The sequence below is a fragment of the Castanea sativa genome, chromosome 2 (assembly GCF_040712315.1).
Source record: "Castanea sativa cultivar Marrone di Chiusa Pesio chromosome 2, ASM4071231v1".
Classification (NCBI taxonomy): Eukaryota; Viridiplantae; Streptophyta; class Magnoliopsida; order Fagales; family Fagaceae; genus Castanea; species Castanea sativa.
The window spans coordinates 16,285,814-16,357,902 of NC_134014.1; the positions used below are offsets into that span (position 1 = coordinate 16,285,814).

The 72,089-nt window shown below is 38.6% G+C and overlaps 1 pseudogene; it reads left to right on the forward strand.

The window, feature by feature from the left end:
* The first annotated feature begins 9,860 nt into the window (after positions 1-9,860).
* Positions 9,861-39,965, forward strand: LOC142623296 (protein SIEVE ELEMENT OCCLUSION B-like; annotated as a pseudogene).
* The last annotated feature ends 32,124 nt before the right edge of the window (positions 39,966-72,089 follow it).

Genomic DNA, 72,089 nt, shown 5'->3' on the forward strand with positions numbered 1-72,089 from the left:
CTGTTTTCTGCATAAACTATTTCTAGCATTCTGCATAAAATTATTTTCTATTAAGCATTATTTAAAAAATTGTTCACTCTCTTTTCTATGTAAATTATTCTCTGTTCACTATGTAAAAAATTGTTCACTGTTTTCTCATAAAACACCTAGTGAAATCGTGTTTTCTAAATTTCAACGCCAAATCTGAATGCTTTTTCATGTTTGAATTTCACAATAATCGAATCTATTTTTCTGCATTGATAAAATCTATTTCTACATTAATAAAATTTGCTCTCTGCACATCATTTGTACTATATATTCGAATCTGCTTACTACATTCATAAAATTTGTTTTCTGCATTAATTAAAACTGTTCATTATTTTCTTATAAAAATTGTTCATTGTTTTGTGCATAAACTATTTCTATGATTTTGCATAAAATTTATGTTCAGCATTATTTAAAAATCGTTCACTCTCTTTTCTGTATAAATTATTCTCTATTTACTGCATAAATTGTTCACTGTCACATAGATAGAATCATGGTAGAATTTGTAAAGTTTTTGAATTCCAGTCACCCTGATCATCATGGCTACTCTTATACCACTACTTAGCAAGAGCACAAAGGTGTATAGAATAAAGTTTGTTTTATTATATATGCTTTAAATTTTAAAGATGATTTTCTTATAAAACATTTTAAAAGGACTTTACAAAAGGATATTGACAGAAAGGCTTTGGAATTACATCTTGTTAACACTAGTGCATTTTTTAAAGCATCTGGTTGTCAACTCCCTGGTAAGGAGGTTGGAGATTCAAGCTCCACAAAGATAGAATCATAGTCTCCTAAAAGATATCTTATGGGAACAAGCTTTTCAAAGCTCCACCCTAAGATTCATCAAAAAACAAGACTTGCCATTAGAACCTTACCCCTTGAAATCCCACAGAATATACTAACCCATAAAGCCATAACAAGTTCTTATGATAGATGGATGTACCTTTTCAAAGTATTAGTCTCTACAACAGTTATTAGAATAGAAGACATGACAGACGACATATGGCTATCTCATAAAGTTATATGATATAAAAGTTTTGGAGAAGCAGACAGAGTTTATGAAGGAACAAGAGAGATACAATCCCTATCTAGGATTACTTATCAATACGGAGACAGAAGATCCAATAATTCATGATACTTTATGGTTATCTGAAATGCTAGAAGCAGGGTTTATCAGCAAATTAATCATAACTTCTGGAATTCAGATTAGTTTATTTACCAAAGTCATCCAAGAAGTAGCCGCACAGATTGGAGGACTTAATTATATGAATATCACTATCTGGAGTACTCTTCCAGCTTGGGACAGTAGTTATTATATGGAAGCTCGGCCAGCACACATTTTGGTTCTTATTCATGATTGGGGTTGTATCCTTGAATACAACTAGTATACAGAAGATACTTATTTACCACTTAATGATCCGGATGCTTGGGCTCAAGAATGGTCTAATTTCATGAGTAATAAGATTTATGAGATACAGAAAGAATTAGACAGAGGCTTCTACTTATATAGTTACACAAACAGGATAGCCGTATATGGTCCAATACCTTCAGCAAGGAGGCTATTTGGGAAAAGAAAGGCTGTTAAGGATCCTAGAATGATACAGATTGAAAGACAGACATATAGATCACTATTCACTAGCGACAAATCACTATTCATTAGCGACAGATCACTATTCACTAGCACGCGTGAATAGCTTCCAGAAAAATCAAGACAGTCCAGACAGATACAGACAAATGTTCAAAAGTTACTACTATTTACTAGCATGCGTAAAAAGAGATCTGATAGATTCTTGAGATTTGAAAGATTCCTAGACAGACGCAGACAGACTATTAATCATTAGTACTAATTTCCATACCACCGACAGATTAACTTGAGTTAACTTTACCTACTCAGTTACTTTACCATGGTTCATTTCACCTATAAAAGAGACAACTATGAAGACAGAAGACAAGTTTTTAAGTTTCTAAGATTCTAAGCTTTTAAGTTCCAAGTTTTAGAAAGTCTTTCGTAATAGCCTTCCCTCTCCCTCAGACAGACTTTTGTACTCTCTCCTCCTCTTGTAATCTTGTAACCTTTCTCTTCAGACAGTTTATTTTCAAGCTTGTATCAAAGACAACAGTTTGTTTTCAAGTTTATCAAAGACTGAAGTTTTTATTCAAGTAAGATTTTTCTAGTTTCTGTTTTCATATTCCATACTCCATTTGAACCTTATTTTGAATATATCTATTTTTCTATTTACTCTCTTTATTATCTATTTTATCATTATTTATGCTTCCATATTACTGCTGTGCTCTCTCCTGGGTAGTCATTGGTATTAGAGCATCCAGATCATAAAACACCTAATGAACAGTGAATAACTTATGCAGAAAAAACAGTGAAAATTTTTCAAATAATGCTGAACAAAAATAATTTTATGCAGAATGCTAAAAATAGTTTATGCAGAAAATAGTGAATAATTTTTATGAGAAAACAATGAACAGTTTTAATTAATGCAAAAAATAGATTTTATGAATGCAATAAGCAGATTTGAATATACAGTAAACATGATGTAGCACCAACTATGGCATGAGTAGTTTTTTGAAGACACGTCACCAGCCCACTGCTGTAGCACCAACTGTAGTCATATGAACCACATGCGCCATCAAGTCTATTAATGAAGTTACTGTGTTGGATGATGAAAGAGATGTTTCAGACTTCTCAGATTCAAGTAATGATGATTTTCAAAAATTTCTACCTACAAACATTAGACGTTGTTGTTAATGTCCACCATTGCTACACTGATGTTCACAGTGCCGCATATGCTGCTCAACGATTTGGTACGTTCTTTGATTTTCCATTGAGTTTACACGATTTTATTCATTCAATGATTTCGAATTTTTCAACAAATTCAAATGATCAACACATTAGTACATAATTTTCCATTTAATTTTCACGATTTTGTACATTTAACGAATCCAAACTTTTCAACAAATTCAGACTATCTGTACATCTAATTTACACAATTTTATTTTGTACTTTCAAGATTTTATACATTCAACGAATAAATTTTGTTTTTTACAAATTCGAACGATCTGTACATCTAATGTACACAATTTTCTCTTGAATTTTCACGATTTTGTACTTTCAACGAAATTTGATAGGCCAAAAATGTATTGAACCCTAGTCATTAATTAATTGATTAATTAGCCAAGTTTATCAATTAATCAAATTAACATGCAAAGCACGTGGTAGCACAAACAAAGCACCAATTAAACTAAGTGCAGCGGAAATTAAATTGACACGATGATTTGTTTTCGAATGGGAAAAACTAACACGGCAAAAACCCCACCGGGTGATTTTAAGGTCATCACTCCCGAGAAAATAGTGAACAATTTTTATGAAAAAACAATGAATATACAATTTTTATGAGAAAATAGATTTTATGAATGCAGTAAGCGGATTCGAATATACAGTCAGGGCCGGCCCTAGACAATTTGGGGCCTAAGGCGAGAACTAAAAATGGGGCATTTTTTATACTTATATTTTAATTAAAGTAATGTTTATTTAGTATTTTTATATTATAATATATTTCATTTAAAATCTATTTTTCATGCCTTTTGAAATGCAAATTGACTAATTAAATTTTTGTATTCAAGTTCTTCTAACGTCTCATTTTCAATCGATAATATAGCTAATCCACTTAATCTTTCTTGGGACATTGTTGATCTTAGATATGATTTTATTAATTTTAATTTTGAAAAACTTCTTTCTGCCGAACAATAAAACAATATATTTATAAAGACTAAAATAAAAAATAACTTTTAAGTGTAGAGCAAATGATAAATAGAACCTGATTTATATAAAAAGTATTGTTGTAGTTCCACTGAACAATAACAAGTTTTTAGCAATCTCAATTTACATAAATGAAGACTTATTCAATATATTACCACTAACTAATATATATATATATATATATATATATATAAACACAAGATTAAAATTTTAAAAAAAAATTAAGCACATAACAAATCCTATCTATAACCAAAAAAAAAAAAAAAAAAACCATAACACAAGGCTTGACCCACCCAAAAAAACACAAAACAAATCCTATCTATAACCCAAAAAAAGAAAAAAGGCAGGGTTTATTAAAAAAAAAACTTGAAGGCCCAAAACTAAAAAACAAAACTAGGGCCCAATCACCTTTTCTTAACAAGAACCAATGAAGAGATTCACCAAGTCATTTTCACGGATTCACCCAAAAAGAAGAAGGCCAAGTCAAAGTCTCAAAGACTTTATACCTGAAGTTCTGAACAGCTGAAGAGCAGAGAGCAGTCCAATGGGAAGCGGTCCAGGCGAAGGAAGCTTGTTGCGGTCTGCCTTGCTTGAGATGTTGAGCAGTGCTGCAGATGAGAAGTGACTCAGTCACTCAAGTGAGAACAGTGGAGAAAAATGAATCAGAGAGAATGAGAGACAGAGAGAGGCGGAGAGCAGAGAGAGGTAAAATTTTTAGGGTTTTGAGTTGTTTTATTTGTTTTGATTTGTAATTGTTTGGTGGTTAATCTCTTAGACTAGATTTGTAATTTATCTGGTTGATTTTTGGTTTGTTTAGAGGATAATAATGTTATTTTTGGGCAATAATTTTGTTTAGAACCAATGTTTAACTGGATTTATCAAAATTTTTTTTTTTTGGTTAAAAGAATGTGCCAAACTTTTGTAATTCTGAAACTTTTTTTTTTGCTCTACTACCCGTTTTTTTCTAAAATTTTGGGGCCCCCTTCCACTTGGGGGCCTTAGGCAATTGCCTAACTCGCCTAAGGGAAGGGCCGGCCCTGTATACAGTAAACATGAGTGCAGAGAGCAAATTTTATTAATGTAGAAATAGATTTTATCAATGCAAAAAAACAAATTCGATTATTGTAAAATTTAAGCATGAAAAAACATTTAGATCTGGCATTTAAATTTAGAAAACACGATTTCAGTAGGTGTTTTATGAGAAAACAGTGAACAATTTATTAAATAGTGAACAGAAAATAATTTACGCAGAAAAGAGAGTGAACAATTTTTTAAGTAATGCTGAACAGAAAATAATTTTATGCAAAATCATAGAAATAGTTTTTGTAGAAAACAGTGAACAATTTTTATGAGAAAACAATGAACAGTTTTAATTAATGCAGAAAACAGATTTTATGAATACAGTAAGCAGATTTGAATATACAGTAAACATAAGTGTAGAGAGAAAATTTTATTAATGTAGAAATAGATTTTATCAATGCAGAAAAATAAATTCGATTATTGTGAAATTCAAGCATAAAAAAGCATTCAGATTTGGCGTTTAAATTTAGAAAGCACGATTTCAGTAGGTGTTTTATGAGAAAACAGTGAACAATTTTTTAAATAGTGGAAAGAAAATAATTTACACCGAAAAGAGAGTGGACAATTTTTTAGATAATACTGAACAGAAAATAATTGTAAGGACACAATTCAAATTCCCAAACCACGACTAGGAGGAAAATGGGCTTGAAAGGCCTTTCTTCACAATAAATTTGTAGAGGATGGGTTTCTAATTTAGATTTTAAGGATGGCTTTAGACAATCACAAAAAGAACGGGCTTTGGGCCCAATGGAACAAAACAAAGAATCGTTTGCAAAGAGTAATATTGAGAATTCCTCCTCGGACTGTTTCCGAGGACAGTTTCTAATAGTATTTCTCAAGTGTGGATACAAATAATGTTTATCATACACTTTTTCTTTCTCAAAAGGCCTCTCTTTCTTCGTATGCCTTCCCTCCTATTTATACTCCTCCTCTTCTCTTCATCATCTTCCACTTTCTGGCCGCGACCCTTATTTTTTGGATACTTGTCCCATCCATTCTTCCCTAAAGCCCGCTGGGACTTGGGACCAAGTTCCAAGCTCTATGCTCAGGTCCCATCCTTCCATCTCTATTGTCAGCGTATCAATTACAGGGTCTTTAATATATGGGCGGTGGTAGCAGCTTTACTTTAGACATTCCACCGCTCTTTCTGATGTCCTCCACGTATACTGTGTATCCTCGGCTTAACATTCCGAGGACAAATCTACTCCTCGGACGGTATGGGACACTTAAACACTCCACGATCATTTTGATGTTTTCGGATTTGGGTTTTTAGCCCAAAAGACCTTGTTGGGCCGTCCATTATAAATTACTGGGCCCAATACCCCTACAATAATTTTATGCAAAATCATAGAAATAGTTTTTGCAGAAAATAGTGAACAATTTTTATGAGAAAACAATGAACAATTTTAATTAATACAGAAAATAGATTTTATGAATGCAGCAAGCAGATTTGAATATACAGTAAACATGAGTGCAGAGAGCAAATTTTATTAATGTAGAAATAGATTTTATCAATGTAGAAAAACAAATTCAATTATTGTGAAATTTAAGCATGAAAAAGCATTCAGATTTGGTGTTTAAATTTATAAAACATGATTTCAGTAGGTGTTTTATGAGAAAATAGTGAACAGAAAATAATTTATGCGGAAAAGAGAGTGAACCAATTTTTAAATAATGCTGAACAGAAAATAATTTTATGCAAAATCGTAGAAATAGTTTATGCAGAAAACAGTGAACAATTTTTATGAGAAAACAATGAACAATTTTAATTAATGTAGAAAACAGATTTTATGAATGTAGTAAGTAGATTCGAATATACAGTAAACATGATGTGCAGAGAGCAAATTTTATTAATGTAGAAATAGATTTTTATCAATGCAGAAAAATAGATTTGATTATTGTGATATTCAAACATGAAAAAGCATTCAGATTTGGCGTTTAAATTTAGGAAACACGATTTCGCTAGGTGTTTTATGAGAAAACAATGAACAATTTTTTAAATAGTGAACAGAGAATAATTTACGCTAAAAAGAGAGTGAACAATTTTTTAAATAATCCTAAACATAAAATAATTTTATGCACAATGCTAGAAATAGTTTATGCAAAAAATAGTTTATGCAAAAAATAGTGAACAATTTTTATGAGAAAACAATGAACAATTTTAATTAATGTAGAAAATAATTCATATTTTGAAATTAAAATCTCTATATTTTACAATGCTTCTATTTAAATAAATAAAAACATAAAAAAGCTACTTATTGTTATGTTTATGTTTATGTTTATGTTTATTTGTTGATTATACAAAAAAAAAAGTTATAAGGAACTCGAGTTTACTAAACTCGAGTTTCTTACAAGGTACTCGACCTTGGCGAGCTCAAGTACTATAGAAATAAACATAAACATAATTATTTTTTATAATAGGTACTCGAGCCTGGTATATTAGAGTACTGTGTTGCATGGAACTCGAGTTTACCAAGCTCGAGTACCATATTATTTTTTTCAATTGCACAAATTCCAACTCAGCAGTGCCACGGTGGCGGAACTGATGAGGAACTCGAGTTTCATAAACTCGAGTACCATTTGGAACTCGAGTTTCTTAAACTTGAGTTCTAAAAAAGTGGTATTTCCCTATTTAGTTCCGAAACAGTGTTTTTTTGCTACAAATTTCTAAAAATGGTGGCATTTGGCCATTTTGGCCGCTAAAGACCAGTACACAGATTTTTACGTTCTTTTCATTCTGCTTTTGCTTTCACTACGTGAGAAAGAGTTTGACATGAGATACAGAGGGTAGGGTGCCACGTATTATGTCATTGACAGTATTTAAAGCGTGGAAAACGTGAGCTCAAAAATGTCCAAACCCCAACATATGAATCAAATGTTGTCATTGAAACTTCAAAGTTCAGATTTCAGAGTTCACAAATTGCGAATGGGAGAAAATTTGTATCGTTGCTTTCACTTTATTTACATCCTTTCACCTTCCCAGTTCCCACACTCATTATCCTTTATCCGAATCTTTGCCTTCATAGAGCTTGAACATATATGGCAATTAAATTGGGTACGTCTGTCTACATAGTACACACTACATTGTCGCCCAGCCCATATATGCACTACCCCTTTTGGGTTTCTCACATTATTATTATTATGCTCCAAGGTCTGTCCAGTAGGGCATGCTCGATCCAATCAAACTTCTTTAACTTTTATTGTTTCGTTAGCACAAATGCAATAGGTTTCACATGCCTTTGCAATTGCTGTGCCATGCATGCATGTGGGAAAATCAAGCACAGTATGATTGGACCTCTTCTCTCTTTTCAAAAAGCTTTAATTTTTTCACATGGCAACCAACTATTGGGTTTCAGATTTGGGAATAGGATATGGAATTAAGACTTTTTGTTCTTGTTCTTGTTTCGTGTTTTTTTTAGAGAGTTTCAACCTCTAAAGTCCACTTTTAATAATAACTCTTTGTTATCAGGCCAAGATACCAATCAGTTTTTGGTGTAGACGGGAATTGAATCCCAGATCTCTTGTACAATCATCAGAGACTTTACCAGCTGAGTTAACTGGAACCTACTTTTTTTTTTTTTGGTTTGGTTACCTGAAACATGTGGTTTGTGTTGAAGAAAATCTGGGTTCTTATCCCATGTGTTTGTGGTCGCCTAATAATAACTCTTTATTATCAGGCTAAGATACCAATCAGTTTTTGGTGTAGACGGGAATTGAACCTCAGATCTCTTATACAACCATCAGAGACTTTACTGGTTAAGTTGACTGGAACCCACTTTTTTTTTTTTTTTTTTGGTTAGCTAAAACATGTGGTTTGTATTGAAGAAAATCTGGGTTCTTATCCCATGTGTTTGTGGTGGTACTGGAGTTTGTATAGTAATACTTTTTGTCTTGTCGAATGAAAGAAATGGGGTTCAAATTCAACCTACATCAAAATCAATTGATATCTTAGCTTAACGATAAAGAGCAATCTTCATGAAGCGAATGTCAGGTGTTGAAATTCAATTGTATCTTAAAAAAAGAAGAAGAAGAATAGAGAACACCAAAGTAGATAAAAGCCCTTAAGATTTACTAAAAAGAAAAATATAGGGAAAATTTTTTTAAAAAAATTTAAATTAATTCATTGGACCAAAATTTAATATTACAAATTCACAAAATCAATGATATGAATAATAAAATAATTGAACAAAAAACGCTTAATTTGGATGGAATACTAATAGTTTTATTTTAGTCCATAATTTAAAGTACAAACATAACAATATTTTAACACTATTTGTAACTCTAAAAATCAAATTAAAAATATATATTAGAATAATGATGTGAAAAAATATAGAACTTCAAAACTTATGTGATAACATTAGAAAAATTCATGAGTTATAGTTAACTAATAAAGTTTTTTGACATCATCAAATAAAAGATTTTGGGGTTCTTCATGTATTCAAGATAAAATAGAGTACACACTACATTCTCAAAAAAGAAAAAAGAAAAAAGAGTACACTAACGTAGATAAAATAGTTGCATTATAGCTTATAATTATTTAGTTTGATCTTGAAGCATATCTTGATATCTTTTGTCCACAATTCACACCCAGAAATTTATGAAGTGAAACGTGTAGTGAACAAATGCCTTCATTTATAACGCTTTTGTTTTTGTGTGGAGAATTCATTTATGACGCTTGACTTTAGATTTTTGTTTTTCTTTTTTTGATTTGTACCAATTATTGAATAATATTTTTTTTTTTTTTTTGCATAGATTTAATTCCTGTCGTATGTTTTTTTTTGTTTTTGTTTGAGAATCTATTGTTGAGTTATGTATATTTAGCGCGTATGTTTGAAAATCATATGAAAAATCTAACCTAATTTATTGAGATATATACGTTAAAATGTGTTACTGCACAACACCACAAGCCCACTTCTCTCTTCTTCTGCCCTAAACCTTGAAGTTTCTGAGTTTTCTCGCTTTGTTTATACACAACACATCAATGGCCAGCGCCAATATTGTGCTAGCTTCTGCACAGCAACCCATTAAGGCCGAGTAAGATTGTTAACCATGTCCGACTAGCAGATCACAAATCACATTTATGCAACCCATGTTCATGCTGACGACGACAACTTTGATGAGGATTCTCTTTTCACTATCGTGGAAAACATTCTCAAGCGTGCCACAGTTGTTGCTGACAATGTTATTCTGGTATATATATGTTACCACTACACATACTCTCTTACGAGATGTTTGAATTCACATGTGAAAGGAAGTATTAGAATTATTGTTAAATAATTAAGCATAATTTTCTAATAATTAAAAATTTTCAAGCATTAATAACTTATCACAATATCTGTGTAGACGCTCATTTTTGCGAGCCCAGCAGGAAGAAATGCCCAAAGTCATGGGCAAAAGAAAGTAGTATGGAAATGCCATTAAGCTAAGTGGCAGGAATGACGGATAGTGGGTCTATAAAGCAAATAAATGGACACTGAGGAAGTAAGTGGGCCTAAAAAGGCCTTGAAGAAAGTAATAACAAACCCATGGGCTGTATGGATGTGGAAAGTGAGAATGGGCTATGAGTGTCACAGCGGGCCCAAGGCAATGTAAGTAAAGAAAGTAAGGGGTAATGGAGAACCCATGAGCCCCAAGGGAAAGGTGAGAAGTACTTGGGCCAAGGACGCCTAAGAAGTTAGTAAAAACCCATGGGAAACATAGAATTGAACAAGGAATCCCCAAGAAAGTAAGTGGGCCAAGGATGCCCAAATGAAAGTAGGTGGGACAAGGGAGCCTGCGAGTGGCAAAGGGCCCAATGAGATTATTGGGCCTTCGAAGAAAGAGTGAACGGAAAAGTCTAAAGATGCCCAGCAGGCTTGGGTCAAGCAGATCCCATGGCAGGCACAACAGAATGGTGTGGCACGAAGTAAGTAACAGGGGCTGGGAATAAAGGCATTGGACGGCCCACAATCGGGCAAGGCCCAGCCCATAGAAGGTGCAAACCATAAATGAGGAGTTAGACGAAACAGCCCACGCCAAAAGAAGCTAAAAAACGAGCAGCAGACTAGGCAATTTGACTTTCAGACTGCGGCAGACAGATAAGTAGCAGACAGAATTTGAACAAGCATGGAGGCAAGGCACGCACAAGGCCCAGGCACCACCAGCCTGTAGCCAGCCAATACAGGAAATGGTGAGGTCATGGGTCAGAGGTAAGGGGGTATGGTATGGCGGTGGGGAAGGGGAAAAACTCATTTTCGTGTTTCTTGCTCAAACTCTTTTGGAGGCAATGTCTTGCTGGGATGATATACTACCCAAAAGAGGCAAAGTTGAGTTGGAACCACTAGGTGCATGCCGTGAGAGATAGAGAGAAGGAGAGTATTTACACCGTGGCAGGTACGAGTGCCACAGTGAGCAAGCAAAACGAAAAAGCCTTCTCTATCTGGTGAGACGGAGTGGCGCTAGCTGGGTGACTGACCAGTCAGTGATGGTCGGCAAAGAAACCCACGCTAGACAAAAAACGGTTAAGGGCTAAAATGGTAAAAGTCAAGCACGGCTGGCCCTATATAAGGAGCCCTACTGTGCTCGGCCAAGGGGATGAAAACCTCTCTAAGATAGTTGCTAGAATCACAAAAACAGGGGAGCGAGAGAAACAAGAAGAAAAAGAGAGAAAGAATAAAAAGAGAGTAAAGACAAAAAGAAAAACGAAAGAAACGAAAGGATTAAAGAAACAGAGAAAAAGAAGTAAGAGAGAAGCAGAGAGAATAGAGTGATTGGCATGCACCGAATGGGTTAATCTCCTTCTCTCCCTCTAATCCATGCTCTCTAGTAACAAAAAAAGGGACTTCACTCAACTCAAGTCACTTAGGCCCGTTCCTTCAAAGCAGCTAATTTCCTTCTCAGCAGCTAATTTCCTTCTCAGAGAGATTAGTAGCGTTGAAGGAGTGGTTCCCCTTCTTGACGTCGATTCCGCTGAATGGTTTAACATGGTAGGCTAACATTTATTTCTTTAAATACGCTTGTTGTTCTCCATTCAATACTTATTCTTCTGTTACCATTGTGTAAAGCGGGCACTCTTCATACGAGCCCACTGTCTATTCTATCTAAATTCCTATTTTGTCTTTATTATATCTGCCTGCTGTAGTTAACATAACAGTTCTGCCTACCGAAAGCGTATGATTAGGACCTGATCAACAGAGGCATTGTTTACGCACAAACCGGACCAGGAAGGTTAGCTCCCAGACCGATCCCAACTCCTCGATCCAGAAATCTTTGGGCCTAGTGTAGCGGCAGGCGGCCCAGCCCAACACTTGCAAAAAAGGCCCACACATTTAAATTGGCGACTCCGCTGGGGAGTTGGGAAATAGACGGATATAGAGATCCTCGCAAACAAATGCTGCCAAGATCCAGAACAACACGTAATATGAGCGTTATCCCCTCGCAGGCTAAGTCAAGGCCAGCAACGTCTCATCAGCCCAATCAGGCAGAAAACAACAATGAACCGGGGGCTGAGCCCCAACAACAGGCAAGGAATCCCACCGACGGGATCAATGCTTTTGTTGAGGTGCTACAAGCACTACAACACTAATAGCAGCAGTTGAAGGAGGAAATACGCCAGTTAAAGATAGAAAAGACTAAGAAAAAGGGAAGCCAGCATGACCCTGAGCATGCGGCTAACAAAGAAGAAACTCCAGTCGGAGGCGTCCTGCAGGTTGAAGGACAACACTACATCACCATGGGCAAGGTGGCAGCTCTCTTGGAGCAGGAGAGGGCCAGAGTGCCTAAAGAAAGGTTCTACGCACGCAGACCCCCCTATTCGTTAAGGGTGCTTAGCAAGCCATATCCAGAAAGATACGAACCACGCGCCTTTCTGCAATACGATGGCAGGAAGGGTAGTGATGTCAAGCACGTGAGCAAATTTATCGATACTCTTGGTCCGTATGCGGCAGACGAGGACTTGCGCCAGCGGGAGTTTTCAAAATCACTATGCGACCGTGCCTACACCTGGTACATAAGTCTGAAACCAGGATCCATCCCAACCTAGGATGATATGGTGGATGTGTTTTGTACTAAGTACTTCCACGGAGAGGAAACGGTAACGCTTGCCACTTTGCAAGCTACTAAGCAGAGAAACGGAGAAGACTTAATGGAGTACATCAAAAGATTCAGGGACATAGCGCTAGATTGCTATGACCATTGTGAGGAGAAGACATTAGTGGAGATGTGTATGTTGAACATGATTAGGGAATACAGAGCTGTTCTAGAAAATCTTGAGATTTCTCAATTCGCATAGCTACTACAGAATGCTAGGAAGACTGCCCAATCAGTGAAGCCAAGTTCCGACAAAAGGAACGCCCTGCAGGTTATGGCAGCATCCACCAATGAAAGGAAGAGGAAGACAGACGGGAGGGAGTACAATACCCCTCTGCCAATACCATGCACTCCTATGTTCTTTTAGACAGGTGGATAGCAGATGGAGTTTTCAAACCCAATCAAGTTGCCAGGGAGCCCACAGAGGAAGAACGGAGGGACCCACGCTTTTGCTGCTTGCACAATTATGTGCAACATCCTACGGCAGAATGTCGGGCGCTCCGCAGGCTGGTGCATCGCAGGATTAAAGAAAGGACCCTGGAGCTGAAGCAGCAGGAAGTTCAGAGGAACCCACTCCCGAACCATAAAGGGAAAGGCGTGGCAGCGGTGGTAATTTGTGCGGACCTAGGGGAAGATGAGGAGGAGAACTCAACCCTGCGTGCCACAGCTATCACCACTTTGCAGAGAAGCTCTAAGTTCAAAAATCTGTTTGACTAACTAGGTCTCACAGCGAAGGAGCAAAAGACGGCCACAGATGTTCTGGTAAGCATTGCTTCCGGGGCAGGAATAGAATGCTTGTCAGTAGAAGTTGTAGAGGATAGGGCTCTCCTATAGGGGTCAATTGAAATCACCTTCAGTGATGGAGATATGGAAGTGGGCTATCTTGACCAAAGAAGACCCCTTTACTTGGCCGCATCTATAAATCAGATCCCCATCAAGAGAGCCTTGGTGGATATTGGTGTCTCGGTGAACCTGGTACCATTAAGCACCCTGCAGGCGGTAGGAATTTTAGAAAGAAAAATCCAAGGGTCCCCAATGGAAGTAACATGGTTCGGTAGGAGTGGAGAATACACTGCCAGCCATATCCAACTGTGGCTAAAAGTAGGTCCCATAGCCTCTTTAGCCTGGTTCCATGTGGTGAAGACGGAGGTTTCATACCACATGCTCTTAGGGAGGCCATGGCTGCACAAGCACCGGCTGGTACCACCTACTTACCACCAGTGTGTAAAAAGGAGGTTGAATGGCCGCATGATACGTATAACGGCAAACCCATCACCATTATAATGTTTTACGACCAATGGGCACTGTCTAGGGAAAGCTCAGTATCAAAACCGAGGGGTACTTTTGTCCCCAGATGGGAGGATGTTCAAGATGACCCGGAACCTGATCTAAGGGAGTTACTCTCTCAGAAGAAGAAGAGAAAGGAAGCGCCTGCCGTAGAACTAGGCAATACACCACAGTGTGTTAGGGTCTAAGGACCCGACGATAGGATCGTATATAAATTATGAAGGTGCGTGGGGCCCACGAACGAAACACAAGCGGGCCCTAGACGTGAAGGGCAACACAAAAGCCTGATGTGTTGCATAGCCCAAGAAAGCTCAAAAAGAGGAAATTGTGAAGAAAGAGATGAGGAAATTATGGCAGATAAGGATGTGCAGGTTACAGCAGAAGAACAGATGGAGGAAGTCAACTTGGGACTTGCCTCGCACGAGCCAAGGCCCATCTTAATCAGTTCAAAGTTGTCGGAAAAAAGAGAAATCAGAATTCATACTATTGTCAAAAGAATACAAAGATGTTTTTGCGTGGAATTACAGTGAGATGCCAGGATTGGATCCTGGGTTAGTAGTGCACACGTTAAATGTGGACCTAGAGGCCAGGCCAGTTGCCCAGCCTGCTAGGGTTTTCCACACTGACATAGAGGGGCAAATAGTCAAGGAAGTACAGAAGCTGTTGACCGCAAGATTCATCAAACCCATTCAGTATCCACGATGGTTATCCAAAATTGTGCCAATAAAGAAGAAGAATGGGCAGATAAGGTGCTGTGTAGATTTCAGAAATCTTAACAAGGCCTGCCCAAAAGATGAGTTCCCGCTACCAAACATGGACTTGCTAATAGATTCTGCGGCAAGAAATGCCATGTTTTCCTTTATGGACGGGTTCAGTGGATACAACAAGATTAGAATGGCGCCACGGGATGCGGAGAAGACTACTTTCAGAATACCTATAGGCAACTTTTACTATACAGTAATGCCATTTGGGTTAAAGAATGCAGGTGCAACTTATCAAAGGTCAATGACGGCTATATTCCATGACATGATGCACAGAGAATTAGAAGAGTATGTAGATGACATAGTGGTGAAGTCAAAAAAGTGGGAGGAACGCATCCAAGTGTTGAGAAGGGTATTTGAAAGATGTAGAACTTTCAAGCTTAGAATGAATCCCCTCAAGTGCGCATTCAGAGTGTCTTCGGGGAAATTCTTGGGCTTTCTAGTCCATAGCAGAGGAGTAGACATGGACCCAGCCAAGGCTACAGCCATAGCCACTATGAAGCCTCCATCCACAGTGAAGGAGTTGAAAAGTTTCTTGGGGAAGGTCTCATACATTAGAAGATTCATCCCTGGACTAGCACCCATCACCTCTGCCTTCAGGAAATTACTGAAAAAGGGGCAAAACTTTGAATGGGAGAGGTACAGCAAGCAGCCTTTAAAAGGTTGTAGCAAATTATGATGAACCTCCCTACCATGCAAGCTCCAGTCAGCAGGAAGCCATTATTATTATACTTAGCCACCAACCAATACACCGTAGGCGCACTGATTGCTCAGGAAGATGAAGATAGGGTAGAATAGCCAGTTTATTACATCAGTCGAGCCCTGAAAGACGTAGAAACTCGCTACCCGAGAGCAGAAAGGGCATGCTTAGCTATTGTGTATGCCTCACAGAGGTTACGACACTATTTCCTAGCCTATGAGGTATGGATGATGACTAAGTCTCACACCATCAAAGCATTATTGCGACAACCAATTCTCTCCGGTAAGATATCCCAGTGGTTGTTGCAATTATCACAATACGACCTAAAGGCAGGAATGCCCAAAGCCGTAAAGAGCCAGGCTATAGCAGATCTGTTAGCACAGTTCCCAAGAGAAGAAGAATTCCCGCTAGATGATGAAGTCCTAGGGGAAGTAGCTGCGGCAGAGGAAGTTGGAGAACGGTGGTTAATGAAGTTTACCAGGTCTTCTTCTACCCAATCAGGGGGAGTGGGAGTGGTTCTGTATCATGAAGAAAATGAGGTTGTAGCGCTATCATTCAAACTGGAATTCCCCTATTCAAATAACACGGCAGAATATGAAGCCTACCTAATTGGGTTAGCCATGACCCTTGAGATGGGGGTCAAACACTTGAAAGTGATAGGAGACTCGAACCTAGTGGTCTACCTGACCAAAGGAAGCTTCTCCTTGAAGGAACCTAGCCTAGCTCCTTACCGGGCGATGGCCCAAAAGATGGAGGAAAGGTTTTCAACCTTTGAAATAGAACACATGCCGAGAGGCGAGAATCGGTTCGCGGATGCGCTGGCCGCGTTAGGTTCGCAAATAGTATTTGAAAAGGAATAGTGCCAAGATAAAAGTCAGTAAGAGGAGAGAATCGATCATAGAAATTTTGAAGGAAAAGTTCCAAGAGGAACATTGCGAAGAGGATTGGCGAAATCCCATAAGGGAGGTCTTGATGAAAGAAAGTCAGCCTGCGGAGTTGAAAGCATTAAAAGACTATACTCTGGTAGGAGGAGAACTGTATCGCAAGATGCCAGGAGGGATCCTGTCAAGGTGTGTGGGGCAAAAGGAGGCCCAGAGAAAGTTGAAGGAGATGCACGACAAGACCTACGGATCCTGCGGAGAGATCAGCCTTTACCACAGACTCCAAAGGGCAGGCTTTTACTGGCCGAATATGGGAAAAGATGCGGACCAAGTCCAAGTGCAATGTGGGACCTGCCAACTTACGGCTGACAGGGAGGAAAGCTACGCTGTGTTCGTCAGCAAGGATTGGAGAGAGTCATTCACTCAGTACCTCCCAGAAGGTGTCCTGCCGCAGAAACACAGTGAGCGGTACAAGCTTAAAAGGCTAGTAACACGCTACTTTTTGCACAGTGGGGTCCTCTTCAAAAAGGGATATGATGGGGACCTATTGCGCTGCCTGGGCCCCGAGGAAGCAAAGCGTATGATGAAGGAGGTACACGCAGGAGAGTGTGGAGAGCACCAAGGAAAGAAGAAGTTATATAGATGCCTGCTGCAGATGGGCTACTACTGGCCTGCCATGAAAAAAGACATAATAGAATTTGTAAAAAGATGCCTCGGCTGCCAAGTACAGGCCAACTTGATTCACACCCACCCGCAGCAATTGCACAGTATGGTCATCCCATGGCCATTCCACACTTGGGGGCTTGATTTGGTGGGGCCAGTTAACCTACCATCGCGTGGATACATATGGATCTTGGCTGGTACGGAATACTTCACCAAGTGGGCAGAGGCGGTGCCACTTCGCAATGCCACGAGAGGAGCGGTGGCTAACTTTATCAAGGAAAATATAATAGTGAGGTTTGGGGTGCCTCATAGAATTATCAGCGACAATGGCACACCGTTCGTCAATAGTGATGTAAGAAAGATGCTGAAATTCTACCAAGTTAAACATCATCGATCATCACCCTATTATCCACAGGGGAATGGGCAAGCAGAGGCGACGAACAAAGTTATCATAAAGATCATCAGTATAATGAGTCAAGAGTATATAGGAGGATGGGCAACGCATCTACCAGACGCCCTCTGGGCTTACAGGAATTCGCCAAAGTCAGCCACATGATTTTCACCCTTTTCCTTGGTCTACGAAATGGAAGTGGTGAGCCCAGTAGAAATAATGATTCCTTCCCTACAGGTTATGCAAATGAAAGAAAAGGAAGGGGAGGAAGAGGCTTTTGTAGCAGAAAGATGCGAGGACTTAGAAGGGCTGGACCAGAAGAGAGAAAAAGCTTAGGAACGCAGCCGCAGATATAGGTGGAGGATGACAAAAGCTTATGGCAGGATGACCAAAGAAAGGATATTTACAGAAGGGCAACTTGTGTTGAAAGTGGCAGACTATGTCAGGAGGGGCATGGCAGGACCATCTAAGTTTGCACCTAAATGGGAAGGACCCTTTGTGATAAGGGAGGCTCACCCCGCTGGGTATTACCGCCTAACTCAGACAGATGGCAAGGACTTGATGGACCCAATCAATGGGAAATGGCTGAAGTGTTATTATGCGTAGAAGGAAGGAGAGTGAAAGGTCACGAAACCACCCTTTTTGTCTCTTTTTGGAGAATATCATTTTTCCCTTTTATTTTTGATGGTATTGACGAATATGGAGCTGACGAAGATAAGTATAGACGAAGCTGCCTTCACGGACGAACATGACCAGTATCCACGTCATCAAAAAGAGTTAAGGCCATTGAATGCTGCCAATAAAGCCTCAACCGTTACAAAACCAGCTGGACGAACCAACGGGAAGGCATTAACGCCCATTACTCCCCTGAAGACGTTATCAGAAGAAGCATTAATGCCCCAACGGATACAATCCCCAAGGGTATATAAAACCCTCTCAACACCAAAACAAGATATATACAGAAACAACATCACAACCTGAATCATTTTTATTGGTATTTCGATTATTATCTTCTTCGATACTGACTTTATCATCGGAGGTGTTATGGCAGGCACCACACCGATGACCACTTGAGTGAATTCTTGCTCCCGCAGGGTCGTCAGAGTACTTCCAGGAGCCATTTGGACGAATCCCAGCAAATCAACGAGATACTGCTTCATTAGTTTGGCGCCGTCTGTGGGGACGACTTTCTCATACAACCATAACGTGGTTCCTACCAGCTCCAGATGGAATCTAACTAGGACTCAGCGGCCTTGGCGCAGCAAGTGCGAAACCTCGCAGCCACCGTCGAAGAACTCACCAGGCAGAATCAAGAGATGAGACAGAGGTTACAGCAAGAGGAGAACCGGTCAAGAGCTGTCCAAGAAGACGAGGGGGATAGCAACGGAAGGAGTGACCGACGGAGAACGGTAACCCCAGAGGAGCAGCATTCTGACATCCTCCAAGAGATGAGGAAGGAGATGGATGAATTAAGAAACGCTATCAAAGAAAAGACCGATCGAAGCCTGGATAGAATGGTCAGAGCGACGGACTCCCCCTTTACCATGGCAGTCCTAGAACGACCGGTACCAGCGAAATTTCGACTGCCTTAGCTTGAGCCTTTTGACGGGCTCAAAGATCCCCAAGATCACCTTAATACCTTCAAGACGACCTTAGGCCTTCAACAGCCCCCTGACGAGATCATGTGTCGTTCATTCCCCACTACGCTGAAGGGAGCTGGACGAGAATGGTTCACGAGATTGCCCACTTCGTCCATCGACAACTTTGAGCAATTAAGTAGTGCTTTCCTACGCCATTTCGTCGGGGGGCAACACCCCAAGAGACCAGCGGATCACCTACTCACTATTAAGCAAGGAGAGAGGGAGACCTTGCGATCGTATGTAAAACGCTTCACTTGGGAGACTCTAGAAGTGGACGATGCAGACGATAAGGTCCAGCTGACGACATTTAAGGCAGGGCTTAAGTCCAGAGAATTCGTCGTCTCGTTAGCAAAGAATCCGCCCCGGACGATGGCAGAGATGTTATTGAAAGCTCAAAAGTACATGAATGCTGAGGACGCACTGGCAGCCATCGTAGACGAGGGGAAGCTAAAGACGGAAGGAAGGAAGGAAGACGAACGCAGGGGACAAAAGAGGGAGCGTCCGAGCCGTCGGGGAGGTGACACCGACAGACGAAAAGACGAGAAAGCTCCGCGACCGGTAAAATTCACGCCCCTAATTATGCCTGTTGACAAAATTTTGACACAGATCCAGGATCAACACCACCTAAAGTGGCCGAGGCCCTTGCACTCGTCACCAAGTGTGCGGGACAAGAGCAAATACTGCCGATTCCACAAGGACCACGGCCATTACACAGAAGATTGCCGAGATCTGAAGGGACAGATAGAAGAACTGATACAGAAAGGAAAACTTCAGAAGTATGTAAAGAAGGGGGACTCCAACAGGTTCAGAGAGGGCGACACGAGCCAACGAGAGCCCTCGTCCAAAAACGAGAATCGCCGATCTCAACCACAAGAAGTGATCGGGGAGATATGCACGATAGCAGGAGGACCTTTCATGGGGGGATCGTACAAGTCCCTCAAGAAAGCCTACCAGAGACAAGTAAACAGTGTCCATATGGAATCCCCATTGAAACAAAGACGGACGAACCAAGATATATTCTTCAGCGAAGAGGACGCAAGGGGAGTCAGACAGCCCCATAACGACCCTCTGGTGATAGCACTCACAATTGAAGGGTTCAATACTAAAAGGATCCTCGTCGACAACGGTAGCTCTGCAGACATTATGTACCTATCAGCCTTCTAACAATTGAAACTAGGTCCTGGTAGATTGCGTCCGTTTGAGTCCCGCCTCGTCAGCTTTAGCGGCGACCGGGTATACCCCAAGGGCATTGTGACATTAAAAGTCACGATAGGCGCCTACCCGAAGCAGCAGACCCGTCATCTGGACTTCCTGGTTGTAGACTGCCCCTCTTCGTACAATGTGATCATTGGGAGGCCCACGCTCAACCAATGGAAGGCAGCAACATCCACCTACTGCCTAAAGATAAAATTCCCAACTGAAGACGGAGTCGGTGAGGTAAAAGGAGACCAAGTCTTGGCCAGAGAATGCTACCAGGCCGTGTTGGCTGCAGGAGAAAACCACACATGGACGATTGAAAGAGAAAAAGAAGACAACATGGAAGCCCTAGAAACGGTGGAACTCGTTGAGGGGGAAAGCTCGAAGGTGACGAGGATAGGTACAACCATAAACCCCGAGATGAGGAATGAACTCGTCCGTTTCCTTAAAGGAAATTTGGACATATTTGCATGGAGTCAAGAAGATATGTCGGGCATACCATGCCAGGTAATCCAGCACGAGTTGAAGACAGATCCTGAGAAGAAACCCGTCCAGCAGAAACGACGGGTCTTTGCCCCCGAACGAAACCAAGCAATCATGGAAGAAGTTAGCAGATTGTTGCAGGCAGACTTCATCCGAGAAGTTTATTATCCCGAATGGCTGGCCAACGTCGTGTTAGTGAAGAAAGCAAATGGAAAATGGAGAATGTGTGTAGACTTCACGGACCTAAACAAGGCCTGCCCGAAAGATAGTTTTCCCCTGCCGAGGATAGATCAGTTGGTAGACTCTACGGCTGGACATAAATTACTAACATTCATGGATGCATTTTCAGGTTACAACCAGATAAAGATGGCTGAGGAAGATCAGGAAAAAACCGCTTTCATCACAAGCCAAGGACTCTACTGCTATAAGGTAATGCCCTTCGGACTGAAGAACGCAGGAGCAACGTACCAAAGATTGGTGAACAAGATGTTCAGCAAGCAAATTGGAAGAAATATGGAAGTGTATGTGGACGATATGCTCGTCAAGAGCAAAGAAGAGTTGACTCACCTGGACGACCTGGAAGAGACATTTAATACCCTCCGGAAATACCAGATGAAGCTCAACCCTAGTAAGTGTGTGTTTGGGGTAGCTTCGGGAAAATTCTTAGGGTTCATGGTATCCCAAAGGGGAATAGAAGCAAATCCGGAGAAGGTGCAAGCGATACTCGACATGGCATCACCCAAAACCGTCAAAGAAGTCCAAAAGCTCACGGGAAGGATAGCTGCACTGAATAGGTTCGTCTCTAAAGCGACGGACAAGTGTCTCCCATTTTTCAAAACATTGAAGCAAGCGTTCGCCTGGACTGACGAGTGTGAGGCAGCTTTTCAAGAACTCAAGCGCTACCTAGGCAGCCCACCCATCTTGAGTCCCTCAAAAGCAGGGGAAAGCCTTTATTTATACCTGGCAGCCTCATCCACAGCCGTCAGTGCGGCCTTAATCCGAGAAGAAGACAAGAAGCAGCTCCCAGTTTATTATGTCAGTCAAGCCTTCCAAGGAGCAGAGGCCAAATACCCCAGGATTGAGAAGATTGTTTTCGCCCTAATAGTGGCTTCACGAAAGCTACGACCATACTTCGAAGCACACCCTATCCTTGTAATGACGGATCAACCAATCAGGAAATCCATGAGCAAGCTTGAAGCAGCTGGGAGAATGGTCCAATGGGCAATCGAACTCAGCCAGTTCGACATCGAATACCATCCCAGAACAGCCATCAAGGCGCAAGCTCTAGCGGACTTCATAGCAGAATTCACCCTCCCAGACGATGGTGACGGCATGGACGAGGCGGAACAGTGGACGATTCAGACTGACGGATCGTCAGCCCAAAAGAGGGGAGGAGTAGGGATCATTTTAAACACCCCCAATGGAGAAAAACTCCAATATGGAGTCCAATTAAAATTCCCGGCAACCAACAACGAGGCTGAATACGAAGGCATACTGACGGGACTAAGACTTGGCAATGCTCTCAGGATTAAGAACTTGCTCATTCAGAGTGACTCGAAACTGGCGATAGGGCAGATCAGGGAAGAGTATGAGGCGAAGGAAGAAAGGATGCAGAAGTACCTCAAGTTGGTCAGACGTCTAGCTCAGGGGTTCGACAAGTTGAATTTCATCAGGATCCTGAGAAACCAGAATGCAGAGGCAGACGAGGTCGCCAAGATGGCCTCGTCCATAGAAGAACCAACGAACAAGGAGATTCTCATGGAGATCCAGAAATACCCTAGCATTGAGGAGGTCCCAGTATTCCCCATCCAGAACATAGGTGGTTGGATGGCACCAATCGTTTCATACCTTCAAGACGGGCATCTCCCTCATGACTCAATGGAGGCCAGGAAGATTAAAGCAAGGGCGGCCAGGTTTACAATTTTGAATGATACCTTATACAAAAGAGGATTCTCATTGCCTTATTTGAAGTGTATCGACGAGGAAGAAGCTAAGTACGTCCTCCACGAAATCCACGAGGGGATTTGCGGAGATCACGCCGGGCCCAGGTCCTTGGTAAGCAAAGTTATTAGAACAGGATATTTTTGGCCAACTATGCAGGCAGACGCTACGGAGCTCGTCAAGAGGTGCGATAAGTGCCAGAGGTTCGGGAACGTCCAGAGGCTGCCAGCAGAAAAGATGACAACGATTACCTCCCCCTGGCCATTCGCACAATGGGGGATCGATATCGTCGGCCCATTACCCCAGGGAAAAGGACAGGTACGATTCTTACTCGTCGCTATTGACTACTTCACTAAATGGGTTAAAGCAGAAGCGATAGCAACGATCACAGAGGCGAGAACCCGTAGCTTCGTGTGGAGAAATATAATTTGTAGGTTCGGGATTCTGCAAACGATCATTTCAGATAATGGCCGACAGTTCGACAACCAGGGATTCAGAAACTTTTGCTCGGGGCTAGGTATCAAGAATAAGTTCTCGTCACCCGGGCACCCACAGTCTAACGGATAGATGGAAGTAACTAATCGAACGCTGCTCAGGATCATCAAAGCATGACTAGACGAAGCTAAGGGCGCGTGGCCAGAAGAATTGCCCAACGTCTTGTGGGCCTACAGGACAACAGCAAGAACCCCCACGGGAGAGACGCCTTTCAGGCTCACTTATGGCACTGAAGCAGTAATCCCCGTCGAGGTGGGTATGGCTAGCACCAGGCGAGAAGTATTCCGCGAGGAGAACAACGACGACCAGCTTCGAATCAACCTGGACTGCTTAGACGAGGTAAGGGAAAAAGCCTCGAACATGACGACGAAGTATCAGCAGAAGATGACTGAATACTACAACAAAAGGGTCAGGCTTAGAAGACTAGAAATTGGCGACCTCGTCTTACGTAAGGTGACGACTGCAACTGGAAACTCCGCCCACGGGAAACTCGGTCCCACTTGGGAAGGACCATACAAAGTCGTGCACTACTCCCGACAAGGTAGTTATCACTTGGAGACCCTAGACGGATAGAAACTCCCACGACCTTGGAACATAGAACACTTGAAGAAATACCACCCACAGATGTAAATCGAGAATGTACCAATTCCTCAAAATTAATGAAATAATGGTTCAAATAAAGTGTTCGTGCAGGTGCCAAGTCTCGGAGACCCAAAAAAAAAAAAAAAGCCTAAGTAATAAGATTTCGCCTCGACGGATGTACATTACTGACGAAGGCAAAATCAAAAAAAAAAAAGCCTAAGTAATAAGATTCCGCCTCGACGGATGTACATTACTGACGAAGGCAAAATAAAAAAAAATGCCCAAGTAATAAGATTCCGCCTCGACGGATGTACATTACTGACGAAGGAAAAATCAAAAAAAAAAAAAAGCCTAAGTAATAAGATTCCGCCTCGACGGATGTACATTACTGACGAAGGCAAAATCAAAAAAAAAATGCCTAAGTAATAAGATTCCGCCTCGACGGATGTACATTACTAACGAAGGCAAAATCAAAAAAAAAATGCCTAAGTAATAAGATTCCGCCTCGACGGATATACATTACTGACGAAGGCAAAAAAAAAAAAAAAGCCCAAGTAATAAGATTCCGCCTCGACGGATGTACATTACTGACGAAGGAAAAATCAAAAAAAAAAGCCTAAGTAATAAGATTCCGCCTCGACGGATGTACATTACTGACGAAGGCAAAATAAAAAAAAAATGCCTAAGTAATAAGATTCCGCCTCGACGGATGTACATTACTGACGAAGGCAAAATCAAAAAAAAAATGCCTAAGTAATAAGATTCCGCCTCGACGGATGTACATTACTGACGAAGGCAAAATAAAAAAAAATGCCCAAGTAATAAGATTCCGCCTCGACGGATGTACATTACTGACGAAGGAAAAATCAAAAAAAAAAAAAGCCTAAGTAATAAGATTCCGCCTCGACGGATGTACATTACTGACGAAGGCAAAATCAAAAAAAAAAAATGCCTAAGTAATAAGATTCCGCCTCGACGGATGTACATTACTGACGAAGGCAAAATCAAAAAAAAAAAAGAAGCCTAAGTAATAAGATTCCGCCTCGACGGATGTACATTACTGACGAAGGCAAAATAAAAAAAAATGCCCAAGTAATAAGATTCCGCCTCGACGGATGTAAATTACTGACGAAGGCAAAAAAAAAAAAAAAACCTAAGTAATAAGATTCCGCCTCGACGGATGTACATTGCTGACGAAGGCAAAATCAAAAAATGCCTAAGTAATAAGATTCCGCCTCGACGGATGTACATTACTGACGAAGGAAAAAAAAATATATATATACGCCTAAGTATAGAGGAAAGCTTAAGAAATGACGAGCATACATTGATGGTGAACGTAAAATTGACACACAGGTGAACATGTCCAAGTAGATACAATATCATAAAAGCCTAAAACCAAAGGCCATTGTTCAAAAAAAAAAAAAAAAAAAACCCATAAACACTGGGCTAAAAATACACATAAAAATTTCTAGTTGTCCAGGAAATTAAGCCTGAAAAACATGTCAGACACCAACAAAAAAAAAAAAAAAGAAACAAATTTCTTAATAACAGGTTCAAACGCCCGGATTGGCATCGTCTTCAGCTGGGGCATCGAGGGCAGGGGCATCGAATACGCTAGCATCAGGAACGTCCCCAGGAGCTTCGGCGGCGGCGGCTAGGGCGGCCTCGTCAGCAGAGATCTCCTTGTCGACCTCCTCCATATCCAGCGCCTCCAAATCTACCCCGGAAGGATGCTTGATGCAATACCTCCTCAAGAGCTCGAACCCCTTAAAGTACCAGCTGAAGAGCACGGAGTTGTACTCTTCGGTCTGCTGGAAGCCCTCGATGGCCCTAGTGGCGACGACCTTAATTTTTTCCTTCGCTGCTGCGAGCTGCTCGTCCTTTTCCAGAACCAGCTGCTGCTCAACCTTTAGATTGTCGCCCAGCTTTTTGACCTCGTCCTTGTATTGGTGAACGTCCTCCATCGCGGTTGTTAGATCCCTCTTCAGCCTCGAGTTCTCCATCTCCAGGACTTTGATCCGAGAAAGCGAAGACTCGATCTTGGCTTCCTGAGCTTGATACTCCGCTGAAAAATGGACGGCTTCCCCCAACACCTAAAAAAAAAAAAAAGGCATGCAAAAGAATAAATGAGAAAGGGATGGGCATATATGCAAAGGCGTCATGAGAAACAAACAGGTTACCTGGACGAGTTTATGGATGTGACGACCCATCAACTCAACTGGAGTCGAACCTGAAAGCGCCTTCAGGTCCTCAGCATTCACGACCCCATGAGCCCGATCCGTCGCCAACCCCTCGTCATCCCAAATAGTGGACGAGCCGCCGGCCTCCTTTCCTTTATCCGATGTGCGAGGCCTCTTGGAAGCAGGTGTCGGGATTTCTTCTACCGAAGTGGCCGGAGAAGCCGTCCTCGTCGTCTCGGCACCCGAAACCACGGGTGTAGTCGAGGCCGTAGGAGTAACGGAAGCAACTTTGCCTTTCACACGAACCACCTTCTTCCCGAGGTTCGACAAGGGTTCGTCTTTCTTGGACCTCATTTTTTCATACATACCCTTGTTGAATTTTGTCGTCATCTCTGAAAAGGGAAAGCTTTTGTAAGGGAAAGAGCAAATCAAACAAGTACAGCCTCAAGGTTGAGACCGACGAACTCAGAAGCTTACTCTTCTTTCCCTCGATATCAAGGCTCCGTAAGACGTAGGGGGACGGATCGGGGCCGAGGTTGTAGAAAGCGAGTGTCCTCGGGTCTACCAAGTCGTCCCAATTTTCAATGGACTGGGAATACGTGATGGCCGCCTCGACGCGCTCCTTGTACCTACTTTTCAACTTCGGTCTTCGTTTAGCTGCACAAGAACGAAGGAAATTAGCAACACCTAAGGTCGGGGTTCCCCACCGACGAAGCAACCTGGGGATCTCACCCCAGTCCTAGCTAGAAGGAGTCTCAAAATTGTCCCTAGACACAAACACAAATCTGGACTTCCAGTACCTGAAGGACGAAGGTAAGCCCTTGACGATCCTGGTTCTTCTCTCCCAAGGTACTAGCTCGTAATACCCGTACTCTTTGGACTCTTTTAGACGGTATAAATAAACGAGCTCATTTACCTTAATCATATCCCCGTTAGCGGCCAACCATATTTCCATACAGTTGACCACTATTCTCCACGAATTGGGCATAAGCTGCCCGGGGGCAATCCCCAGATATGCCAGGAGCTCCATCACAAACGGGTGGACAGGAAGCCTAAGTCCACAAGTGAAAGCGGCCTCGTAGAAGCACACTTCACCGGGGAAAAACGAGCAAGCCCTGTCGTCGTCAGTAGGGCGACGAACACGGACCCGCTCTGGGAACTGAAACCTATCCCTAAACCGACTGACGGCGTCGGAATCTAACCCGTACGGCTCCACGAGGGCATGAAAAGCCCTAACCTCTCTAAAAGTCGAGACGGCCGTATCTCCCTCCATAGGGTCGTCGCTAGATGACAACCCAGTATCGAGGTCACTAGACCTAACCTCAGACATCAACTGCAGCTTCTTCACCAAACCTTCAAACCAATCGACTGACTCTCGGAGCAATGGAAATAAATCACCCAAAGCAACACCTAAACTGCTACCCTTAGAAACAAAACCCCTCAAATTGGGAAAAGCACCTAAAGACCCCCCTAAGCGAGCAAAGAGAAAAGAAATTGAAGGACAAGCTTCCCTAACCTCTAAATTACTGACCATGAACCCCCAATCTAAAAAGAAGAATACTAAAATTCCCACAAAAAAGAAAGAAGAAACAAACAAAAACACAAAAAAAAAAAACCAGAAATCAGATACTTGCGAAGAAGGAAAAAAGAAGAAGGGAGAGGAAGAAGAAGCTTACCTCGAAGAAACGAGAAGCCCAACAGCCAAGCAAATCACCAAAAAGAAGCAAAGAAATGTACGAAGGGGGTGCTTAGAGGAGAAGAACTGGAGTTTGGAAGAAAATGAAAAGTAAAGTGCAAAGAAAGGAGTTTAAAAAACTAAATAGAAGTGAAAACCGAAAATCGGCGGGAAACCCAAGGGTCCGTCCCTTTCCAACCGCATCACGCCACGTGGCCACAACCCACGTAACGCCGCCATAACGCATTCAATGCGGCACGAAATCCCAAAGGGCAAAAAAAAAAAAAAAAAAACTGTTCGGCTTCCACGATCGTCACTGACGACCATGAAGCCCGGGGGCATCTGATGGTATTGACGAATATGGAACTGACGAAGATAAGTATAGACGAAGCTGCCTTCACGGACGAACATGACCAGTATCCACGTCATCAAAAAGAGTTAAGGCTATTGAATGCTGCCAATAAAGCCTCAACCGTTACAAGACCAGCTGGACGAACCAACGGGAAGGCATTAACGCCCATTACTCCCCTGAAGACGTTATCAGAAGAAGCATTAATGCCCCAACGGATACAATCCCCAAGGGTATATAAAACCCTTTCAACACCAAAACAAGATATATACAGAAACAACATCACAACCTGAATCATTTTTATTAGTATTTCGATTATTATCTTCTTCGATACTGACTTTATCATCGGAGGTGTTGTGGCAAGCACCACACCGGTGACCACTTGAGTGAATTCTTGCTCCCGCAGGGTCGTCAGAGTACTTCCAGGAGCCATTTGGACGAATCCCAGCAAATCAACGAGATACTGCTTCATCAATTTTCCTTTGTTTTCTTTTATCTTCCAAGTGGCTATGTCACAAAACAAGAAATTGTAATATGCTTTCATGAAAAGAATATGCAATGAAAAGTTATGAAGCATTATAAAAACATCCCATGTCATAATAAGGAGCTAGAAAGGAAAGCAGTAGCATCTCATAGTTACAAAACCCAAGTTGTGGCAAACCCGCCAAATAAGTGCAAAAAAAAAAAGAGACAAGGGAAACACAAAGGGGATTAAACAGAAAAGGAACTAGAATCACATTAATGGAGACCGGAGATAAGAGTCTGGTTACCAAAACAGCTAGAGCCACCAGTGCTGGAAATGAGGCGCTCGTGACGACCCTCCAAGTCTGCCACCTCCTTCCTCAGAACCTCAAGGCGCGCGTCAATGGCAGGTTGGGCCTTCCTCATAAAAAAAGCATGGGCAATCTCGCGGAGATGGTCCAAGATGAACCCTACAACCAATCCCACACTGACAAGCTCCTGAATCACTGCCCTCCACTGCAAGATCCTCACAGTCGAAATAGTGTCAACGAAGTTGTGCTCAATATCGTTCATCACGCTCCCTAACAACTTCAAAAAATGCTCCCTGGTGGAGCGACTGTACCTGAACCCTTGTATAAACTCACCACGGCTACTGTAAATCGCCACAAGATGGGAGGCGCAATCCTCAAGACTCCTAAAGCCATGGAAATCAGCATAGGGAGGCCCGGAACCCCAGAAATCTGCAGAACCGAGGTCATTAACCTCGTGTTGATCAAATCAGGTAAAGAAGGCCGCACCTCACTCGCCGGATCAGGTGTCGCGGCAGAACTACTACCCACCTCAAATTGAGAAGGAACAGTAGGGAGCAAACCTGGCAGAAGGCACCAGAAGCGGAATAAGAACATGCGACTAAGCAAGTCGAAACACACAGCGAATGAAGAATGGAGATAAGAGGAAAAGAGAGACTCACCAGGGCCTATGGGAGTGGGGGCTATGGTAATGGCAGAAACAGGTACTACAGGTGTGGCAGAAGAAGTAACGGTAGGCATATCCTTGTCTGTTGCCACTTCTGGCTCTTCGGAGGTCCCTGCAATAAAAAGGAATGGGCATGCAAAATAACGGGAAACCATAGCAAGAAGAGTGTTATATGCAAAAGAGAGATAACAAAAAAAAAGGGGGAAGGAAATTTGGTGACACATAGAGATACGTACTCATGTATTCAACTCTGTGCCCAGAACTTTCCTCCTCTCCTTCAGATTCCGAGACCCTCTTCTTCTTGGCAGGTTCATCATCAGAATCCTCCAGAATATCTTCGGATTCCTCAGAGGAAAAGTCCGCAGCAGGACCGCGTGTGGCAAAATCAAGAATAGAGGAAGGGGTGACCACTAAAGAAGAGCCATCCTTCACGGCCTAGGATAGAGATGCAAAGGGGTCACTAGTAGAGATAATGAGTGGCGTGACCGAGAAAGCAGCCTTGGCTTGAATAGCAGCAGCAGGAGTATCCTTCTCCTGGGAAGTGGGCATCGAAGCAGGAGTGAGAACGGTCTCACTGACCCCCTCAACAGGAGCTCCTTGTAGAGCAGTAGTAGTAGCAGGGGTTACAGTAGGAAACACCATGTCTGCCCTATCAAAAAAGCCCTCCATTGGAATGCCCTGGGAGACCTAAATCTCTATGGCGGTGGGATGGTACACGGAGATGGGTTGAGGATCAGCCTGAGAAAAAAATAAACAAAGGTTGGAGACGTAAATAAAAAATATATATATATATAAAGGGATAAAGGGGCAGAAGTCATACTTCAAGCTTGGACTCATCCAATGGAATGGGATGGGTAACAGATGAGTACTCCTTGTACTTCGACTGCAAGAGAAGGAATAAAGGGAAGGGAACAAGCCAACATGGGTTAGCAGTAAAAAAAACTCTAAACAAGAATGATGAAGAATAAGGAAGATAGTTAGAAATGACATACCCTCTGCTCAGTAGTGGTGGGCGTTTGGGGGGGAGAATTTTTCCTTTTACTGCCTCGTGTCCTACTGGAGGGAGGAGCGTCAGTGGATGGTCGAGGAATGGCAGGCTTGGTCTTGCCTGCGGTGGAACGTTTGCTGGAACGAGTGCGAACAGGGGGAGGAGTGGTGCTCTCTAACACTATATTGCTCATGGGAGGCGGATCGCTTTTGAAAGGAATAATATTTGAGCAAGTTTCAGAAGAATCATCATCTACCTTCTTCTTTGCGGGCTTGGACTTAGCAGAACCTTTCTTCGCTGGCACTAGGACATTGATCACTTTTGCCTTCTTCTCCTAGCCTGCGGGGTAATCGACGTCATGCCAATACCACCCTTTTTCCTCCTCGACCCACTCAAATATAGCAGAGCGGCTTTGCTTCCTAGCATATGCCCGCATAGACGCTGAAGGTAGAAGTAAACAGGGATTGGCAGAGACAACTGCGCTAAGCCCGTCAGGAGGGATGGGGGAAAATCCATGGCTACCCAACAACTCTTTCTCAAAAGAGATCATCACTGCCTGCCAGTATCCATGCATAGCGGCAGTACAAATACCTTCCCTCTGAGAGCCTGGGAAAGTAACTGTTGTGAAGTGCTGGCTCTAGAACTTGAAGGCAGTATGCTGCAAGAAAGGTCAGATAGAAGTAGGAGACTCCGCAAGAAAAGACAGGCCATCAGGAATGTCTTGGTCTAGTCCAAATTGCCTTCGCACATGGTTGGCAGGATAATGTACATACTTAACACCTTCATTGGCCAAATAAGGTAACCACCCAGCGTTGGTGGCTATCAAATATGTTATACCCCTCTCATCAAACTCAATCAGCAGGGTGGTAGTGCCAACAACATCAAGGAAAGTGCCCATAACAGAATCTATACATGTATAACCTCTACCTAAATTCCTATACGCCATCCAAGAAAACCCAACTCCTTTATCAAAAAACTCAACGATAGGATGCCCAATCGGCTTTAAAACAGCCCAACGAAAAGCCAAAGAAAAATCTGAGTCAAACTTGCCACAGAAATCGGTAATAACCTCCGGACACGAACTGTACTTCCCTTTGGCAAAGCGCACGGGCCTACACTTAATTAGATGCTTAGCGTAGCGCTTATACAACATATGCTGCAAGATGGTGCTGTGAACGGAAGTAGTGATCAAGTGACAAGAACCTGCCTGACTCTCGTCGCTCCGCAGGATGTCTAGTTGGACATACAGATGCCCCAGGAACATAGGTGCCAGTGGCAGACTCACCCCAGCAGCAATCTTGATGGCCAAACAAAATTACAGAGGCTTCACAGCGTAGTAGGGGTGAGAACCAAAAACATACTTACATAACCAGAATGCGACAAAGGCTGCACGGCTAGTGGTCACGGAAAGGTTTGAGGGAGAACTAATCCAGAATGATAATTTGGTGTTACCACTCATCCGCTTCTTCAATTCGGCCTCTATGGCCTCTTCTTCTGAAGAAAGCTCAAGGGTAGCAGGATCGACGTCACCGAGAATGGGCAAAAGCAATTGGTTAGCCACGTCTTTTAATGTTTCGGTAATCTCACCGCAGGAGAGAAAGAAGGTGTGGGTGGTGGTGCACCACCGGCGGACTAGGTGGCGGAGGTTAAATATGTCCCTGAAGTTGGCCAAACAACGGGACTGAATGATGGCCTTCAATACGCTAGCCCACTGAAGCAAACCCACGAAGTATGTATCCAACAACTCTCGGTCTACCCACTCCTTCCAACCCGAGGCAACACCAGACCCAAACTCAAAATGGATGGGTACAGGGAGTGAAACGCCTTGGTGGACAGAGAGATCAAAGATTGAAGAGGGCAAGGGAGCCCAAGAGACGTCGGGGTTGCACTGGCAAAGAGCAAGTCATACGTGGCGGCGGCGGCATGTAGTCACCGGGAACCTTAGGGAAGTGGCCGTGAACATTATACCAAGGGTCTAGAAGGGGTGCGCACTTGCTGTTGGGATCGCGCCGTTCTACTTCTTCATCAGAATGATCCGACTCAGAATAGGCGACCTCTTCATGTATAGCGGGATCATCGGCAATCTCCTTCCCCTTACGGCGGGAAGAGGATTAACCTTTCCCCAGAGTCGTAGTGTATCGGTTGGTAGGAGAAGAAAATTTGTGGCGATTGGGAAGGAAAACACAGAAGAGAAAAGAAGGAGTGAGTGTTCGTGCCCAAAATCTGAAAGGACTCGGCCTTAAATACCCACGCCATGGGGAAGGGTACGAAGGGATGCAATGGGTCAGTCAGAAATAAGGGAAGAAGTTAATGAAGCGGAGGCTATACTTCAGAATAATTGCTAAACTGGGGAATTCAAAGAGACAACACTGTTCACGGCAGGAAAAAAAAGGGAGACGTATCTAAGTTAGGGTCCACCTTTCGAAAAAGCCCGCGAAGGAAAAGAAGAAGAGGAAAACCAAAAGGATAGAAAAGTCTTTATTCACATATGAACTGCAGGAGTATTTCATATGTTCAGGGGGCTAAATGTAGACGTTCATTTTTGCAAGCCCAGCAGGAAGGAAGGCCCAAAGTCATAGGCAAAAGAAAGTAGTATGGAAATGCCATTAAGTTAAGTGGCAGGAATGACAGATAGTGGGTCTATAAAGCAAATAAATGAACCCTGAGGAAGTAAGTGGGCCTAAAAAGGCCCGGAAGAAAATAATAACAAACCCATGAGCTGTATGGATGTGAAAAAGTGAGAATGGGTCATGGCTGTCACAACGGGCCCAAGGCAATATAAGTAAAGAAAGTAAGGGGCAATGGAGAACCCATGAGTCCCAAGGGAAAGGTGAGAGGTACTTGGGCCGAGGATGCCCAAGAAGTTAGTAAAAGCCCATGGGAAACATAGAATTGAAAAAGGGCCAAGGATGCCCCAAGAAAGTAAGTGAGCCAAGGATGCCAAAATGAAAGTAGGTAGGATAAGGGAGCCCGCGAGTGGCAAATGGCCCAATGAGATTATTGGGCCTTCGAAGAAAGAGTGAACGGAAAAGTCTAAAGAGGCCCAGCAGGCTTGGGTCAAGCAGATCCCACGGCAGACACAACAGAATGGTGTGGTAGGAAGCAAGTAACAGGGGTTGGGAATAAAGGCATTGAACGACCCACAATTGGGCAAGGCCCAACCCATAGAAGGTACAAACCATAAATGAGGAGTCAGATGAAACAGCCCACGCCAAAAGAAGCCAAAAAACTAGCAGCAGACTGGGCAGTTTAACTTTTAGACCGCGGCAGACAGATGAACAGCAGGCATAATTTGAACAAGCATGAAGGCAAGGCATGCGCAAGGCCCAGGCACCACCAGCCTATACCCAGCTAAAACAGGAAATGGTGAGGTCATGGGTCAGAGGTAAGGGGGTATGGTCTGGCGGTGGGGAGGGGGAAAAACTCATTTTCGTGTTTTCTGCTCAAGCTCTTTTGGAGGCAATGTCCTGCTGGGATGACATACTACCCAAAAGAGGCAAAGCTGAATTGGAACCACTAGGTGCATGCCGTGAGGGATAGAGAGAAGGAGAGTATTTACACCGTGGTAGGTAAGAGTGCCACAGCGAGCAAGCAAAACGAAAAAGCCTTATTTGTCTGGTGAGGCGGAGTGGCACTGGCTGGGTGACTAACCAGTCAGTGATGATCGGCAAAGAAACCCATGCCAGACAAAAAACGGTTAAAGGCTAAAATGGTAAAAGCCAAGCACGGCTAGCCCTATATAAGGAGCCCTACTATGCACGGCCAAAGGGATGGAAACCTCTGTGAAATAGTCGCTAGAATCACAGAAACAGGGGAGCGAGAGAAACAAGAAGAAAAAGAGAGAAAGAATAAAAAGAGAGTAAAAACAAAAAGAAAAACGAAAGAAAGGAAAGGATTAAAGAAACAGAGAAAAAGAAGTAAGAGAGAAGTAGAGAGAATAGAGTGATTGGCATGCACCGAATGGGTTAATCTCCCTCTCTCCCTCTAACCCATGTTCTTTGGTAACAAAAAATAGGACTTCACTCAACCCAAGTCACTTAGGCCTGTTCCTTCAAAGCAGCTAATTTCCTTCTCAGAGAGATTAGTAGCGTTGAAGGAGTGGTTCCCCTTCCTGATGTCGATACCGTAGAATGGTTTAACATTGCAGGCTAACATTTTATTTCTTTAAATATGCTTGTTGTTCTTCGTTCAATACTTATTCTTCTGTTACCATTGTGGAAAGCGGGCACTCTTCATACGGGCCCACTATCTATTCTATCTAAATTCCTATTATTGTCTTTATTATATCTATCTGCTATAGTTAACGTAACAGTTCTACCTGCCGAAAGCGTATGATCAGGACCTGATCAATAGAGGCATTGTTTGCGCACAAACCAGACCAAGAAGGTTTGCTCCCGGACCAATCCCAACTCCTCGATCCAGAAATCTTTGGGCCTAGTGTAGCGGCAAGCGGCCCAGCCCAACACTTGCAAAAAAGGCCCACACAATCTACAAACCTCCATGGCTTATATCCTCATCAATGGCATAGAGATGAACAAAAAAATTTTCTTATATTAAGTTTTGAAAGCAATAAATAGATGCATGCTAAGTTGTTTTTTGTTTAAATTTAAGCAGGAAACATTGGTAATTTCAAAATTTTATTCTCTTCATATATGTCTTTGAGTTTTCTCGCTGAAAATTAATTATGACTTACTCTAGGGTACCCATGGACACTTGGAGAACATTGAGGAAAAGGCTCCTAAAGTTGGCTTCACTCCACCACTGTGTATGCTTAAGCATCTTTCCTCCCTGGTAATTACAAAAGAATAGCATTTTTTGTCCAACATTGTAACTATTATAAAAGCATAAATTTAATCATCTAACCATTATTCTAACAATTGGTCATTTGATGCCAAATTATGTAATGCTAGATGACATGCAAATCTCCAGGTGAGGAATTTGCACACAAAACAACGTCAATACTTAATAATCTCTCAAATTACTCATGGGATTCAAAGGCAGTGTTGACACTTGCGGCTTTTGCTATGGAGTATGGGGATTTCTGGCTCCTTACCGAACTTCACTCATCGGACCAACTCGCCAAACCAATTGGGATCTTGAATCGAGTCCCTACCATCTTAAGCCGTCCAGGCCTTCAGAAGCACAAGAAAGCGATGGTTGAACTTAACAACTTGGTCAAGGTCACATTAGAAGTTATTCAGTGCATGTTTAAGTTGGAGAAGCTATCCATTTATGGTACAAAAGATGTACCGGCATTGTCAATAGCCATGGACCGTATCCCAATAGATGTCTATTGGGCTATCATAACTATCGCAGCTTGTATGACTTAAATGTGTTGCATCATTAATGATGAGTAAGTCCTTGCCTTTGAAATGAAGAATATGTCCAGAAATAATTGTGAATAATATCATATATTTAATCTAACTCAATAACCATGCTTATTGCTTAATTTTAGGGATAGGACACAAGATCTATCACCCTTTGCTCAAAAAATCAATTACACCCTTGACCTTCTAAGGATGCAGATAACATTTGTCGTCAACAGATAGGTTAAATATGTTTTGCACATGAAATATAATAGGTTAAAAATGCGTAGGAATTCTAATCAAAGATTGCTGTTCAATGCAGAGATAATAGAGGCATATCGAAAACTCTCCAAACTTTTACAAACCCCAACCGAGATCATAGAGTTGTTCATGGCACTAATTTTTGGCAAAGATAATGTGCAGCCGCTCGTTGATGGTTCCACTAACAGAGTGGTTAGCTCTTATGGCATATCACTTTTTCTGGTTTTATTTCTACTACTATTATCACTAATATACGACAGTCTTTCGATAGCATACTACAAATAAGGGTGTTTATAGCTTTAGGCTAGGTTATAGTATTTGCTCATGTTTGGCCCGAATCTAGCTCAACTATGATTTAAGAAGTTACCAAAAATTATATCTTTTGATAAACATTATAAATAAGTTATTAGAAACTGTGAGCTACCCAAGTGGACTCCAAACCAACCCAATAAAGAGAGTAGCTAGCAAGTTGAAAGCCTAGTCCCAACTTTATCCCATTTTTGAAATACATGACATATCTATCAATAATATTGTACATAAAATTTAATTTATTTTTTCATTCATTTATGCATTAAAATTTATCATTAAAAATTAAGACTATATAGTATATAATATAAAGTTTTCTTCATATAAATAAAATAAAAATCAGATATTGAATAGGGTTGTTGTTGTAAATCAAGCCTAAGCCCAACTCAAAATGATGTTGAACCAATAAAAAATAGCCAGCATAAGTGTTATAGGCACACATTATCTCTAACCCAAGTCCTCAAATTTTTGAGCTGGCTAGCCTAATAGATCCGACCACTGCTACATTTGTATATAACTATATTCGATCTACACTATGCAATAATTACATCATTTATTTAATTATTAATATGTTACAACTTCGATCAAACATAGCTCAATTTTCATAATTGTATTGCATAAACAAGTTAATATTGATGTGCTAAAAAAGAAGAATGTTTTGTTTTACATTTTGGCCCTAGACATCACCATTGATGATATTTTGATTCTCAAGCCAATTTATGAAGGCATAAGAAAGGAAGATCATTATAAAATTGTGTGGATCCCAATTGTGGAGAAATGGACTGATGAACTACGAAAGAAGTTTGAGATGTTGCGGTCTAAGATGCCATGGTATGTAGTGCAATACTTTTCACCAGTAGTAGGCATCAAGGTCCTTAAACAGGAGTGGAACTTCAAAAACAAGCCAATCCTCGTGGTGATGAATTGACAAGGGAAGGTGGAACACTCAAATGCACTCCACATGATCCGAGTATGGGGAATTAAGGCCTTTCCTTTCACTACTATGGTTGAAGAAACTCTTACCAATAGAGTGGAAGGAATAGGATCAGTATGGTTTGACATTCACCCAGATGTTTCACATTGGGTAAAGTTATTTACTTATTTTCTCACATCTAAATTTATATAAATACTTACATTCCATATTAAAATCATCTGCATTTGAAATGAATTCATTTTATAGTTCACGTATATGTTGGAAAAACACATGGAAAATACGTGTTTGTATCTCATACAAAACATGCGCAGCGGAAAATTAGCGGATCTACTTCATTCGAAATTGATAACATGTACTATGTAAGTTTCAAAATTCAAGAACAAGAAAGCATACCTTGGTGCGGTGAAATTCAAAACTGAAGATCAGAAGCACTTGGGAGCACTTTTAATCTTCACTCCAATTTTACTTAATGCCCAAGAAGTTTGGTATCTCAACCAGTTTCCAATGAGAAAATAGGAGAGTGTCCAACACTCACATATAAACCATTTCATTCCTTGTATGTTCTTCATGAAAATACTTATGGAAAAGACTTTTGAAAACCTTCATGAAATTCTGTATATTTCTCTTCTTATATATAACTGATTATCTAATTGGGCTAGCCTTTTGGGCCATTCCAATTGGGGTCTTGTGTGTGGCTTAGAGTGGGACTAAAAGGGACTAATAAGACACTAGCTCTAATGGGCCTTAGGCTTTTCTGTCAACTCTTGACAAATTCAAAGTTACCATTAATTATATTTAATACCACTATATAAATATAGTTGCACTCTAAGCCTTATCTATAAATTATATCCCAAGACTTTATTGTACATGCAACCCCTTCATCAAATATTCGTAGTAATACAAAATCATGGATGTAGACTGCCACTTTGAAGATTACTACATCTTAATCCTTAAGTACCCAGTTTAATCCTTTAAGTTATTCATCATATATTTATGAAATCTAATTCCATAAATATATACTTTAGTAACTCCTTACTAAAGTGGTTGGGCTAATTCTCTGAATAACCAAACCCATTAAACTTATTTTAAAAGAATATTTTGTATCTCCGTTAAGAGACTATGAATTCTATCTTGAGAATATATGTTCCATCAACATTAAATGTGGTTGCCCAACATACTGAGGTTTTGACCGTGACTTATAGATCTTACTCCTGATATATCAAAGTAACCTACATCTCATGATCAGGTCCATTATTCTCTCAGGATTTAGAGTTGATGTAAATAAAAGTCGTGAAATTTATTATTCATTTGACAGTCTTTAGGAGAATAATAAATCTCACAGCGGTCCAGTTCAATATGTCTTAACTCTTAAAACATATCAACATACCAACTAGAAATCTTCATTTCCATGATCAAGACAAATCATCTTAGTTGACATGTTATAGTCTTCACAGATGAAACACCAAATTTCATGACCGACTACGAGCTACATTTTGAGTTTACAAGGAACTTATGATTTACATCTTCCGTGACTAAATTACATAAATCACATACAATGCATCTCATGGACTAAGATAATGTCCCATTAGTTCATTTATAAATAGTCTCATATAATTAAACAATTTAATTATTTATGACATGCTAATAAATTAGATTTTAGGGCATAAAACCCAACAGTATAAACATTAGGATTTACGAATCTAAAGGTGTATTTACTGTCACATCAAAGTTTTAAATGATGTGGCACTATATATTGTTAAATTCAAAAAATAAAATTTTAATGATGAAATAGAATTTCTCTCCATTTCAAGTTAAATGGAGAGAATCACATAGGTGGTGAGGGGTCATGGTCACAGACAATGACATGTACACATATTCATGCACTTTGAAAAGAAAATTTTAAACATATTAATTCAAATAAATTATTGCTTTGTTGTTTAATCAGATCAAACAAGAAAAGTATATTTTCTTCTATGGAGGCAAGGACAATGAATGGATCCAAAAATTTAACAAGAAAGCAGCTACGTACCTTGGCTAATGACCCAGTCATGAAGGATACAAAGATTTCCATTGAGTTGTTCTACATGGGAAAAGGCACTAAAGGGAAGGATGTCCCCAACATCTTAGGGAATTTCTGGAACCACATAGAGAGCTTTTTCTTCTCCAAGACACACAAGAAGACTGAACAAGACATTGTAACTCAAGAAATCCAAAAGTTGCTCATACAAGACTGAAAGTGGATGGGTTGTGCTGAGCAAAGGCTCTAGATTGGTGGTTAGTGGTAATGGGACAACAATGTTGAAGGTCTTGGAGGAGTTTGGCAAAAAGAAGGAGCTAGTGCGTGAAGTTGGCTTTGAAATTTGTTTCAAGGATCACTATGAGAAGATTATTCAAACAAGTTGCCATTGTTGCCGTGTTGACATCCCCATGAATGCTGGAAAGGTCCCAGAGCATATTAAATTCCCCGAGTGTCCTCGTATCATGGAGACTTATATCAACTTTAAGTGTTGCCACATTGATGGTCCTATGAATACACTGCACTAAATGGCAACCTATGTCTCTCTCTCTATCATTATTATCTACCAAATAATTATGTGGCTAAGTTTGTTATGAGTACCACTTGTGTGATGTATGTGATGTGTAAGAGTAATTCTACAGTAAGGGAATCTTGATTACGATGGTAATCCGATGCCCATGTTAAGAAATTTATCTATGTAATCGTTTGATGTTCATGTTGCAAGTTGGGGGTGTATTTAAGTTTTTTTCTTTTTCTTTTTTGCTGAATAATATTTAAGTATTTATTATGCGTGGTAGTACTTTTATTCCTTTTTTTTTTTTCAGTGGGCTTCCTTTAGCTAAGCCTAAGCCCAATAACATTAATTGGATGGCACTACATGGCATTGGGCCTTCAAGTCCAATCACTTTAATATAAGAAGCTTCACATATTGGGCTCCAAAGCCCAATCAAAATTGCAAGCAACCTTTAACGACGTTGGACCTCAAATCCCAAGGGAACTAGCAACTTATACCATACATTATTGGGCTCCTCCAACCCAATAAACTAACAGATGAAAGACAACAACCCAAAGCTATTTATTATTTATAATGACTCTCAAATCCAATCATTCCAGCGAAGGTCATAGGCCTCTTAAGCACACAATCTTGAAATCAAAGCGTGTCGGGCCACCAGCACAATCCATTCGACTTGATTTCAGTGGGAAGGTAATTGAGGTGAAGCTCAACGACAGAGATTAGGGAAGACAATTTATATCCGACCCACGGATACCCGGCTTGACCTGACCCTAATTGTCCAGATTTTACATGGTCCGATAAAGAATAGGGTCAGGTATGTGTTTTAAAAAAAAACCCCGAAGCGAGTTTGGGTCAGGTTCAGGTTTTATCAAAAATTCGGCCCAAACCTACACCTGGATATAACCCAGTTACCCTAAAATTACTAAAAACCCCTTTTATATATATATATATATATATATATATATATATATATATAAAGTTGTAAACCCTGAGTTCCTAACCCATCAGCCTCTCATAATCTGATTTCAATACATGCCTCACGCCCTCACCCTAACCCTCAATCTTTTTGTCACTCATGCAACCACGCACAAGAGCACGCTTGGGTAAGGATCGGTGGGTTTTGTCTCTCACTGTTTGGGTCATTGGATTAGTTTCTCAGCTCCAGCTTGATTGGGTTTTTGATATAGAGTTATGTTATTTTCTTCTTTGGCTATTTTTCACTCATCTGCTTGTTGTCTAGGTCCCAAGAATGGGTTATGTTTTTCCTTGTTTTTATTTCATTATTTGGTATGATGAGTTCATTTAGTCAAGTGGATCGGTTTCTCAGTTTGCATCCGCTCACTTCAAACTTCATAAGAACAATCAAGTTGAAATATTTAGATTTTTCAACTTGATATTTGGAGTAATTGGGTTGGTTCAAGTTGATGTGAATAGTTTTTGGTCAAACAGATTGACTGATTTTTTTAATTTTTTTTTATGCTGTGAATTTTGGAAGTGATGGTGCAATGCTATGAAATTTTATAAGAGTGTATCTAATTGTGAACAACTATGGATATAAATATACACACATTGCATTATAAGAACTAAATGAAATAGATTTAGCTTACAATTAGAACTTTTGAGCATTACTTTGAAGAGGAAAGCCTTTTTTTAAAATAAATAAAATAAAAAATATAAGTGGCATTCTTCATGTAATGATTTTTAAATTTATGCACAACTCATGTGCCCACGTGGGATTGAATCATCCACTGATCCGTATGGCTTTATGAACTTCAAATTTATTTGGAGGAATTCATAGGGTATCAGTTTGAGTCCCCAAATGGTATTATCATAATGTGATATCTTTGTGCCTCAGAAAGAAATCCATCACTGCTAATTTTATGAGCTGATTGTATCTAAATATTTCAACTTGATTGTTCTTATGAAGTTTAAAGTGAGCGGATGCAGACTGAGAAACTGATCCACTTGAAGTTGAGACATGTTTTCAGTTTATGTTGAGACATGTGTGTCCTTAGATCCTTATTATTGCTGCATTGATTTAACCAGGATATTTCGTATTTTCGTTAAATTGAAAAACTAAAAATTCAACCATTTGTGCTTATGGAAGAAATTATTTTTTGTGTTTGTTGGGAATGCAGAGCCTAAAACGGAGATGAAAGACACAAACAAATCTGGTTCTTCCTTGCCAAGCAACTCTCCCTTGAGAACCGAACGTTGTCCATTGCCAGCTATGCGGTCTCCTTCACCATTTTCACGATCACCCTCGCCATTGTCACCTGGCAGCTTGCCTTCAAGATCACCATCACCTTTATGCCCATTAAATAACGAGTAAGTGTTTGAATTTGTAGTTAATCATGTTTAATTATGATTGCGTTGATAGAATTTGTGAATCTGTGTAATTATGAATTTGTGCCTATTCATCAATGAGTGTGTGTAATAATAAATTTGGGAATATTTGTTTTGATTCTAACTTCCAAACTTCTGAACCAATTAGGAGTCTGAAATCCCCGGCGATGGACTTAGCGGAAGAAGACTTAGAGGTAGAGGAACAAGAAGGGACAGAGGACGAGGGAGAGCAAGAGCCTACAAATGAGGACTTGGATACAAGTAGAAAAAGAAAGACTACCTCAGATTTTTGGGATCATTTTATGAGGAAGAAAGTTGATGGAAAATTTAAAGCCTAATATCATTGTAGCAAACTTTACTTGGGTGATTCTAGCCAAGGTATAACCCATTTGCATAATCATTTAGCAAGATGTCCACGGTTGAAGTTTAAAGATATAAAGGATATGCAACAACAAGTCTTAATTAAACAACAAAATAAGGTGGATGGAACTTACCAATTTGATCAAGTCAAAGTGGGGAATAATCTTGCTCGGATGGTCATCCTACATGAATACCCCCTTCAATAGTTTACCACATTAGGTTTAGAGAATTTGTGGCTTCTCTTCAACCTCTGTTTAAATTTGTCTCAAGAAATACTTTGAAGAGTGACATTCTTAAAATCTATGATAATGAGAGGGAGAAAGCTTTGAAGATGACGGACAAGAATGAAAGTAGGATGGCAATTACAACTGATATGTGGACTTCAAGTAACAAAAAGAGAAGGTTTATGGTCATTACCGCTCATTTTATTGATCATACTTGGAAGTCGCAAAACCAGGTTTTAAGGTAATTTTTTTTATCTATAAATTGAATGTTAAAGACTTTACATTTAGAATGCTTATTGAATTATGTTATAATTATTCCTATGATTTTTTTTAGGTTTGTTTATGTTCCTTCTCCACACACGAAAGATGTCCTCACTGAAGTCCTTGCTGATTGTTTTTTAGAGTAGAACATTGATCGAAAGTTGTCCACAATAACTGTTAATAATTGTAGTACTAATAATGTCATGATAAAACTTCTCTTGAATAAGCTTGATACTAGTTCTCTTATGTTGAGTGGGTCTATGTTTCATATGAGGTGTGTTGCACTTGCACATATGTTGAATTTGATTGTTCAAGATGGGCTGTCTCTTATTGGTGATGATATTGAAAGGATTCGTGATAGTGTGATTTATTAGACTGGATCACCAAAAAGGAGGCAGAAATTTGAAGAAAATGCACGTCAATTGCGTGTTTAATGCACCAAAGAGTTAGTCTTAGATTGTAAAACTCGTTGGAATTCAACTTACTTAATACTTTCTACTGCATTGATTTATAAAGATGTTTTTCCGAGTTTGGCTAAACGTGAAACATCTTATACTTGTTTGCCATATGATTATGATTGGGAGTTAGCCAAAGATATTTGTGGGAGGTTGGAGTTGTTTCATAATGTGATTGAGTTTTTCTCTGGTCGTAAGTACCCCACAACTAATATGTATTTTACTTAGGTGTGTGAGTTGAAAATTGCATTGAATGAATGTAGTTTGTCTTCAAATGAGGTGATAAGTACGATGGCAGAAAGCATGCTTGCTAAATTTAATTCTTATTGGGCTAATATTAGTGTTGTTATGGTTATTGCTGCTATCTTAAATCCAAGATATAAGATGAAGTTATTGGAGTTTTAATTATCCTAAAATTTATGGTGATAATTCTGATTTGGAGATTGAAAAAATTAAGAATCTTTGTTATGATTTGCTTGATGAGTATGGAGATATAGATGAGTCCCATGTAGATAATGAAGGAAGTTCTCATATTCCTGCAAGTACTTCAAGCCCCGTGGCACAAATGAAGTTTAGGTTGATTGGGGCAATGTCATCTTTTGATTTATTTGTGAACAATAGTTCAAGTAGTTCAAAGAAACATGAGAGTACTAGAATGAAATTTGATCATTTCATTGGCAAGGGAGTGTTGAAGAGGAGTGAAGATTTTGATATTTTAGGATGGTGGAAAAGTAATGATCTCAAGTATCCTACTTTACAAAGGATTGCAAGAGATATTTTAGCCATTCTTGTCACAACTGTTGCTTCAGAATCTGCCTTTAGCACTAGTGGGAAACTTTTAAGTCCACACTGTAGTAGGCTACATCCCAAAACTATAGAGGCAATGATGTGTGCTCAGAATTGGTTATGGAGTGAAATCAACAGTTAGCAATTGTCTAATTTCTATTTATAAAATCAAAATTGTATTTTTTATATTTGCTAGTTACAATTTGATGAAGTTTATTCCATTTTTTAATTCATTATTGTTGTAGGTTCTTCAACTATGTCTGGAGATTGCACACTTTAATCAATTCTTGATGATGGGAAGCCTAATGAAAAGGATGGGAGTTGTGTCACAATTGTAGAGGATTAGACATTTTGTATTAATTTAGTAGCCTTTTAAAGATATTTTGTATTAATTTAGTAGCTTTTTTAATTTCTTAGACTTGTTAGATTAATTTGTTGGTTTGTAAATATTCTAAGCCTTTTTAGCCTTTTGTAATTTCTTAGCCTTTTTAATTTCTTAGACTTGTGGGATTTATTTTGTAACTTTTTAATTTCTTGAACTTGTTGGACTTGTGATGCTTATTTCTTGGACTTGTTGGATTTATTTTATTTTTATGTTTAGCTGGTGATTTTAGCTATGATTTTGTTGATTAATGACTAAATGGTTATCTTAGCTAGGTGATTTATTGACTTAAAATCTTAGTTGTGATTTATTGATTTATAGATGTATAATTAACATGTGATTTATTGATTTATGATTAATCTATGATTTGGATTGATTTGACTGCCTTATAACGTGGCCTAAATGCCAAATTTTGGCATTTGGGTCACGTTATATGGCTTGAATGGGCTTGAATCTGGACAAAAAAATCTTAATGGGCTTCAATTCAGTTTTTTTTCTTTTTTTTTGGTTGGGCCAGATTTGGGCCCAAGCGGCTAAATGGGGTTGGAGATGGAGATGGAGAAACGTGAAATATGATTTTTTCTTGAGATTTTTTTTTTTTTTGAGAAACACACACACACACACATACATATATATATATATATGGAAAGGGAGATGAAATAAGAGAATATACTCACTGATGTGAGACTCAATATTACATATAGTGTCGCGAAAGAAGTGATAAACTCATTCTCAATATCACACTTTATCAATATGGGACGACTCAACAATTTTTGAGATGTTATTAGATGTACTATTTTTACAATAAGTTAAGTAAAAATTTGATGTGATATATCTTTATCGACGGGTGTGAATCAAAAAGTTTACACCCGTCCTTATTAAATTTAATGTCTTAAAGATGTATTAGTGATTTTCTAGTTAAAGTGGCAGGGCCGTAAAATTTGAGATCTCCTTTCCTTGGCCATTTCCGCCCATATTGAATTGAACAAATACCAAAAAAAAAAGCCCCGCGGAATATCATTGCACCTCATCCAACCTTTTCCCTTCTTGGAATTCCCGCTGGATAGATCCAAATGGATGTGTGAGTCATCACCAATTACTCTTTTAAAATGGATAGGCCAGTAATAAATACGAAGTTGCGTGTTTCACCTTTTTTTTTTTTTGATAGTCAAACCATTTACGATTTCACATTTATGATTGCTTTACTCAAAGCATGTTTTCACATTTATGATTCGACTACTTTGCATGCATTTTTTATTTTTATTTTTTGAGGTTGCTAGCCTTCACTTAATTATTGAGATAGAGTAGTTTGCAAAAGACAAAGTATGACTTTAGTAGCTGAGTTGGTTTTTATTTATTTATTTATAATTTTTTTTTTGCAGAATTATTTATTTATAATTGGTGGTGACATAACTTCCAGCTCATGTGTTTGCTTTTTACTAGACAAATTTGGACTATTTCTTTTTTAATTTTAAGTGATTTTTCTCAGCTCACAGAAAAATATTTTTTTAAAAATAAGAAGTGATTTTCTCACGTTGTTTCTTTTTTGTTATTTTATTAGAGAGAAATTATAATTAGGGGTTTAAATTGAACCCTATAATTTTAGAAGTTTTTTAAATTTTAAATTTTAAGATTGTTACAAATTAAATTTTATAATTTCACTAAACCCTTGATATTTGAGTTTTATGCGGAGAGTTTTATATCACAAACCTCCCATTTATTATCATAAATGTCAACCATCAAGCCATAAATTATTTCTGTATGTCTTTTTATGAATAATTATTATATTTTTTTTTATGAGAATAATTATTATATTTGTTTGAATATAAAAGCATAATAGTTACTGAAGGGATACTCTCTCTCTCTCTCTCTCTCTCTCTCTCTCTCTCTCTATATATATATATATTTATTTATTTAATTATAAAAATCTTCTCTATAATGGCTTAATGTGTGTAAGACGGAAATACTACACACAAGGAAACATAATACATACTTGTACTTTATTATTTTTAATTAGTATTATAAGTATTTTGAAAATACTCAAAAATTTCTTAACTTTATCCATCCTAAGCTGTCACCAATTCCAATCGTCCCTCTCTTTTCCTTTTTGTTTAATTAAAAAAAAAAAAAACTAGACACTGGTTCTTCTTCTTCATTTTTTAAAATGCTTTTCCTGTCTTTAGTTTGTATGTTTATGACAGTGTTGGTGGTGATTGATTTGGCAATTTTTGGATCCGGGTTATATGGATCAGATGTTTTGAGCTTTGTTTAGTTGGAATGAAAGTGGTGAAAGGTTAAGAATATAGCAGCCAACACATTTTTTTTTCTTGATATTAATTTTCTATACTTTGGATTTTTTAAAATTTTCTTATTTAAGCTTAATTTGGGACGTGTTAACTTGATTATTAAACTTTTTTTCCCTCAATCTTTTTTATGAATAATATATAAATATTAAGATGAATTTTTTTTTTTTTACACTTTTTACCCCTTAACTCTTGAAAAGTGAAAATAGTAAAACAAATTATTAAATTCGAAAGAACTAAAAAAGTGGAAAGGATTAAATTTTAAGTAGATTATTGTTCATTTGGGAATAGCTTATTAAGTTAAAATTGAATTTTTTTTTTATGAAAGTATTATAGATAAAGTAAAAATGAGTTAAAATAGTACAGTGTGACCTATAAATAATACCAAAAAGTGTAGTAAGATCTATAAATATTAGTAAAAATAAGTTGAATAGTATAAGCCGGCAAAAATAATCAATACCAAATAGGATCCGCTTATTTTGCTGAAACTGAAATTTTTTTGTTGAAAGTACTATAGATAAAGGTAAAAATTAGTTAAAATAGTAAAGTGGGACTTATGAATAGTACCAAAAAGTGCAGTGAGGCCCATGAATAATAGCAAAAATAAGCTAAATAGTAAAATAAATTGGCAAAAATAATTCTTGCCAAACACACTATTTCAACAAAATATAAAAACAAATCCCAAACATACCTTAGCGTTAGAAAAATACTTCAAGTATAAGCATAGAATCAAAAATATGTCAGAAACACTCACGACAGACTGCTATAACCTTACCTTGATTCTTGATTTCTAGAATTAGATTTTTTTTTTCTTGATAGACTCTAGAATTAGTAATATGTAGTTGAAGTTGGGCCACATATTTATCGTAAAAGATGCAGTTATAATTACCAATTACTCTTAAAGTGAATAGGCCAGTAATAAATACGCAGTTGTTATAACATTTATGATTTAACAACGTTTGCATTTTTTTTTTTTTTTTAGGTTTATTAAGATAGTACTAGTAGTTTACAAAATATAGAGTGTGACTTTAGTAGTTGAGTTGGTTTTTATTTATTTATGATTGGTAGGTGAAATAACTTCAGCTGGCTCACGTGGTTGTTATTGACTAGACAAATTTGGACTATTTTTTTTTTATATCTATTCTAAGTAATTTTTCTGACATTGTATCTTTTATAATATTTTATTGGAGATATATTATAACCTTACATTTTTTTGGGTGGTTTAGGCTCTGTTTGTTAACAGTATTTAAACAACAAAAACTATTATTTAAATACCATAACACATATTTTCATACGCTTTTTTATTTATACGTATTTTTACAAATCTTAAACAATGTTATAAAAAATCTTTTACCAAATGGGCCCTTAACTTTGTTGTTGTTGCTGAAAATGGGTGGTTTAACTTGAACCCTACAATTTTAGAAGTTTTAAATTATATTCTAAAATTTAAGATTATTACAAATTAATTCTTATAGTTTTCTTTTTTTTCTTTTTTTCTTTTTTCAGAAGAACCCTAATTTAAAATTGAATATCAGACTTTTAAATAATAACAATTAAAACTCTTGAAATATAGTTGAGTTTTATGCAGAGAGTTTTAAATCACAAACCTCTCTCTCTCTCTCTCTCTCTCTCTCTCTCTCTCTCTATTTAATTGATTTTGTGTTATTTACGATTTTTTTTTTCGTAAGATCGTCCGCAAAAAAGACAATTTTTCTAAGAATTAGAGATGTCTGCCCTGCCTTCGTTCTCGCTCAAGCTAAAACTCAGTCTGCTAGCTCAAGTCGCAACTCAAGTAGTGGAGATCCAGTGACAGACAGAAGGGAGAGTTAGACTGGAATGCAAGAATGAATCTCAAAAAGGTCTGCTCCCGCAGTCAGGATTGCTACTTTGTAGGTTTCCAATAAAAGGTATACATGTAATTTAAGAATGGAGTCTTTGGAAGTGAATAACATAATATTTACTTATAACCAGAAGGGGTTAATGGTTTTTAAGACCTTACGAGATTGTATTGTATTCAAAATATTTAGCTGGTATTTTAAAGTCACCTTTAAGGGACTCATCCATGTATTTACCCAAGTGTGATGGATGGGATATTTGGTTTCTAATTCGCATAAGATCCATGAGCTTTTTGGATTTGAAACCTCTAGCCAGTATTGTATTTTAGACAAACTGATCTAATGAAATTCCTCCTTAAAATTACCTAATGTGTGTAGGATAAGAAGACTACACATATGGGAACACAATGTATACTTATATTTTATTATTTTCAATTAGTGTTATAAGTGTTTTGAAAATACATAAAAATTGTTTAACTTTGTCCATCCTAAGTTGTCACCAATTCCAATCGTCCCTCCATTTTCCTATTTATTTTTTGTAAAATTGGACACTTTTTTAAAAAAAAAAAATTCTTTTCTTGTCTTTGGTCTATATGTTTATGATAGTGTTGGTGGTTTTTGAGATTGATTTGGCAAATTTTTGGATCTGGGTTTTGTGATTTGTTTAGTTGGTATGAAAGTGGAGAAAGGGTAAGAATATAGTAACCAACACTTTTTTTTTTTTTCTCGATATTAATTTTCTATTCTTTGGATTTTTTTATTTTTATTTTCTTATTTAAGCTTAATTTGGGACGTGTTATTTGATTGTTAAACTTTTTACCCTTAATTTATTTAGGAATAATATATAAATATTATGTTAAAATATTGCTTTTACCCCTTAACTTTACACAAATTTCTTTTTTTTTAATAAAAAAATTTTATAATGAAAATAGTAAAACTAATGAAAACATTTGACAGAACTAAAAAGGACTAAATAAAAAATAGATTAAGGGTCTGTTAGGGATCCGCTTATTTTGTTGAAATTAAAATTTTTTTTTTTGCTGAAAGTACTGTAGATAAAGGTAAAAGTTAGCTGAAATAGTACAGTGAGACTCATAAATAGTAACAAAAAGTATAGTGCGGCCCATAAATAATAGCAAAATAAGCTGAATAGTAAAATAAGTTAGCAAAAACATAAAATTATTTTTGTAGGGTCAATGGGCCTAGGAACACGTATTTGGTTGGCCCAAGAATATTTATTGGGCTAAAAACTCAATCCGAGAACACTGAATGGTCTGAGAATATGAGAATGTCAAACCATGAAGCAATACTCATAGGTAAAGAAGTGATATCCGATCAAGGATATCCAAGAAGGTGGTCAAATGAAGAATATGTCCTCAGCTATGTAAAGTCGACGTAGGAGAAGGGCTGGTTAACGTTCACAGACAATATTCTAGAAGATCCTATAGGTAAGGGTAAGCATGGTATATGTGGAAGATAAGAAGAGGGGCGGTGGAGCATTTAAGATAAAGCTATTACCACCACCCCCGCATTGAATGCTCTACAACTGCTTTTCTGGCTGCATTAATGGGGAAGTGATGCCTGAGTATCAAGATTGAGCCTTACAGCTACCTCCAAAGACTTCAAGGGAGGTGGATGGGACAAGTATCTAAATCAGTAACCTGATCCATGAGTGGGAGATGATATAAAAGGAAGAGAAAGACGCTTAGAAAGGGAGAGTAGAAAAACAGAGAGAAAACACTGTATACATCACCATCCTTAATTGTAATCTATCTTTGAAAGAGTTAATACAAATCATCCTCGGCTTGTGTCCGAGGATAAAATTCTTTCATATAAATAGTTCCTTGTGTGTAATGTTGTGATGGAGCACATCGTCTTAGTTATCTAACATCACTAAAACCTAGATTTCAAGCCCACTCTCTATAAATTTCATTGTATTGGGCTTTTTGGGCCTATCTCCTTCTCACTGTGAGTTTGGGTGCAAATTGTGACCTTACAATTGACGCTATCTATGGAAAATCTTGTGTTTTAGGAAGTTTAGCATTATGGTAGGCTTAGGTCCACACCGTGCAGAGTTTGTGGGGTCCTAGCATGAGGATCACTCCTTGCATCTTGAGCAGGAAAGGGACAGAGAGGGCAGTGTGCATACAGCGCACACTAATAGGAGTCATTCATGAGGTGGAAGTAGAATTCCTCTAGAGGAAAATGCTAAGGCCATGCAAAAGGAGATTGACCACCTGAAGAGAAAGTTACACCACGAGAGGCGAAAACGAACTCCTTCCTTTTCTGATCCTTCTTCTGAGGACACTGGAGATGACAGCTACAAGCCAAGGTCAAGAACTCCCCCGGATGACACTTTCTCCTATAAAGAGGACAATTTGCATGAACATGGGGGTAAAAATTCTTTTTCCAAGGGCTTGGGAAATGATGCTATGAGCAGGGCGCTACATCAAATCTCCAAGTCACCCTTCACATGTAGGGTGGAAAAAAGTAAACTTCCTCATCGTTTCACCCAGCCAACATTCACCATTTATAATGGCCGAACAGATCCTGTGGAGCATGTGAGCCACTTTAATCAAAGGATGGCGGTGCATTCTAAGAATGAGACTTTAGTATGCAAAGTTATCCTATCCAGTCTAGGACCTATGGCGATGAGGTAATTTAATGGCTTGAGGGCAGGCTCCATTGACTCTTTCATGGAGCTTACCCGGGTGTTTGGGTCTCTCTTTATTACATGTAGCAGAGTTCCTCGGTCTCTGGATTCGTTACTATTTATGTCTATGCGAGAAAGGGAAACCTTAAAAACGTACTCTGATAGGTACTAGGAAATGTTTAATGAGATTGACGGGGACTTTGATGATGTGGCGATAAAGATCTTGAAGGTCGGCCTGCCTGCGGAGCACGACTTAAGGAAGTCTCTAACCAAAAAGCCTGTAAGGAGTGTACGTCGGCTCATGGATCACATTGATGAGTATAAATGGGTTAAGGAAGATCAACAGCAGGATAAAAGAAAGGCGAAGGTTATCCCTCAAGAGAGGAGGGATTTCAGATCAAACAGATACAACAACAATAAGCCCAAAAGAGATTTTGTCGGGCAAACTGGTCTTACCACTCCTTAGGTGGTTAATACTATATTTCGGGAACCGGTGCACCAGCTGTTGGAGAAAATCCCGAATGACCATATTTCAAATGGCCTGGCAAGATGGTAGGAAACCCCATGAGGCGCAATCAGAACCTTCTTTGCCAGTATCATCTGGAAAGGGGTCATACCGTTGAGGATTGTCGTACTCTGTGGAATCATTTGGAGCAGATGGTTAAGGAGGGAAGGTTAAAGCAATTCTTATATCGGCCTAATGGGCAGGCAAACCATCCAGGGGTGGTGAACCAGGGCAGCACTTCGTTAAGGCCTCTTCTGGGTACTATCAATGTTATTTTTGCTACTCTTGGGAGGACTGGTTCTCGTCCTTCCAGGATGATGTTTGTAGCATGAACCCTGGCCAAGGATTCTAGTTTTGAGCTGAAAAGGATTAAAGGGAATATCCTACCAATTTTAGGCTTCTCAAAAGAGGACAAGATCGGGACTATCCAACCGCATGATGATGCTTTGGTGGTTACGCTGAGGATAGGGGGCTACGACGTGAAGAAGGTGATGGTTGATCAGGGCAGTGGCACAGATATCATGTACCCTGACTTGTTCAAAGGGCTAAACTTAAAACTTAAAGATCTTACAGCTTATGATTCGCCATTGATAAGCTTTGAGGGGAAGGCTGTCATACCAAAGGGGTAAATTAGGTTGTCTGTGCAATCAAGCCCATAAGTGGTAAACGTGAATTTCATTGTGGTAGATGCCTATTCTCCCTACACGACCATTGCGGCAAGACCTTGGTTGCATGCTCTGGGTGTCGTGTCCTCAACTCTACATGTCAAAGTCAAGTTTCCATTTGGGGATCAGATCGAGGAACTAATTGGGAGTCAATCTGTGGCTAGACAGTGCATGGTGGCTGCAATTCTGCATCAGCCTAGGCTGGAGTCCTTGGCCTTAACTGAGGGGGACCCATAGCAATCAATGTCTCTGGCCATGCCCAGCGTATCAGCGGTGGAAGAACCTACATGTGAACAATTAGAGAAGGTTCTTATAGATGATAATCCTGAAAAATTCTTTCAAGTGGGAGTTTAGTTACCACCTCAGGAGAAGGCGGAGCTAGTTATGTTTTTGAAGAAGAATGTGGATGTATTTGCATGGAATGCTTATGAGGCCCCCGAGGTTGATCCAAGTTTCATTTGTCACCATTTGAATGTCAATCCAGCTGTGATGCCGAGAAGGCAACCACCTCGGTGCTCATCTAAAAAGCATTCCGAGGCCATCAAAGAAGAGGTACACAAGCTCAAAAAGGACGGTGCTATCAAAGAGGTCTTCTATCTTGAATGGTTGGCTCATACAGTGGTAGTGAAGAAGAAGAATGGAAAGTAGAGAGTATGCGTAGACTTCCCAGACTTGAACAAAGCTTGTCCTAAAAAAGATTCTTTTCCAATGCTTCGTATAGATCAGTTGGTGGATGCTACTATTGGGCATCCTCGGATGCGTTTTTTGGATGCTTTTCAAGGCTATCACCAAATACCTTTGGCTTTGGGTGATCAGGAGAAGACAACTTTTGTCACTTTTACTGGAAATTATCATTATAAGGTAATGCCTTTTGGTTTGAAGAACACAGGATCTACCTATCAAAGGATGATGACCAGAATGTTTGAGCCACAGTTGGGAAAGACTATTGAAGTGTATGTAGATGACATGGTGGTGAAAAGTAAAACGGTTTCTGTGCACATGGAAGACCTAAATGATACTTTTCAGACTCTAAGGAGGTACAAGTTGTGCCTTAACGCTACTAAGTGCTCATTTGGTATGAGATCTGGTAAATTTCTAGGTTATATGGTAACTCATCGGGGAATTGAAGTTAACCCTGTGCAAGTCAAGGCGATTAATGGCTTACAGCTACCTCAGAATCCTAAAGAAGTTCAGAGGTTAACAGGGATGACTGCTGCCCTTAACCAGTTTATTTCTCAGTCTGCAGATAGGTGCAGGCCTTTCTTCTAGTTGATGAATAAGTGGAAGGGATTTGAATGGACCGAGGAGTGTGTTTTAGCCTTTCAACAGCTTAAGGAGTACCTTTCGCAACCACCCATTATGTCTCGGCTAGAGGTGGATGAAGTTTTGTTCACATATATTGATGTGGCTAGTCATGTCGTTAGTTTGGTTTTGGTACGGGTTGATAACAGGGTGTAGAGACCAGTTTATTACGTGAGCAAATCTTTACATGAGGCCGAGGTGCATTATTTACCGTTGGAAAAGGCGATTCTAGCAGTGGTGCATGCTACACGTAAACTTCCCCATTACTTCCAATCTCATACGGTTGCTGTTTTAACTCAATTTCCTCTTAAGTCTATACTTTGGAGTGCTGACTATACGGGAAGGATTGCCAAATGGGGTACCATCTTAGGGGCTTTTGATATTAAATATATGCCTCGCACCTCCATGAAAGGTCAGGTCCTTGCTGATTTGGTGGCGGAATTTGCTGAGGCCTCATTAGAAGAGAACGTAAAAAGGTTGGACATGGATGAAAAAATCAGTTGGCATGGTTTTGTGCAAGGAACCTTTAATATGGAAAGTTTATGTTGATGGAGCAGCGAATCAAAGAGGATCTAGTGTGGGACTAGTTTTGGTGTCTCCTGAGGGAATTACTTTTAAGAAATCCTTGAGACTGGGGTTCTCGGCCACCAACAATGAGGCAGAATATGAAGCTTTACTGGTCAGTATGGATATGGTTCAGAAAATGGGTGGAAAAATAGTGCAAATATTTTCAGATTCACAATTAGTGGTGGGCCAGGTGGAAGGAAAGTTAGAGGCTAGAGATCTAAGAATGTAAGGGTATCTAACCCAGGTCAGGTATTTACAATTAAAATTTGAATCTTTTACCTTGTTACATATCTCCAAGAGTATGAATACCCACACTAACTCCCTAGCCACCCTTATGACGTCCTTGGCACAAGGCCTACCTCGGGTCATCCTTATTGAAGATCTATGTAAACCCGTTGGAACGAATAGTGACACCATTCGGATTCATCAAATTAAGGTGGGACCCAGTTGGCTGGATCCTATAGTGTCATTCCTTAAAAATGATATCTTGCCCAAGGAAAAATCTGAAGCAGATAAAATACGCAAAAAGGCACCTCGGTTCTGGCTGTCCGAGGACCAAAAGTTGTACAAACGCTCTTTTTCAGGACCATATTTGCTGTGTATACACCCTGAAGCAACGAAGTTACTTTTGGAAGAGTTACATGAAGGGATTTGTAGAAGTCACACAGGAGGAAGGTCTTTATCTCATAGAGCTCTTACACAAGGGTATTGGTAGCCTAATATGCAGAGAGAGGCACATAATTATGCAAAGAAGTGTAACCAATGTCAGAGATTTGCTTCCAACATCCATCAACCAAAGGGTGTCCTTAATCCTCTGTTTAGTCCTTAATCCTCTGTCTAGTCCTTGGCCTTTTGCTAAATGGGGTTTGGACATTGTAGGGGCTTGGACATTGTAGGGCCTTTCCCAAAAGCAGCAAGGAATAGGAGGTGGTTGCTCGTTGGAACAGATTATTTCACTAAATGGGTTGAAGTTGAGCCCTTGTCAAGCATTAGGGATGTGGATGCGAAGAAATTTGTCTGGAAAAACATTTTTACCAGGTTTGGAATTCCTCATACTTGTTTCAGATAACGGCCTGCAATTTGATAGTAAGGCCTTCAGAAGGTATTGTTGTGATCTAGGCATCACGAATAGATATTCCACTCCAGCTTATCTGCAAGAGAATGGGTAAACCGAGGCGGTCAAGAAATTTATAGTCAATGGGCTCAAGAAGAGATTGAATGATGCTAAAGGGAGGTGGGTGAAAGAATTGCCACATGTTTTGTGGATGTATCGAACTACACCTCGAAGATCCACTGGAGAGACACCCTTCTCTATGACTTATGGAGCCGAGGCTGTAATTCATCTAGAAACTGGGTTTCTAACATTGAAAACTAGCTCTTTCATCCCAACCAGTAATGACAATTTATTGGAAAAAAGCTTAAACCTAGTTGAGGAACGGCGAGAAAATGCCATGGTACAGTTAGCTTATTATCAGCACAAACTCAAGCAAGGATTTGATTCCCATTTGAAGCTAAGGCCACTTGCACCTGGAGACTTGGTATTGAGGAAAGTTTTAGGTACTGCTAAAAACTCAGCATGAGGAAAATTGGGACCTAATTGGAAAGGACCTTATCGCATCACTTTGGTAGCTGGCATAGGGGCTTTTTATCTTGAAAATTTAGATGAAAAAGTTGTACCACATTCCTGGAATGTAAACAACCTACAAATGTATTATTATTAATGAAAGACATTTCTGTCATTTTATTTCTGTTGACATTGTATTGCGTTGGTTATTATGTTTCTAAGTATCAAATTGAAACTTGGTCATGCCTGGCTCCTTAAACCACATGCCTTGTATAAATTGATATTTTATTAAGTGTTGAGTAGAACCTTAGTTATGTCTGGTCCTCAAATCATCTATTTTAGAGAAATTAACATTTTAGTTCATGTTTCTAAGTATCAAACTGAAACTTGGTCATGTCTGGCTCATCGAATCATATGCCTTGTATAAATTGATATTTTATTAAGTGTTGAACAGAACCTTAGTTATGTTTGGTCCTCGGATCATCTACTTTGGAGAAATTAACATTTCAGTTCATTTTTCTAAGTATCAAACTGAAACTTGGTCATGCCTGGCTCCTCGGATCACATGCCTTGTATAAATTGATATTTTATTAAGTGTTGAACAAAACCATAGTTGTGTCTGATCCTCGGATCATTTACTTTGGGGAAATTAACATTTCAGTTTATTTTTTTAAGTATCAAACTGAAACTTGATCATGCTTGCCTCCTCGGACCACATGCCTTGTATAAATTGATATTTTATTAAGTTTTGAATAGAACCTTAGTTATGTCTGGTCCTCAAATCATCTATTTTGGAGAAATTAACATTTCAGTTCATTTTTCTAAGTATCAAATTGAAACTTGGTCATGCCTGGCTCATCAGACCACATCCCATGTATAAATTGATATTTTATTAAGTGTTGAACAGAACTTTAGTTATATTTGGACCTCAGATCATTTACTTTGGGGAAATTAACATTTCAGTTCATTTTTCGAAGTATCAAACTGAAACTTGGTCATGCTTGGCTCCTTGGACCACATGCCTTGTATAAATTGATATTTTATTAAGTGTTGAATAGAACCTTAGTTATGTCTGGTCCTCGGATCATCTACTTTGGGAAAATTAACATTTTAGTTCATTTTTCTAAGTATCAAACTGAAACTTGGTTATGCCTGACTCCTCCGATCACATGGCTTGTATAAATTGATATTTTATTAAGTGTTGAATAAAACTTCAATTATGTCTGGTCCTCAGATCATCTACTTTGAGGAAATTAACATTTCAGTTCATTTTTCTAAGTATCAAACTGAAACTTGGTCATGCTTGGCTTCTCGGACCACATGCCTTGTATAAATTGATATTTTATTAAGTGTTGAACAAAACCTTAGTTATGTCTAGTCCTCGGATCATCTACTTTGGAGAAATTAACATTTCAGTTCATTTTTTCTAGGTATCAAACTAAAAGTTGATCATATTGGGCTCCTCGGATTCCATACCTTGTATATACCGATGTTTTATTAAATATTGGTTAGAATCATAATTATGTCTGATCCTGGGACAATCTATTCTTGGATCAACTTGTATCTAATGTGGAGTTAGGCACAATTTTTCCATCCTAATTGCATATCTTGAAAACTCCTAAAATAGTGATGAATAGATAGGAGTTCATGAGCATTACTCAAAGTATTTGCAACTATGTTTAACATTTCTGTTGTCTGGATCATGCCTGATTACTTCCTTAGAATTATTAAACGGATATGAAAGGTGAGGTGGGTTATTATTCTATTATGATGTATAGACTTTTCGGTTACATAGTGGTTTTGCCAGATTTGGTTGATTAACTAATTTTGAATTCATTAGAAAAGAATTATCATTTATGCGGAGGATAAATCTTGGCGTATGTCATTGTCTTACTCAATAAGCATCAGAGGTGATAAAAACAAACATAATGACAATAATATAACAATGATAAGTCTCAAACACATAAAAGGAACAAGTTGATCTCTTCATTGATTTAAAGTTCTCTGGAAGTACAACTTGCTGGCAAAACGCATCAAATAAAAAGAAAGGAAAAAAAAACTGAAGGAAAGAGGATCAATCATGGCTTCAGTTTTAACTTCAGGTTGCCCTTAAGGTCTTTTGGAAGCTGGATTGGAGCCAAGGAGTCAGAAGCAATCCCTTTGCCTTTTGGATCTTCCTTTATGGTTATTGGAATTGTTGCCAAGACAAGTTCCAATGTCTTGTTAAACCCTTTTTCCTTGGAAGATTCCTTAAGAGTGTCAGGAGGCTGGGTATCATCATGTGCCACTCCTTCTACTGGTTCAATATGTTCTTTGGTGGCCTCAGATTGCTTAACCTCCTTGGACTGACCTTCAGTGGAGACAGGGTCTTCGGCTGGGTTACCTTGTTCGAACGTTTGGCCCTTGAGTAACAGTGTCATCCTTGACACTGGGTGGAGCAATGACTCGGATGGCTGGGGGGTAGTAGACATTTTCTGTCCTCCAATGGGTAAAAGAGGAATCAACCCCAGCCCGGGTAAGTGCCTCATTCCACACTTGGAAGCAGTAATGCCTACATACTTCCGAGAACTGTGATTTGAGGTCTTCCGTTGTCTTAGCCACACCGACCTCATATCCATCTTGCTCAGCTTTGTCCACTGCCCTCTTAGCCTCTTCTTTGGCCCTTACAGCTTCTTCTTTAGCTTTTTTAGCCTCCTCCCTAGCCTTCTCAAATTCCTTCAGGCTTTTCTTTAAGGCCTCTATTTGTTTCTTCACCATTATGTTTCCCTCTTCGACCTAGCGAAGTTGCAAACGTTGGGTCTCGGCCTGTTTCTCGGTCATCTTTAACACCACTTCAGCACTCTTCCACTCAGTTTCTGCCTTGTTCAATTAGGCAGTGACCTCTTGTAGTTTTTTCTCTCTTATATCAAGGATCCTCTGGGTGTTGCTGCGCTTTGTTTCCTCATCCTTGAAGGCTTTGTAAGTGTTAATGACTATCTCTTCAGCCCTATGGGCAGATTGAACAACCTATACACAATAGTACAACAAGGCAAAAAAGTATAGTAAAAAAAAAAAAAAAATTAGTGTAATAGAAAAAGAAATAAACAACGGTTAAAGGGGATTCTTACCATAGCAAGCTCCTTCTTTAATGTCATAAAGACATTTTGATCCCTCATTTGCCTAAGCTCAAACATGTCTTCAAGCAATAGGAGAGCTTGCTCCAGCGCGTCTACTACACAGGCAGCTGTCCCTACATCAGAGTTCCTGATGGATGCGTCGTCGGTTACCACGTGATCATCCATGGTCATTGAAGGAGCCCAAATTGGGGCAGGTACAGGCACGTGAGTCTTGGCCCATTTTTCTGACCTCGTCTGCATTGTGCGAGCATGTTTGACTCACTTCTCGGGCTCCACATCTTTAGGGAGGAGGTCTTTTCCTCCCTTAATCACATCCTTCCCCTTATGCTGATCCCTTTTTCGCTTGAGATCAACTTGATCAATGCGTTGGGACTGGGTAGGTGGAGATGAGGGATTTTGGGCTGAGAAGATTTCTCTGGGCCTTTATCCTTCGTTTGAGGCAGTTTGGTCTAAGCCATCTTATGGATCTCTTGGCCTCCCACCTAAGATTCCATTATGTCTTTCAGGCTTTGTTTGGGCTTGAGTTGGATTCCCATTGCTTTAGGGTTGTGAGTTTCTCTTTGTGGATGGCTGAGAAGGATGTGCCGAGGTCACTAGTTTGACCCTCAGGAGAAGGAGGTTGGTTGAAGACTTCAAATTCGTCCTTGAAATCTGAAACTTCAACAATCTCTTCTTCTTCCTTTATGTTGGATTGAGAGAAGGTTGCTTCACTGGCTATGTGTTGAGTTGGAATCGGGATGAGGGGAATACCGGCTGGTATGAGTTGTATAGGTTGTGTAATGAGGGTGCCTTGAGGAATGGGGGCGCCCTCAGGTAAAAGAAAGCCCTCGGCAGCAACACTTATCCGGTATAGGCGTGGGTCTGTCACTCTAATCACGCACTTCGGTGCTTGGAAAGCTTTGGAGATGGGATCGTAATTGAGGATCAAATGCACTGCTCGAAGTTGGTTCTCTGTGTGCACAAACACCTCGACCTTCAATATTTGGTCCAATCTTTCAAAGTTGACAAGATGGGAGTGGCGAGTAGTTGCGTGTGGGTCTGCAAAATTGTTAAGAAAAACAAAATTAAATCAAGTCAGTATTCTTATATAAACTCTAATTAGGAAAGAAGGAGAAAGTGTGATTATGCATAGTTCATCTAAAACTAAGGCCTCACCTAGTTCCCTTTCCTTAGTCGGATAGGGGACACCATCGTGCCAATCCCCCGATATGATCAAGAAGTCTTTTTTCATTCCCTTGTTAGATTCAGGGAGACATTGGATTAACCTAACCTTGGGGTGCCTAGATTTTAAGTAATACCCTTGCCCCTTTAAGTGGTGGAGGTTGTAAAACCAGTTCATGTCGTGATGGGTGAGCCCTAAACCCATCTTTCGTTTAATGCATCTATGGAACCCAAAATCCTAAACATATTTAGGGCACATTAGGTAGGAGATAATCTAAAGGCCCTAAGATAGTCCCTAGTAACCGTCCCCATTGGAATTTTCATCCCTCCTTCTATGAAAGCAATCATCGAGATTACTACCTCTCCCGTTCGCCTTTTCTCATGCCACTCCCCTTCCTTACAGTATGTTACAGATACCCCCAGTGGAATCCTATACTTAGCCTTAAATTGTTCTATATTCTCATTAGAATCTACTAAAGAGGCGAATCTACCCATTTTTAGGAGATGGTTAAAAATGCTGATGAATAGATAAAAGGAAGGTAAGTTGAGGTGAAAGAAATACAGAAAAGAGAAGAATATATAAAAAGGTAATGAGTGAAGAAATTTGGGAAAACTTACTTTAAAAGAAAAGATCACCTCAGACTAAATCTTGGGAAATGTGAGGGAATGTGTTGACCAAAAAAATTCGCAGGTTCGTTGTATGGTTGTTGAAGTGAGGAGGATGGTTTGAGTTGTTGATATTTATATCAACAAGAAAACGAAGTGGGAAACTTCCCGCCTATGTTCCTATGTAATCCTCAACCATTGGATGGGTATCGTGTGGTTGAACGTGGGGGACAAGAAGCCATTAGAATTTAATTAGGGGATGCTTTGCATACCGAAACATCAGGAACATGCAGTGGGCAGTTCAAAGGACGTCATCATTGTCAGGGAAGAGGTGTGACGAGTATAGATTAACAGGGACAGATGTTAAGATCCTTTTTTCTCCCAAGGTAGCAGAAATAAGAATCTCGAGGGGCTATTGTAGGGTCAATGGGCCCAGAAACTCGTATTGGGTTGGCCCAAGAATATTTATTGGGCTAAAAGCCCAATCAGAGGACACTGAATGGTCCAAGGATATGAGAATGTCAAACCACGAAGCAATACTAATAGGTAAAGAAGTGATATCCGATCAAGGATATCCAAGAAGGTGGTCCGAGGAAGAATATGTCATCGGCTATGTAAAGCCGAGGTAGGAGAAGGGCCGGTTAACGTCCACAGAAAATATTCTAGAAGATCCTATAGGTAAGGGTAAGCATGGTATATGTGGAAGATAAGAAGAGGGGTGGTGGAGTATTTAAGATAAAGCTGTTACCACTGCCCTCACATTGAATGCTCTACAACTGCTTCTCTGGCCGCATTAATGGGAAGTGATGCTTGAGCACTAGGGTTGAGCCTTACAGCTACCTCCAACGACTTCAGAGGAGGTGGATGGGACAAATATCTAAATCAGTAACCTAATCCATGGGTGAGAGATGATATAAAAGGAAGAGGAAGACGCTCAGAAAGGGAGAGGAGAAAAACAAAGAGAAAACACTGTATACATCACCATTCTTAGTTGTAATCTATCTTTGAAAGAGTTAATACAAATCATCCTCGACTTGTGTCTGAGGATAAAATTCTTTCATATAAATAGTTCCTTGTGTGTAATGTTATGATCGAGCCCATCATCTTAGTTATCTAACATCACTAAAACTTAGATTTCAAGTTCATTCTCTATAAATTTCATTGTATTGGGCTTTTTGGACCTATCCCATTCTCACTGTAGGTTTGGGTGCAAATTGTGACCTTACAATTTTTATGACAAATCTTCTACTTCCTATTAATTTGTATTGATAATTGGTAGAGCTAATTAATCAAAAATTGTTTTCAAAATTAAAATTAATAAATTATGCTGTTAAAATCTGTCTATCTCGGTGTGCAAATGATTAAAATTTTGTCCAATTCATTTGTCTCTTTTGATGTGAAATAATTACAAACGTAAAAATATACATTACTCCCACTACGAACATACGAGATGGGACTTGGATCCCAACTCAGAAGAGTACCCCTCCCTCGTTCACATGCTATACTTATTAAACATCTTAGCCTTTGTTACCTATGGTAGGGCTAGAACTTTAAGCTAGGGGTGGTTTCATCATTGGCTATTGGCTATGTGGGATGATTTTAATTTTTGACTTTGTTACTACTTAGCTACTAAAATTTTTTTTATGGGCAAGAACAAAATAATTTTTGTTTAGGTTTTTTAAAGGGCATGATTGTTTATTTTGGATAAAATTGGTTAATTAAACTTAATTTTTTTTTATTTTTACTATTGGTAATTTTTGTTGTTGAGTTTTTTTTTTTGGCTTGTATATTTTATTTTAAATTTTAGATCTATAAATTTTTTTATGGTCACTAAAATAAGGAAAATGTTAGAGTTATAAGTTTTTTTTATTATAAATTATTCAGATGATAGATGATTTTTAGTAAATAAAAAGATGATGTGAGTGGTGACTCATTATGCGAATCAATAAGAATTTACTATCAAAATAGTTTGTAAAAATATTGTTAAAAAGTTTGTAAATATAGTATTATACTTAAAAGAATCAATGATATTGTTTAAGGGAAACAAAATGTAATTTTGTTCTATAAAATTAGTGTGTGTATATATATATATATTTTTTTTTAATTTGGGGCCATTGACCCCTAATTCAATTATAGCTCCGCCCCTACCGACTGCTTTCATCATGGACACTTGGCATAAACAAAAACACTCATGACAGACGGCCAAATTGGCCCAATACCATCATTTAAAAAAAAAATTTAGGCAAAAAACACTGTTTCGGAAATAATTGGGGAAATACCACTTTTTCCAGTACTCGAGCTCACGAAACTTGAGTACTATATTTTATACTTCCACCGTGGCATGCCAGCATGGAATCTCGCTTAAAAAAATGCCACTTAGTACTCGAGTTTGGTGGACTCAAGTAATGTATAATGTGGTACCCGAGTCCACTAAACTCGGGTACTAATCTGGATTGGCCGCTAGCTTTTGATGGGATAATGCCATTTGATACTCGAGTTTCATGGGTACTGTGTTAACAGTACCTGAGTTCTTGAAACTCGAGTACCAATCTGGATTGGCCACCATCTATTTGGTGTATATCGTGCCCATTATACTCGAGTTTTATGTACTCGGGTACTGTTAACACAGTACCCGAGTACATGAAACTCGAGTATTGCTCACTAAAACCACAGAAAGTTCAAATTTTGTCTCTCATTTCTCACTCACCAGACACACTCTCACTCTCCACACCCAAAACGTACAAACCCCAAGCCCATTTCATCGGCGGCAAAAATCTCTCCTTTCGCCGGCGACCTCGCACTCACTCCACCGGAGACAAGCCCATTTCATCGGCGGCAGAAATCTCTCCTTTCGCCGGCGACCTCGCACTCACTCCACTGGAGACAAGCGCATCTCATCGGCGGCGAAAACAATAACTCTCCTCTCGTCGGCGTTCTCGCACTCAAAGATTAGCAATTTTGGTAATTTTTTTTTCTTTCCATGAGTTTTTAAATTACACTTCTGTTTAAGATTACAAAATTTCCAAAAAGGTTTAAGTTAGGAAATTGTGAATTTAATCATGTAATCTAACATCCTTGATGATGGCTGGTGTTTTACAATTGTAAATTCCACAAACCGTGATTTAAATTGAATATCTTGCAAATGACATGCCTAGGTTTCTAGGTTTTTAGCTTTTGTTGCAAAAGTGCACGGGTTCGCCGGTGGATGAGACGGATGGTAGTGAAAAGACATACCAATGTGCTTCACATGAGATGAGGATATTTGGTGCAATCGGTAGTGGAGCAAGCAGTGTAATTCAGAGAGCTATACATATTCCTAATCATAGAATTTTGGCCTTGAAGAAGATCAATATCTTTGAGAAGGCATTTTTTTTTCTTTTCTTTTGGGGATGAATTAAGAAAGTATTGCTTGCTAACTATGTCTTGTTGCTTTGTACTGATACAATGATGTGAGAGTTTGTTTGTCATGAATTAAGATAAAGAAATTGGACAGTTGATTTACCTATTGAATCACAATCGGGGGCAGTCTAGAGGTGTGTTTCTTAAACAATTTTGCCGTTTGATGTGATGGTTTCTTCATTGGAAAAGGAAATTATAGTGAATTGTGGGCTAAAATTGATCATATTTGGCTCATTAGTCAGTTATTTGAATATTTCCATGAAGAAAGAGAGCATATTTTTCTTCTTCATTTTTTTTTTAATAGTGAAGACATTGTGCTTCCATCTATATTATAGACGCATTTTGCATTCTTATGCATTTTATTGCCTATGTGTCGTTTCTTTGTTCAGCAATTGAAATTTCTTGGTCTGGCAGATCTTGGATGACCCATCGCCATCACCATCACCATCAAAACAATATTTTTCAACAAACTTCTGCTCATTTATCGATGCTTGCTTGCAGAAGGATGGCAGAAATTTGTGACATGGTACGTGCCAATGCTAGTGAATCATAAATCGGTGGTTTTAATTGTTACTATTTTGTAATTTCAAAAGAAAGAAAAAATCTAAGTTTTGGTAAATTTTAGTTTAATTATTAACTTTATAAAAAAAAGAAAAATTTAACCTTTGTTGATTATTATCAAGAGATGGTTTTGATTCTCCTTTCACTTACAACATGTATTTGCCATTGTAGATATAAAGTTCTTAGTTCTTTTTATTGACTTGGACTTCTCCTTGTTCAATTACAATGCCACATCTTATCCTTGCCTAATGTTTTTGCAGACATGATTCTGAAAATCATTGTGCCACTTTTCATTCTTTTTTAATGTTTTTTTTAACATCTTGAGGTACTTGTTAAGTAAAGACATGCTCAATTCAACACTGATTTGAGTCTTACTTTTTTAGGAGACGGTCAGGGAATGGTTGTGATTAGTAGTCGGAACATAAACGGAAGTGATCATTCTTGTCGTGTATTGCCATTAAGCTTGAAAGGGGAAAATAGTTGGGATGCTGAGAATTAGAGTTGAATGGTTAAAGTGGAGCTCTGCATTTTGAGTGTTGTGTAATTATGTTATTATATCGATAAAGCCATACGAAATACAAAATTCCCATTTTTCAATTTAAGAAGCTTGTTTAAAGTTTATTTATTTACTTTTATGAGGATGCTGAGATGTTAGACGCTTAGGAACAAAGTCATAGTTATATCACATTCTGTGGCTTTATTTTGGTAATTTGGCAGGAATATTGCATATATTTTGCTATGTTGATTGGCAACAATGAATGGGCTCATTCCTTTTGTAAAGTAATTGCCGTGAAATTTCTCTCTTTTGTTTGGACATGGCATTCAAATGCCTGCACTTGTTGAGAAGTTTAAAATCTAATTTTTTCATTTGTGATAGATATTAAATCAGTTGTTCATAGTTACATTCCTCACCGGTGCAGAAAGCATAAAATGTCAAGTGCAAATAATGAGGATATAAAGGAGCAGGAGCTTACTGATAATACTGTAAAAAATCAAATTGATGGTGACAGTTCCGTGAAACTTGAGTATTAATTGGCATGACTCAACAAATTCGGGCCGATCCAGATTGGTGCTCGAGTTTCAAGAACTCGGGTACTGTTAACATAGTACCCGAGTACATGAAACTCAAGTATTAAATGACATTATCCCATCAAAAGCTGGTGGCCAATCCAGATTGGTACCCGAGTTTAGTGGACTCGGGTACCATATTATACAGTACTCGAGTCCACCAAACTCGAGTACTAAGTGGCATTTTTTAAAGCGAGATTCCATGCTGGCATGCCACGGTGAAAGTATAAAATATAGTACTTAAGTTTCGTGAGTTCGAGTACTGAAAAAAGTGATATTTTTTCAATTATTTCTGAAACAGTGTTTTTTGTCTAAATTTTTTTTTAAAAAGGTGGTATTGGACGATTTGGCCCATGACAGACTGCTCTAACTTTACCTTGATTATTATTGATTTTTAGAAATATGTACGTAGTTGAAGCTGGGCCCCATATTTATCGTAAAAGAGGTAGTTATAATTCTGGAGAATTAGGTGGAGTTTGGATACACGTTTTCACGTTTTGCGTTTTGCGTTTTGATTTTTTTTTTTCTGCTGCGGGGGGGACAACGCGCACTGTGCGCGCAGTGCGCGTACTGTGCGCGTACTGTTCATGTACGTTTTTAGCAATTTTTTTATTAAAAATGGGTCCCGCAGTACTATTTACACATTTAAAAATTATTTTGCTACAGTGTTTTCAGTTTTCAGTTTTCAGCAATAAGTTCTATCCAAACGGACCCTTAATAGACCATGCAAAGCTTTTAAGCATGATTTTTTTTTTCCCCTTTTTGCTCACTCTTTTTCTTTTTTCTTTGATCGACTTTTTCAGTTTTTTCACACTCTTTCACAACGTTTAGGTCTAGCAAATAAATGCGATAATGAAGAGGGCAGGTGTTGGTTGGTAATTTCACAACGTTTAGGTCTAGCAAATAAATGCGATAATGAAGGGGGCAGGTGTTGGTTGGTAATTGCTCATTATGGCATTTGATATTTCTGAATCCTAAAAGAAGGAAGCAGAACATAGTTGAAGCTCGGCCACTTGTTCCTCATCTTGAAGGACCTTTGAGGCTAGAATAGACCATGCCAAATTTATTCAACAATAACTTTTAGATTTTTGGATTTTTTTTTATTTGGGAGGAACTTTTAAGATTTGTTTGTGGTCACTGGCTCACATGCAGCTTGAAATTGTTAGCGCTTTGGGGAACAGGTTTCTTCCATTATTATTATAGTTGTAGAGAACAATTTTTTACCACGCAAAATGATCACGCGGTTCAATTATTGTCCTTTTTGGCTTATTAATATCAGAAGGAGAAAAAAAAACATCTTTTAACATTTTCCACTAATTTTATATCCTCTTTATCCAGAAGAAGCTTGAGCCGTGTTTGGTTTGATTGATGAGGAAGGAAAGGAAGGAAGGGAATGATTTCCTTCGTTTAGTTAGAAAGAAAATGAGGAAGGAAAGAAGAATGGGCGGAAAAAGATTTTTGTAGGATGCATCATTTTTCATTTCCTAAATTTACTTTTATACTTTTAAAAGGTTTTGATTTTTTTAAAGGTGTAAATACACTTTTAGTTTCTATATTTTGACTTTTTTTCATTTTGGTCTTTACATTTTATTTTTATCACTTTTAGCCCTTAAACCAATTAGCGCGTCTCATTTTAGTCATTTCTGTCAGCCAACTAGTAGAAAAGGATGACATGGCTGACGGAGCAAATTAAAAAATAATATAAAATGCCACATCAGCATCTAATTTTTTTTTTAAATAATTTATCAAATTTAACTAAACAATAAAAGAAAAAAAAGAATTATTTCCAAAACACTAAGAAGTCAAATCCAGAAAATCATACAAATTCAGAAATCATACACAAACCCATTAAGAAATCAAACACAGAAAAATCAAATCCACATCATATTAAACATGAACCAAAAATTAAACATGAACCAAAAATTAAACATGAACACATTAAACATTTGAACAAGAAGACAAACCCAGGAAATTTAAAACTCAAAAAATTAGCATTGGATTCACATCAACACAAAATTAAACATGAAAAAATCCGAAAAATCAAAACCCCCACACAACCAAAGCATCAAACACAAAACTCAAACCCAAAATTTTTGGCCCCCAAATACAAAAACACTAAACTCTAAACCCAAAATTTCCGGCACCAAAGAAAATAGAAGAAAAGAAAGAGTATGATTCTCTTATCTTTCCGAGAAACGAACACAAAATCAATTTAAACCAACACAAAACTCAACGATTTGAAACCCAAACATTAACGACCCACCGATCTAAAACTCAACTCAAACCATCGATCCGAAACCTCTAAACCCACCAAATCCACCACCTTTGATCTCTACCTTTGTTTCATTGTGAGGAACCCAGGCCTAAGCTCCTCAAGCTTCAATCCTTCGTTGTTGACCACGACAGCCACGAACGGCAGTGAGTCCTTTTTGGGCTTGGTCTATGGGTTTCACATCAATGGACCTAGCCGATCCAAACCCAAAAACCTCAGATCTACCCACCACCTGCGATGAGAGTGAGGACGAGTCCGCCGTTGCAAAAGAACTTGCTACGAGCGACGGTGATGAGAGTGGCGCCGCCATTGATGGATTGGGTGTTGACTTGGGAGAGAGCGGAGAGGAGAGAGTCGATGAGGTGTGGGCCGAGACGGTGCTCGTGATCGTTGTCGATGAGTGTTAGGATGAAGAGGTTGCCGCGTTTCTCTAAAGTGCATATGGTTGTGAGTCTGAGACTTTTGGTATGAACAATAAGTCAGTGTTTTGAGAGTAAATAGTTTATGTTTGTTAATGTGTTCTTTGTGTTTTAAAATTTGAGTTTGTGTTTGGTTTTGGGCTTGTGCTCTTATGTTCTTGTGTTAAAGTTTAAATCTATGATCATGTTCTTGTGTGTTCTTGTTCAAAATGAATTAGATCTAAATTGATGTATTTTATTGTTTTTAATTTTGTTTTTTCTTTTTTTATTTAGTTAAAATTGATAAATTATTTTTCTAAAAAAAAATTAGATGCTGATGTGGCATTTTATATTATTTTTTTATTCGCTCCGTCAGCCACGTCAATCTTTTCCGCTAGTTGGCTGATGGAAATGACTAAAATGAGACGCGCTAATTGGTTCAAGGACTAAAAATGGTAAAAATAAAATGTAGGGACCAAAATGGAAAAAAGTCAAAATATAGGGACTAAAAGTGCATTTACACATTTTTTTTTTAAGTGCTTTTATATGCTTATTAATTTCTAAGTTAAAAGGATAAAATTTCATTAAAAAAATGATAAAAAGTGTAAAATACATTCAATTTCTTTCCTTTTACCTCTTCTTTACATCCAAACACATTTGAGGAAATAATTTTTTTTTTTTTCCTTTCTATTCCTTTATACTTTTCTCTTCTCTTCATTTCATCCAAATATAGCATTTGAAGAGAAGGGAAATGAAGGGAAAAAAAATGTGTTTGAAATCTTTGGATATAAAGGAGAAGAGAAAGGAAAGAGAGCTAATATATTTTACACTTTTATTCTTTTAAATTATAAATTAATAAAGATATAAAAGTAATTTCTCAGCAAAAATCAAAACTTTTTATGAGTAAGAATAATTTTGGGATTGAAAAATGGTGATTCCACCAAAAAAAAAATTTTCCCTTTCTTTCTTCCTTTTCATTTTAACCAAACAAGAGAAATCCTTTCATTTCTCTTCCCTTCATTCCATTTCCATGCAACCAACATAGCATTAGTTCAAAAAGATTAAAGTGAATGTAGGAAACATAAAAATAAAATAAAAAATTGAAGGGATAGAAATTGTTTTAATTTTTCTTCTGCAATATTTAATAAAGAGGATAGAAAATTGTAGGAAAATGCAAAAAAAAAAAAAAATTTACTCATATAATATGAGCAAAATAATAATATATATTCAAAAACAATTTTCTCTTTACCTTTTTCTCTCCATTTTGAAGAATGGATTTTGGTAGGTTCAGAGAGAGAATTATACCCGTTCTCTTTTACATCTCCCCTTATTTTCACTATGCCAAATTGGGAAAAATTTCCATTTTTCATTCTCTCCTATTTTTAGGACGAGAGGTCAAAATGAATAAAATCGATTCAAAATATTTAATTAATTTGAACAACAAAATAAATATTATAAAATTAAAATTTTGAACTTTCACACAAAACATAAAATTAATATAAGAAATCTAAATAAATAATTAGATTACTTAAGATTAATTATAGGGATTAAATAAACAACCTTGGATCTCCTTCTTCAGCCCATGCTTATATCAAAAGGACCCTTTATTTTTTTTAAAGGAAATTATATCTAAAAGATTTAAATTATCTATCACCATGGAAAATTTTCTCATCTAGAACAATTCTTAAAATTCCAAGGGAGCGGATATGAAAAGGAAAGTGCCAGTTGTAGCTCAAATCTTGCTCCATAACTTAGCCCCATTGAATAAGAAAGGTATCATCCATCCTATTCCGACAAAACGAGGCAGCATAGGATGGAGTGATGGACGATAGAAAATTCTATCAACAATTATTTAGAAATTAATGTTGACAAGTTATTTAAGAATGGACAATGAAGATTGAAGTAGTATAATACGGATGAGATTGTTTTACTAAAAATACAAAAAAGAAAAAAAAGAGAGGAAAACTATGAATGAGATTGTGTTGACAACTTCTTATTTTAGTTTTTATACATTCACAATAAAACTCTTATCTTCTTCAAAAAAACTTTTTTTTTTGTGGATTTTGGTATAATCTTTTTATTTCATTTTATTTTGACCAATAATAAATCAACACATTATTTATTATCAACCTTTTTTTTTTTTTTTTTTTCTGATGAAAGAGTCCGCACATCTTTATATGCTCTTTTGAATTGTTTACACTGTAGACAAAAGATGAATTGACATAAGATAAATTATATATGTCGGATATATTGCTAGGCATGGAACATGCCACATGTGCAAAAATTTGTGATATTTATTTTGCCCATATATTTGTTGACCCAAAAAGAAAAACGTGCAACATGTGACACCAAGGTCCACGTTAGTGTTGGGTCCCAAATAATATTATCAATAATATTAGCAATTTAAAATAGCAATCACATATAAGAACACAAAATTTACGTGAAAAACCATTTCTTTTAAAGGGAAAAAATTACGAGACAAACTCCGACTTCGAATAATTTCACTATTATCAAATCAATTACAATAATAGTTGTATTTTTAAAATACAAAAACTCAAAATATAAACATATTATAGATTGAGATAGTCATTAATCTCATTTTATCTTTGAAATTTTGCAAGCATAAATGTATATGGCGGGTTGAGCCAATAACCTAACTCTTAGATCAAATTAATGTCAGGTTCAAGTATAATAACTATCTTTTGACTCGATTATAAATGAATCATATATGTATTAACCTGTTTGACTCGTCATCAATATGAGATAACCTAATTCATTATTCATGTTAAAGCGGCTTGAATCATTTTGACAAAAACATGTTTAATCCATACAATTAAAGACACATTTAAAAAAAAATTAAGATTTTACAAATCGAAAAAAAAAATTACTCCAGTTTATGATACAAAAATACTAAATTAACTCTGTTCTAAATGCATGACAACACTTGTTACGGATTAAATTTGTAAAAATTAAACATTATGGATGAAAATGACAATTTACCCAAATTAAAAGTATGTAATTTGGCTTTAAGGTACCGTACATTAAGTTTTTCAATTAAATTCAAACACCATTACATATATATCTAATAAATTCAATTATCTTTAGAATGTGCTTTATTGGTTAAAACATCAATTTGAATTTAATTGAGGAATATAAAATAAAATATTTGAAGAATTGTTAGCTAAATTTTGCATTAAAAATATGTTTATATGAAAAAATAATGTAGAGTAGCAATAAACTTATCCTACTTCAAGTTATATGTCTATATTTTAACATTTTATTTTTTTTAACAAAAGATTCTAATAATTCTTTTTTCCCTTCTATCTCTTTTAACTTTTCTTTATATAATATTATAAATAAATAAAT